This window comes from Oenanthe melanoleuca, chromosome 1 (assembly GCF_029582105.1).
Source record: "Oenanthe melanoleuca isolate GR-GAL-2019-014 chromosome 1, OMel1.0, whole genome shotgun sequence".
In the NCBI taxonomy this organism is placed as follows: domain Eukaryota; kingdom Metazoa; phylum Chordata; class Aves; order Passeriformes; family Muscicapidae; genus Oenanthe; species Oenanthe melanoleuca.
Genome location: NC_079333.1, coordinates 4926284 through 4990792, shown reverse-complemented (window position 1 = coordinate 4990792; position 64509 = coordinate 4926284). Strand labels below are relative to the sequence as shown.

Here is a 64509-nt window from a genome sequence, read left to right as displayed (position 1 = left end):
AATGTTTAGAATATTTAATGTTTAGAATATTCTCACTACAATGAACCTTCTGATCTGTAATATAAATTCAGCATTAGGAAGAACCCAAAGAAACAGCATCCTCCTATAGTATTTACTCCTCTGTATAAATTTCCAATGCTGCTCCTGGCTCCTTCTTAGACACCAAAAATCATAGTATGCCTTTGCTACACTCAGAGAATCAACCAGAATTTTTCATTTAAAACACTAATGGCATGTCAGCAATGATGTTTTGTGAAGTTATCATATAGGTAGAAGATCACGAGTGAATCATACCAGTTCACCATCTTCTGTGTGATAGGCAGAAGTACTATATAAAAGTACTATAGGTAAAAATACACAGTAAGACAAACTCTGCTTGCATACTTACACAAGCTGTTAAATCCTCGAAGGTTTTCGCTGAAGAGGAAACTGTGAGTATCACAGATACCTTCACAACCTGGACTTTAGTGACTGTCCAATCCAGCTTTCCCAATAAAACAGGCCACATCACTTTGCCACACTACATCGATTAGTTTGAACTACAGCCTGTGTGTTACAAAAATGAATCACAGATTACTGTGGGTGGGAAGGGACCTCACCCTGCCCCTAATTTAATCTAACTTCAGTTTCTAGTACTGCCAAGCCGAGGGCAAGGCAGGCTTAAGGCATTTCTGAAGAGGTAATGGCAGGCTGTGATCAAAGCACCCTTTAACATCCTCTCTGGAAGTTCAACAGACTGTTAGTTTGTTTTATTCTTGGGCTAACATCAGAACTGGAGAGAGCATCCCAGGCCCAGTTGCTAAAAGCATGAAAGCAGAATAATTACAGCATCATCATCCCTGCTTAATATTTGTTTATCCTTCCAGGGATAATGCTGTTAGTCCTCTTGACATAGCATCACATAGGGAGCTCCTCTTTGGTCAATATCCCACTCTGTCATCTACTTTATTAAGTATTTCTTCAACCTTTGTATTTTTTGCAAGCAACTGTGATGACTTCATGTTTTGTTGAAAGCTACACACAAATATTTAGTAGTATGCAGCGAAGAAACAACCTAAGAAAGATCTTAATAAAAAGTGTGACCACAATTCCTAATTTAAAATTACATTTTGAGACACCTTAAGCTAATGCTTTAACCAGGGACTGGATGGTCTTTGTATCATAAATCTGTATCCTTGATTCACTGTTGTGTGGTCGAGTCACATGCTTCATGTGTCTGAATGCATTACCTTTAGTAACCACACTTAATATCTTTTTGATGCAATTACAAACCAATGTGACAGAATGTATTTGCTGCAAACCCATGTTGATTGGCATTAATTACGTTACTTTTCTTTAATTCATTATTGAAACAAAACCTCTATCAGTGATTCTATTCTTTTGCCTGGGATCCCTGTCAGTCTAACAGGTCTGTAATTACTAAGGTCATCTTACTTAGGGCCAGATCTAAAACAAGAGTTTGGAAAATTTTTGGTACCTAACATTGAGAACTCAAATCTAAAAAAACCCTCATTCAGCAGCAGATTGAAAGCACACATGTACTGTCAAAGTTGCCTAAAGGCTTACAGTTTTCCTTCTCTGCATACCCAGCTAGTCCTGAGCACAGAGATGTAACAAACACCCAAAGCAAGGCTTTCATACATTTGGGGTGTCACAGCCAGGTCATTGTTTTCTACCTAAAAACCTGGTCTGATCTGATGTTAAGGAATTCCCAGACTTTGTCCAGGATGCTTGGAACAATGTGATGGTTTCACTGGAGCCATGGCATTAAAGATTTTTGAAACTGTTGGCACAGAGGGAATGGAGCTGTAGCACACCTGGGCAGCTGGTTGCCATGTACCAGGTTTAGTGGTTCTGGGATGTGCTGGGTCCTGTGACAGCAGGGTTACAGCACTTGCCCAGAAAGTCAACTTTCCCACAACTCCATGACCTGCTGCACTGCAACTCCCAACACAAATGCTACCATTTCTGGAGAGAAGACAGAAGCATTATCAGCTCTCATCTCAGTTCCCTGGGAAACCTGGAAGAAAGGTGCTGATACCACCCAAGAGGCAGGGTCCAGGACATTCACAATAGGTGCAACACTCAGCAAAACCCTGCAAAGACAGGCATGGGAACAACGCAGAGCCTTTATAAAAAGGCCTCCTGACTCCTACATGTTCAAAGTTGCATCCCTAATTACATAGGTGAGGTGTGCACTCCTCTTCCGGTCATGGCACTGTTCAAAAAAAAACCCAAGATTCACTAAATTAAAAGGTCAAAAGAGAAGCTCGGGGCTGTAGATGACTGGTTAAATCACTCACCTGGGGAAGGGAATCCTGCAGGCTCTCATCCCTGAGATATTTATGCATTACATGTGAAACAATAATAATTATTGGTCTATACTTTGTATCACTCTCCAGAGAACTGTAGGTTTTAAAATCTCCATAACCAGGCTGAGAAAGAAATGAAATCAGCCGTGAGATTATGTGACAAAAGCTCGTCTCCAAAGCACACAAAGGAGTGCAGACAATGGCATCTCAATGCTTGGCAGCCCAACTAACACCCTGCCCTGGCTCCTCCCATACCCATCACAAAAGCTCATCAGTGGCCCATTTTCACAAGTCCAAAGGAACACAGGGACACAATGGCAGATGAGAACTCTAAGATAGAAACTCAAAACAAAGGAAAACCATTCCAGGCTCTTCCCAGGGCCGTCCCAGGAAAGTCTCTGCCCCAGGGTGCAGGCTGGAGCCTATCAAGATGAGCCAGCACCACAGCAACTTTAGGACTGAGGGGGATCCCATCCTACAGATATAGGACTTATTAGAGGATACAAGGGAAGAGCATTTCATGATTACGTAGGACTCCTTGTGGGATGATTAGGGAAAGAATCTAAGGCAAAGAAGCGGAGTGATCTAGGTGATTTGGGAAGGAATAAGAGAAATGGATGGATAAGGGGATAGAAATAGCCAGTTGTGTGTGAAGGGTTTGCTGGGTGATGTGCTTATCCCTCAGGTACACTGCATTCCTTTCTTCTTACTAAATTCCTTTGTAACTGTTTTTCTTAGTGAACAACTCTCTTGAGTATGTGCATGTGTACGGGGGTCTGGTGCCAGCCTCTAGTCATGCCATGGGTGGGAGAGCCCATGTGCCTGGGTGACAGTGACAGGAGTAAGTCGACTTAAATGCCAGCACCTAGAGTGGGACTGCCAGTACCTAGGGCCCCTACATGTCCCCTGGGCCATTCCCAGGAACTGGAATGAGTGACAGCCTGGGTGCCACCAGCTGGGCCTGGACTGCAGCCCTGGTGGGGCTGAGAGCCCCAAGGGAGTGACCAGGATTACTGTCCCCTCGAGCAGCCAGAAGCTCTCATGTCAGCGGTGCCAGGAGGGTGACAGGGTTAGTTACAATCCAGCTGGACTTCCCTGTGGGAAGGTGGTTGTGCTCTGAGAGCCAGGGAGGAGAAGATGGCTCATCTCTAATGGGAAAACCAGAGGAGGAGCTGGGTTAGGCTGGGAATACATACTTGACCTCCGTTCACTTGGACCTGGGAGTGTGGAGTTACATCAGCCTCGCCTCTCCTGGGCTGATGGATCTGGCCTGATTCCTCCAATGTAAACACCAAATATTTCCCTTTGTGGGGGAGTGCTGTAGCCCCAGACCAGCAGGTAAGTGGGGAACAGCAAATGTAGTCACTGCCATGTTATTTAGAATAACTTTGCTCATTCTTTCTGAAAAAAAACTACAAGGAAAGATTATAGCCTTGAATCCTGAATGAAATAAAATACATTACTGGCAGCAAAGTTCCAAATAGTTTTTCTGTCCATATAGTACCAGGGTACACGGGCCCTATTTTGAGATACTGGCAAACTCCATGCATTGATGGAAAAGCACAGGCTGGCAGAGGAGTTCTCTGTACCATTTATACTGATTTTGTAAATTCTGGAGCTGTGTTTCCAAAGCCAGGTGCAGAGGACTCAAAGTGTTGGCATATCAATTAACTAAATTAAGTTCTTAAAAAAAACCCAAAAAAAAACAAAAAAAAAAACCCCAACAAGTAATATATAAATACTGGCACAACACTTGTTGCTATCTGCTGGAAGGGCTCCAGTGGTACAAATGTTATTTTCAAATCACTGTAAATGGTCCAGAAAAGTCCTTTGTCTGCTAAGTTAAACAGCAGACAAATGAAGATTTAAAACATGAGTTTCTTCAGAGGCACTGGGCTCTCCTCAGGGCCCTGGGGAAGAATACTGATGGTATGATGCTCTGAAGATGATCTGTTCCCTGTTTGTTTAATCTGACCCCCACCCCACACAGGAAAATCCTTTCTCTCTTCACTGCTTATGAATTTTATTTTCCAACCACACCTCTAGCCCTAGGAGAGCTATCACTGGAGCCTCGTGTTTTTCAAACAGTTGATGCACACATTATCTGAATTTCTTTGAAAGGAAGGGCTGCTGAAGGGTGGGTCCCAAAGCTGCACACGAGAGAAAAGAATATGATGTGAAGAAAAATAAAACACAAGTGCACAGATGCACTCCTAGCAACAGCTCTTACAGTAATATCACAGTAAACACTTGCCTTTCTGCTTGAAAGAACTAGGCTCTGTGCAGATGTTTATATTTACAAGATACAAGTCATTTCTTGCAGTCTTTCCTTAGAGACTTAAGCATTAATGTATCTGGAACTAGACTGGAATATAAATGATTTTCCACAGCAGTAAAAGTGACTTACCTGTTCTCACTGAGGCTACATCATGATTTTCTACATTTTTATCAATGTGATTGACTCCTCCTGTATGTTTAACAGCAAATTTCCTATCTGGAACACAAACCAAACTCTTTCACAAGATTTGAGCAAGACAGAACTGCCTCCAGAATGAGCCAGCACTTTTTAACCCTCAGAGAAACCAGCCACCAGGGAGATGCAAGAGCAATCTAGCCTGACCTTAACTGATAGCAGTTCCAGCACTGACAAACATAACCAGCTAAGTCAAAGATTTAAGCCTGAAAACCAGCTACCTCCTTTGGAGCTGAGCAGATTTACCCAAAGATGAAAAAAGCAGCTAGATTGAGGAAAAGAGGCAGATTTTTCCAGTGAATTGGAAATGCATGGACGTGTTTCATGGCTGTTTTTATCCTCATGTCTAAGCTTACAGTAAATTCAAGAGGATTCTGGGATGGAGAATTGCAAAGAATCTTCCATGTCAGTGCTGCATCATTTATTTTCATGGAAACTGTCTGGATAACTCCACTGGAGATGGCTGCATGAGAAGCAGAGGGATGCTGAGGGAGATTCCCCAAAAGACAGGGGAACAGGGAGGAATGTGGGAGACATCACATGCCCTGGCCAAAGTTAATCAAGGCCTATGCCATTACTGCCACTTCAGTAACCCTGTGTCATGTCAAATGTAGGGTCCTCTGTCCCAGGCAACCAGATTTCTGCAAACTGATTAAACTTTGTTTTAAAGCCAATTGTGATTATTGATGTGCTCTGATTATTGCCCTGCTTCTCTCTCTTTTTTTTTTTTTTTTTTTTTTTCCTATGGCCAGTGAAGATTTGATTTTTGAGAAAGATCAATAGAAAGCTTAAGGCAGGAAGCAACTCTGTGCCACTTACCAAGATGATGCAGGTCTGATTATTTCCATCTTTTATTTTCTCTGAACTGTGGATCCCTATGCACTTTCAGTGAAGTGTCAGTTATGTCATTGAGATAGATGAAAGGAAAACACCTCTACAACCACAAAAAACAACCCAAAACCACAAAAAGAGAGTCTGGACAGCAGCCTCAGTTTTGTGTAATATGAACTCCCAAATAATTTTTAATAAACAAGTTTGCCCTTCCAAGCACACACATGCTCACTCACCTCCTCCACTTTCCTGCCACATATCTCAAAACTAAACCCAGGGCTCTCCCCTGAAGTTGGTCTCCACTTTTTCCCCTTCTCTTTCCTGAAGCTGGTGCAAGCTCCTGCTCCCATAGGGTATTTCTTGTCCTTCAGCACCCAAAGAACACTAAAAAAATAATAATTTAAGAAAAGCAGCCATGCCACACTGTCATCAGAACCTGCTGTGGAGTTGTTGTCCACAAAATACAGGCTCACCTACGTGGTGTGCAACAAGCCAATAATTACACACTTGAGAAAGTAATTGATTATTTACTCATTTTTGGAGTTGCAGAAGCCTGGGTGCTTGGTGCTATTTCACAAATCAAGCACAGCCCACTGGGCTTTCCATGCCATTACTTACACACAAAAATGTGTCAATAACCTCACAAGTATGATTGGTAATAATTACCATAAGATTACATAAACCCATCAGTCTCCTTTGCATGCTTAGGGGAAGAATCTTCACCTAGACATGGATCTCTTTGACCTAGAGGCTTGATTTTTAATATTACAATGAAGGTAGTTCACCTATATCCAGATATGCGCAGGAGGCATCCGGATGTGACATTGGATAAAGTGGTTTAGGGGTTACAGCAATAGTGATGGTTAGACTGGATCATCTTAAAGGTCTCTTCCAACCCTGATGATTTTAGGATTCTACAGGATGCATGGACCTTAAGCCTTTTGCCAGGTTGGCAATATAAACCTATTATATATATACACATCAACACCTTGATTTACTTCACCCATAGAACTTGTTTGCCACAGGATGTCTGCGACTAAGGGGTGCTCATCTGGTTCTACTGACATACCATATAATATTTTATTTTATGGAAGACAGGAAACAGGTTGGATATTAGAAAGAAATTCCCTATTGTGAGGATGGTGAGGCACAGAAACAGCTTGCCCAGGGAAGCTGTCTGTCCCTGGAAAGCATTCGAGGCCAGGCTGCACGGAGCCCTGAGCAACCTGCTCTGGTGGAACTACATCACCCTCAAGGTCCATTCCAACCCCTGAACGGCCTATGGAGCTTGTTGGCCGCTATCTGTCCCTCTGATAAGTCTCCTTTACGGTTCATAAGGAGCACGCAGAGCTCACACACGGGCTCGCAGCCCGAGAGACGCGGCAGGGCGCCCTCACGGCGGCGCTGTCATGGCGCCCCGTCATGGCCGCCCCGCCCTCAGCGCCGGAAGGCGCGGGCGCCGCCCCGCCCGCCCCTCTTGAGGCGCCGCGCCGGTACCGCGTGTGAGCGGCGCCCTCGGCGAGGCCATGGCTGTGCGCGGCGGCTGCCGCAGCGCCTTTTCGTGCTTCGTGAGGGACCAGCTGCCCCAGCTGGAGCGGCGCGGGCTGCCCGTGGCCCGCATGGCGGACGCCGTCCCCTACTGCTCGCAGGCGTGGGAGGTGAGGGCGGGATGGCGGCGGGGCCTTTCCTGCAGGGAGGGCTGGCAGGCGGCTCGGCGCCATTTCACACGGCTGCCCTGTGCCTCAGGTGGCTGTGCCGTCCTCCCTTCAGCTGCGGTTCGTGTGCCGTGGGTGGGGTGGTGGCATCCCTCGATCGTAGGAGTAATTGCAGGAGATCTCTGGTTTGTGGCTTGCCCTCACTCGGAGGTACTTCACCTTCACATTGCTGTGTGATTCTATTCGAAGCTTACGTCTTTGTTACGAAAAAAGCGACTGCGAGTGCTTTAGTGAGGCCTGGCAGCCATCGATAATGTCCTTTGGGAAGTGCAGGGGTGATTCCTTACACATGGAGTTTGTTGGTTTGTGGGACCTCTAGAAGTAGGCGGTAGAAACCTTTTTGTAACAGCTGATTTTCCCTCAAGTCCCTGACAGAGGAAGAGAAGACAGTGTATGCAGAGAAGGCTCGCAAATGGAACAGCAAGAAGCGTTCTCAGAAGACAGTAAAGGAGGTAAATGCTGAGAATGGGATGCTCTCAGTAAGAGCAAGGAGGAAACGGTATTGGGCTCTGTGTGGGCAGTTCCATAGGGATGCCGTGGTCTCTTCCATAGGATGCTCTGGAAGTTCCACCTGCTCTCCACATTCTCCAGCTAACTCTGGAGGTTATGGCTGCGGTAGTGCTGCCATTATGTAGGTTATGCAGATAATTGTTCTGCTTTGAACTGAAGGTGAAAATACTTGATGCCTCTTTAAACCATCACAACTTGTTCCTTTGGGTTCTTTTGCTAAGTAAAATGTAGTTCTCTAATATCCTAGCTTTAACAGTATTTTGCAGTGCCTGACTTAATTTTTTCTTTTTAATTTATACTGTGAATTGGTATTACTTCTTGTCAAAGGTTTGTGTTGCTTTTCCTTTGTGGTTGTCACTGTTTTAGGCAGTTCTTGTTTGGTGGCCTGAAAGCACATCCTAGAAGTAGATGATTCGTTGTTCTGGAGCTGCGTGGTCAACCAGGTCAATAAAATGTTGTGGCCTATGCACAAAGAGAATAATTACACCCTGCCATTATTTTTAGGTTGGTTGGATATGGGATAGAGTAGTAACACTGTTGTGTAGAGAACAGTGTAGAAGTAGGCAGTTAAGTGTGCATAACTGTGGTTGGAAATGGTGCTAAACAGATAATTTCTGCTGTTTACTGCCTTGAAAAGGTGTTTGTCCTGTTTGTTTTTTTCTGTCTCTTTTACTCTCCCAGCATGTCACTGAAGCAGAGTTACTTAAGAGTTTGACTTATGTGAGGTGTTGGTTTATTTCATTTCAGAATTTGTTGGTAGTGTAAAAACTTGTGCGTTCAAGGAAAGAAAGTCACATTTACTGCCTGAGTAAATGGATAATACTGCATTTATTTCTTAATGCCTCTGTCACTAGATAATGACTGTGTGAGCTAGGGATTAGTGGTGAGGATAAATCCCAGGACTTCAAAACACTTATGTGGTGATAGAGGGAATGACAGGATGATCGTAGTCTGGAGTAACTAGTAAAAATGGATTAGTTAAATTAGTCAGTCTAGACTAGAAGGGAATTGTTAGGCAATGTTTTCTGGTTTTGGGGGCCTGCCTCTCTGGGAAAAAGCTGTTTAAAATTTAAATGTTGTGTCGTGTAGCAGGCTGAGCTTGTGTAATTAATGAAACTCCATTTTTATATGTCAAAGAGAACTAAATGAATTGGCAGGTAAGTCAAAGATGGAGGCTTCTGTGTTTCCTTCCACAAGTTGTAGTCTTTTAGAAGATTGTAATCAGAGAGAGGAATAATTGCTTTACCAGAATAAAGATCACCATCCTTACTGTGTCAGTGGAAATGGGCAAATATGGATATATGAGGTTATGTGCTCTCATTTTGTTAATCCTAGCCCTGTACACAGACAACCACAGTCACTTTGTGTAGTGAAAGCTCATGTTCCTCTTTTGGAGGTGGCCAGAGCTTACTTAGATGGGAATAATTCCTCATGTTGTTTTAAATAGTTCAAACTGATAACCAGTTAACTTTTGCTAAGATGGTTATCTGCAATCAGTATACCTGGGTGTGGATGTTATTCCCAATTTGGGTTTGAATGATCAGATTCTGTAAGGCTGCCAGGTTTCTTTTCCCATCCTATTAAAAGCTTATTGTTAATGAATGGATTTTCAGAGCAATGCAATGACTTCCTTAGGAAGTCAAAGACAGCTAATACATGTGTCAGGTGCTTTTTTCATAAAACTTGTGGAGAAAAGTTTTAAATTCCAGTTTTCCTTGCCTCTGACAAGTGGTTGAACCTAAGTGGTTGAACCTTCTTTTTTTTATTGCATTTTGTAAATTTAGCTGTAGTTCTTTAAAACTGTAATGGGTTGACAAAGGTACTGGAGAGAAATCTGGCCTTCCTGGCCTGCAGAAGTATGCAGGCACTTACATATAAACTTTTCCACCTAACCACAGCTCTTAGTGGATATTGTATTTTCCTCTGATATAAAGACCTGAATGACTTTATTTGGGGCAAAAAGACTTCTGTTGCTGTTTGTTGGGTTTTTTTTAAAACTTTCTCATCTTTTGCAGACTTGTAATGTGCATGATCCAGTTCCTGCTCCTCTGACCACAAAGATGCCCAGTATTGCTCCTTTGCCAGATGCCTCTGCTCTGTCTTGGAAGAATGATCAGGGTATGGTGATTTTAAAGCAGTTGATCCTGGTGGATGAGAGCTTGCCCTTTGAGGATATTCTTAGTGGTACAAAGACTGCTGACATTTTGCTAAACAGACTGTTTACATGTGTGCCAGATGTTTTACACTACTGGGCTACTGCTGTAGAAGGTAGAGGGACACCAGGGAAAATAGTGTTACACCCTCAACCTCCAAGAATTCAATGAGAGTATAGCCACTAACAGTTTCTTAATAGTTTTTTCAAGGAAAAGGTGCATTTATAAGTCCTGCATTTATAATTTGACAAGGCCTAATCCAAGTTCAGCATAAAAGAATTCTTGTACTGATTTCAAAGAGTTAAGAATATCAAATAGTTAGATATCAAAGTTCAAAATTTATATTATAGAGGTATTAAATAAAACAAGGGCCTGGCCTCATTGGGAGAATGAAAAAGGAAATATGCGCTCTGTCAGTATCCTTATAACATCCTGACTTGCTTCCTTATTGAAAGAACTCTTGAGAACTAAACCTTTCTAGCCTGTACCCTATCTTCAAATGGTTGTTCTGATTAGAGCTGGGTAGTGAACACATTTGTAGTCTTCTACCCAGTGACTATTATGCTATTCTGAAAAATTATGAAAGGTGATGCTTACAAGGTAAGTCAAAAAGCCAGTTCATATTAACAGTATCTGCTGTGTGGTTAAGTCTCAGCTCCAGCTTTTTACCTCAGTCTCTTGAACTGTTTTCATGTTGTCATGGTTATGGGGGAGCAAGAACAGTAGCTCCATAAAAAGTGAAATGCTTATTAGTGCCCTCTGTGCCAGGGGTCATGCTCCCCTGTCATTGTGATGCAGATTTGATTGGGCTGATCATGCTGGCTTGAGTTGACACAATTGATCTTTCAGCTGAATGAGAGGCATAATGATAAAGGATAATTGAGATACATTTCATGGTGCTGCTCTTAATATTTCTCAGTTAAAGTTCTGTATGGTTCCCTGGAGCTGTATCAATTTTTTCATAAAGTAAGAGAGCTGTCTTTCCTATGACCCCTCAGCTTGTACAGTTTAAGACCCACATAAGGGAGTATGACCTTTCAGGCTCAGGGCAACTGATGATAATGTCCTGAAGTCTGGCATTCAAAATTATTTATGTGTGAAGACAGTTGCACATCTCTAGTAGAGCAAGTAGGATTTTTTTTTATGAGTGGCAGAAGTTTAGATTAAGGATTAAATAGCTATGTTTAATTTCACTGAGGACATTGTGACAGTCATGAAGAGAAGTGTTAAGGTGTATTGTAAAATATTAGTCATAGCTGGATACTTTTTAATTAGTAAATGCTAAATCTATTTCTTATTGTGTTGGGTATTCTTGTTGCTTTCTTTGGGAGATCATTTGGTGGAGGAGAAGCAATCTTTTTAGTAGCAGACTTCTCATCTTCTTGCCCCACAGGATTACTGCCAATTCATTTAAGTGGTGCAAGCTGCCAAATTTAGCTTGTGAGGCTGTTTTGCAACTACTGATTTGGTTTTTCCCTAACCTTATTTTCTGAAAGGGTAAAGAGACCTATCCTTAAAAAGAAAAATAGCTCCTGTTGGATTGCAGGCCTCTTAACACCTTGTGGGTTTGGAGGTTGGCTTTTTTTTTTCTTTTGTTTCTTTTTTTTTTTTTTTTTTTTTTTTTTTTTTTTTTTTTTTTTCCAGTTTCTTGTATTTGTTGGGTTTTTTGCCCCATCTCTACACACAGTAGAATCTCTGGAAGATGTATCAGCACTACCAGTGTGCCTGAATTCTGCATAAGTGTTGTTAACTTCTCATCTTGGATACAGAGGAAGTGCTGTGTGTTTTGCTTGGTTGTTACCCTTCTCCACGCAGTCATAGGAGAAAGTTCACCAAAGCTTTCCCTGGATGAGGGGAGACCAGCATGGCTTCTGTAACCTCTGATGGCTTATGTGAAGATGGTTTTGTTCTTTTTCTTTCAGATATGGTTGCAGACATCTTCTACTTCCTGGACATTTACAGCTATGGGAAGCTGCCCCCCCACTGTGAGCAGCGCTTCCTTCCCTGTGAGATTGGGTGTGTCAGATACTCCCTGCAAGATGGCATCGTGGCTGATTTCCACCACTTCATAGATCCAGGTGAGTTCCAAGGAAGTCAGAGAGGTACTGGGGTGAGAGAGAAGCTTTCTGGAGTCACTGCTGCCCAAGTTTGACTACTGGTGTTAAGACAAGTTTATTTCTTTGATTGTAGATGGTCAGATTTCTTTAAATATCAGAGCAGTGCTGGGTTTGTTTCTGAAGAGAATTAGTGTTAGAACTTTGTTACTACAAAGAGTGTTGGCTAAATCCAGGAGGACCTGCACATGTTTGTGCTTTGTATTTCATGTCAATGAATGTTTCTCTCAATTGGACCTAAACACACTCTACAATGCACTCGTTTTAAAATGCACATAATTGAAAATAACTTTTCCAAAAGTAGTTGTGGCACTTTTACAAGGCCACAAGGGAAGATGAAGCTGTTCCTTTCTGTATGTGAATCTGTGGTGTGTAGTTGGGAGTTAAGGATCTCTCCTTGGTGGTGTTGGATGATGATTGTGTTTTCTCCTCTTTTTTGCAGAAGTTCCACCACGTGGTTTTCGGTACCACTGCCAGGCTGCTAGTGAGTATTAATGGAGAAAAAGAATGATGTGTGCAAGGGTGTGCAGTTTTAGACTCAGCTTATCTGACCTCTATCCAAATGTTTTCTAAGTCTTGATAGTCCTTATGTGTATGTTTTGCCTGAAGTGCTAATTAACAACAGAGTAACTCAAAGGTACTGCTTTATATTATATTAAGTTTAGCAGCTTGGCATATATTAACAAAATTAAAATATCTACACCATTGTTGTGTCTGGCTTGGCCTGCCTGTTTCCTTTGTGACTCTCAGTAATGTTTATAGTCTCCAGTTTGTTTCTATTAGGACATTTCCTCTCCTTGTGTACAGAGAGAGCAAACTTGGCCCCGTTTTCCTACATCTAATACTTGGATAATGGTCTTTTAAAAGGGACCAGGAGTGTGAGTGTTTGCTCACAGCCCAGACCTGCTGACAAAAGCAAGGTTTTGGTGGCTTAAACACAGACCCTGTCTGTGCAGAGGAGGAGTGTGTGTGTTTGTGGATCTCTTAAGGAAAATGGACTTCTCACAACTTTGTGTTTTTTTGGTTTTTTTTCCTGTCCCTTCCCCCCTCCATTAGGTGATGAAACCCATAAGATCCCTATATCTGGATTTCACCTTCCTCGTTCCTGTTACGCAGTTGTCCTACAGGAGCTCCTGGAGTTTGCCCAGCCAGCCAGAGGTGCTCAGCCTCGCTTCTTCTGCAGGGTATGGCCAAGGTCACAGCTCTAAATCTCAACTTCTTTCACTCCTGCTGGTGACTAAGGAGATGCTTCACTCTAAAACCTAATCAGTGTGCATATAAGTGGGGAGAGGCACTTTTTCCAAAGTGTCCCAGTTCCATGCAGGAAGAAATGGCCACTAGAAGCCAACCTTTTTATAAAGCAGAGACCTAATTTTCTGCCTTCTTATTTTCAGCCTGCACTTCTGGCTCTAATCTACTGATGAACAGGGTCTATTGTTCTCTGACATTGTTATGACTTTGGTTAAGGGCTCCTAAGATTTGACTTAAATTGGATGTGCTCAATAATAGTCATAAATCCTGCTTTTTTGAAAGGATATTTTTACGTTTTTGTGACTCTTTTCCCCATGAGAACAGCACGTGTCTTAAATTTTTGCTCAACTTTCATTTTCCAGGGAACAGAATAAAATGTTAGGATTCAGAGGTGTTTAAGTTTCATAACAGGTATATTATGTTTCAATTCAATTCAAACCTTACCTTAATCTTCAAAAGGTAGGGACAAGATCTTGGGCTCCATCCATAAATACAGGGCTCTAAAGAATTATGCATGAAATTTGGTTTCTCTTCAAGATAGTTGTCAGGGAGATTGCATTCAGTGCCACAACTTTGGTTTGGAGGTGACTTTTTTAGACCTAGTCAGAAGTCATGGAAGTGTCAGAATTATGTGCTGTACTCCTTTGAGATGACAGAAATCTGTTTTCCCTGCAGTCTAATGACAGATTCCGAATTAACTGGTGTCTTGGTCGAATGGCCAGCATAACAGGTAGGAAATGGGTCATTTTTGTCCATCCTTTTCTCCTCTTACCCCCAGAAATAAGGGCTGTGTAATAATGGACAGCTGTATTTGTCTGAAAAGCATGTCTCAAAGTTTTCATAAAAGCTGGTGCTGATAGCTAGAACTGCTTTGCATGTTCCTTCCTATCTTCCTCCACTTTCTAGGAAGACAGGTTTTATTAAAACCACTGGTGGAATATCTTTGAGCTTTGATGCTGTGATAAGAGGCTGGGCAGGGAACAGGGACTGACTGAGAAATGAGCTGAGCAGGATATTCAATCACTCCTGTTCTGGCCTGGATTTTCACTGAACTGTAGGCATTCAGAGTCACTGGGAGCTTTTTGCTGTAGAAGACCTGATGATGAAACTGTACCAGAAGAAATACCAAAAGGAGCCATCCAAGATCTGGGTGTATAGAAAACTGGATGTCTGCCTGTGGGATTTCTCCAGTAACACCAGGTGTGTTGGGTGGTTCTTTGTGTTAATGTGCCTGCTTTCAGATTCTTCTGTGTTGGTAAAAAGAGGATTATTTGTTTTCAGTGTTGCAGGAGCATATTGGGTGATTATGCAGTTAGTTTAGAAATAGACTCTAGTCCTTCTTCTGCTACTAATTTAAGAAAAGAACCAATAATTAGATCATAAATTTCAGTAGATTTTAAAAAACCATGTAAGTTATTCTTGGCAGTGTGCTTGGAATATGGATTTTAAGATCCACTGGGTTCATGGATCACTTTGTCTTTTTATAGTCATGCAGTTTTTTTGTTGCCATGAGTGTCTTCACCCTAGAGGGATACCTTAAGGAGAATGAAAGAATGTACTTTAAAAGGCACGTTTGGAGAGGAAAGTGAGGATGTTTATGCTGTGAGGAACTATTTCACATTAATGGGAAGCTTGAAATGGTTCAAATGGTTTAAATTCCATTTGTCTCTTAGGGTTCTCATTTTTCCTTGCTCCCCATCTCACCATGAAGCAGATTGCCTGATAAGCAGACCTTTAAACTCTGCATAAACTACTTAAGGCAAAGCTATTGAACTCTGTGGAATTTGAAAGGTACTGCATGGTCACTACAACAAAAATACACCATTTTTAATGTTTGTTCCTCTGGCCAGACCAACTGTTCTTGTTAATTAACAATGTTAGTGCTTCTGAAATAAGCCCAAACTTAATTTCATGTAGGTGCAAGTGGCATGAGGAGACTGATATCACCTGCTGTGCTCTGGCATCCTGTAAGAAAATGGGGTGAGTATTGCTGAGGAGTTGCCTCCACCATGATGGCTTTTATTTTGTCAGCATTGCAATGGTGAGAAAAGTGTTAATGACTTTAGAATTCACTGTTTGACTTCAGAGGCATTCTCAGTATGCTCTGGCATATCTCTACTTTGGAAACTTCTGACATATAATGTAGATACATAAGGTTCTGTAATCTTATTGGTGGGAAGAAAGGAAAAGTAAATAGTTGGGAAACAAGGAAATGCCGTTTATGATCTCTGTTGACAGCACTTAGAGAGACAATAGTAAGTAGTCTTTCATTCAGAAAACTCTTGGACTGCTATGCCCCAAAAAAAAAGTTGCTTTTCACACTTCTAAGTGTTGCATTTGATGATGTGGGGAAGCAGTTTGTTTTTATTTCATATGAAGTTGTACAACAGACTGGTGGTCTTGGAAAGATGCAGGGATGGTGCCATAAAGTCCTTCTGCCCTCTGGTATCTGTTCTGTGCATCTCAGGCTTTGGCTGCTTTTGTTTGCTAGTTGAAGCACATAAAATGATGTGCTTCAGCATTCCAGTCCTCTTAGCCAAACTTTTTTTTGTTTTTCTTTTTTTCTTGGTCAAGTTACTGCATCAGTAAATCCTTTGCTAGTGTGTATGGAGTTCCACTAACAGCAGCTCACCTCCCTCTGCAAGACTCTGATTGTGATCAAAGCACAAAAACCAGGATTGTGAAACTGGATGCTGGACATATCCAGGTCAGATTCTTTCAGTTGATATCCTGATTTATTTCCAGTTGCCAATTTCAGGTGAGCTGTTTTGTCTTTGGATGCTGTCCTTTGTGACATACGAACTTGCAGGGTTTTGACCATGATTCATAGGTTTGATGATTAGTGGTATATATTTCATGTTAGCAGATACATGTACCTTATTTTGAATGTCTATTTTTTCATACAGAAAATGAAAGCTGGGAGTTCTGGATGTGACAAACCTTTGAGTCCTCCAAGACAGGATCAAGAATTTGTCCTTTCTAATAGTGAGTTTGAAACTTCAATGTGTTAAGTGGAAAGATCTTTAAACTTAATCCAGTTGTTGTTTTGTCAAATTTCTGGGCTTAGATGTTGCCTGTAAGAGGTGCACAGCTCGGTGTGGGCTGTGCTTATTCTTGTATGTGGCTGTCCCTGAATTTCTGAAGACTCAAGCATAAGGAGCTTTCCTTTTCTTACTGGACAGAATCTTAAGGTCAAAAACATCTCTCAAAATTCAGTTTTTCTTAGAAATGCTGCTTTCCAATTTATGCTTTTCTGTTCCATGAAGCCATTCCCATGCCCAGGTGCTTTGAGGAAGGGCCATGTTTAAAATACTCTCCATTCTCTTAAATTATTGTATATATGGACTGAGCTGGTCCTTGTTGCAAATGTCCTGTCACAACTTATTTAAAAGACTTCTCTTTTAAAGTCTCTTCTTGCAGAAAGGATTTGTTTATTAGAAGGCCTCTGAGCTCAGTTCATCTGGGCATTTCATGGCTAACCTTCAGAGGAACAGAAACAGGTTTGCAGAATAAATAACTGTAGTAATTCAGATTTTGCAGCTTTAATTCTTGCATGTAAGATTCATGCTGAATTAAACTCTGTTCCACCTGGAAATTGTGATCTTAGGTTCTTGGTGTTTGTGGAGGACACCACCTGCCTGACTTTTTGTATCAGAGCTGTTGAATAGATTCAGCTCCACAGCATGTGAAGAACAATTCCATTAATTTATGCAAGCTTTAAAGGCTGATTTGATGTGCCAACTGTATTTAATTTAATAGGTGGTTCTCCATGTGGTGTGAAGACCTCCCCTTGTGGAGCAAGTGTTGTACAAGGAAGAGGAGTTATTCGATTGCTGAGAAGTGCAGCTGGTCTGTCCAAGTCTTTCAATAATTGAAAATCACTTTCACATCCAGGACAGCTGTAAATTCTAATTTTCTCTGTTTCCCTAAGATAACTAGTAGTTTCTCCAGACTGCAGTTTTTCATGTTCTGTGCAAACCTTGGCAGTTTGAGTTCTTGTCAAAATGATAAAACTATTGACTGGATTTAAAAAAGATAAAAAATTTTGTTCAGTATCTACAGGAAGACTGATTTTGAAGGGACCTGGCAGTCCCATCTTTAAAACTGCATGCTGCACTAGTTGTATTTCTTAATTAATGGAGTGCAAATTCAAGATTGATTACTCAATATAATTGAATTAGAAGAATTCTTTAATGACCAGTGTCACTAAGCAACTTAAACTTTTTGCTTTATTTCTTTTTTAATAACCTTCCCATCTCCTGCATGTGGAAGATGGAACTTTGGTGTCTAACAGTTTTGCTTCAAAAACTGATGCAGGGGGAAAAGCATTGAAGGTGTGAAGGGAATTCTTTAGGAGAATTAATTAAAAGTCAGTAGTCCCAAAAGTTTGCTGTAATATTTCAGTTCTAGCCATGAAAAAAATTTGAGTGGTCTTTCAAGCAACAAAACAGATTTTATATAAAATGTCTTGAAAGAAATACTGTGGCAGATTTATCTATCGGTTAATGTTCTTAGAGACACAGGCTGTATTATATAGATCAGGAGCAAGTACAACATAGATTTTTTTTTTGATCAGTTTTCTTTTTAAGAAATGCATGTCCTTCAAACTTAGAGACTGAAGAGAGGTGTAGTTGTTAAGAGGTTGGTTTGTTGAGTTTTTTTGGAAGGAGTATCAGATTCAAACTGAGATATTTCACAAGAGCTTAGTCAGGCTGGGCAGATACCAATCATAATTATTTGGGGGCACACAGAAAAGTGGGACACTGTATGACATTGTCTAGGAAAGTTAAGTGTTCCTTTTTATGAACGTAGTGCTTGGACTAACCCCCAAAAAGTTCTGTCTGAGCCTTGTGCTTAGTCCATGTGTCTCCTAAGCAAGTGATGCTGAGAAATAAGAGTTTATTTTTTTAAGTTGTTCCTAGATTTTGTACCAACAGATGTCCAGTTTTGAAATACTATTTCCATAGCAACTAACTGTGTGAAGATTTTGTTCCTTGTAGGTACTGGAACTCAAAATGAGGTGGTTCACTCCCCTGAATAAGGGAAAAAAAACAACAAAACAAATGCAAGTAAAACCCAAAATGCAGCCAAAATAAGAGGTTTTTTGAGCATGCTGGTCAGTGTCTCAGAAAGGGACAAGTGCTGGTTTAATTGGAAACCTGTTACAGTTGCTGTGAAGCCAGTTGAACCCTTTCTTCCAATATTTTAGGATCACTGAAGCATTTCTATTCTTGCCTAGCTGTTCACCTTTATCACTGAATTTCCTCAATTGATTCAGTATTTCCTTTCTTTGGAGACTACTATCCTGCCTGCTAATTTTCACCATATAAAGGACAAAGAAGCTCTAAGGCTGAAATTTACCAATGAAGCACCTGGGAATGTTTTGACAGACTGAGAGTGTCTATCTTGATAGTGCTGAAGGCTTTTCTGCATTTGTATAGAGTGGTCCAAGTTCCTTAACTGACAGCCATTGCTGCATTGATACTTCATAATATACAGAACCATTGTTTTTGAAGTATTTTCAGAGTTCACTGTTGCAATAAAAGTTTGTTTCAGTTCTTCTGTAGGAGAGAATTCATTAAAAATTATTGTTGAACTACTTATTCAGTGTTAAGTACACAAACCAAAGAACATTTTTTACTAAGTTTAATGTATTAAATGTCAAGACTGAGATAAAGAATGTGAACAGAAGTGGGGAAATGCCATTAGCATTCCATGGCATATCTGTACCTTACCACCTGTAAATTAAAATAGCACATAAGATGTAGGAGATCTAATTATATGCTGTAGGCAGTGGGCTGTAAACTGGGGCAGTAACTATCTTACTGTAATAACCAACAACTCTAGAGGGGGTTTTTCGTAGTGAAAATCGTAAGATCTGTGCCATTAGAATGAGTACACTAACTTAAAAGTAGCCCATTTCATACTGTTATTCTGCATTTATTGAGGGGGAACCTAACAGCTGTTGAAGGATGGTAGAAAATTCTTTCATTTTGGAGCTCTGCTTCCCTGGCTGTTCTGCAATTTGCAACTCTGGTTGATTCCTGGAAAAATAAATTCTGAAAAACAAGCACAGTAAAGTAATGCTTCTCTCCTTTAAGTAAAGATGAGGGATTGCACCCTTAGCCCACTGCCTAAGTGCAAGCTGTAGTAGACAAGTGGTTGAATTGTGCATTACTACTCTTAAGGTTTTGGCCAGTTTTTGAATGAGGGTCATGAAAACATTACCTGTAATGACAGCTTTGCTGATCTAGTCTACATCAGTACATATTCTTTTACATTCTGTTTAGAGTATATAACTGATACTGAAAAATAAAATAGGTTAACCTAGAGTAAGCAGCAGTTGCTGCTGCTTTTGACTGTTACTTATGCATTGCTGGCTTGTCCACCTTCTTCCAATAAACTGCAGGAGCCAGAGATGTGTCTTAAGGTAAGAGAAATCTTTATTGCATCCTTAGCAATGTGTCACTCATCCAAATCCTAAAATATAGAAACAAGGCAGTAATTTGGTGGGGATTGTGTGGAGGATCTGTCAGGTGTGAGGCTGGGAGAGACAGTGCTGTGATCCTGGATCAAACAGCAACAGCTGATACTCATTCCGTGGGGTGTGTCCTGTGCCTAGAGGGAGGTCTGTGCTGAGTCATTGCCCACTAGGAAATTGTTGCCATTTCAGGGATTCTGTGAGCTCTCACAGTCAAGTGCTGGTGTGCTGAAGGTCAGATATTTCTGAATAAGTACTTGTTCTGGGTGAATGAAAATCTCTGTTCTAGGAAGCCCTGTCACAATTTTCTTGTAAAATAGCTGTATTTTTCTTTTCCTGGTAGGTTTTTTAAAAACTTGCGTTATTATCATAGAGAGGTTGTGCTTTTGGAGTTGGTAGTTGAACTAAAAAGTGCTAACTCTTTGTGCTAGTAAGGATCTCAAGCTTTGTCCAAAAGTGAAGTGATTCAAGTATATGTGTGAAACTGGGTTTGTTTTCTGGTTGATAGATAGAAGTAGTTGCAGCTGACTGCAAAGGCTTTAACAACATCATTCCTTTTGGCAGTGTAAATGTACTCTGGTGGAGCCAGAGAAAAACAAGTTGGTTATCTAGTTTTTGCCCTCCTGATGACTTCTGCAGGAATATCATTCCTTACTGTCACCCTAGAGTGGCCAGCCAATAAATTCTATTGCAATGATTTAGTAAAATGAAGAAATCAGCAAACATTTCTATTAATCTAGCCCTGTATTACACTGTTCTCTCACTTTTCTGTGGTTATGTCTTAGAGGCTCCCATAAACTTTTCTAACTGCCATCTTCAAATAATTAAATAATTCTCTTCAATCCCTAGTGAACAGGTGAAGTGCAGCAGAAGTTACAAATTCGCTTATGTTGGGCTGTAATAAATTTAGTAGTAGCTCCAACACATCCAGAATTAATCTTGGAGATTTGATCATTGTGCTGTGAACTTCATCAGGAACACTGCCTCGGTGTCTTTCCTGGAACATTTGATACAAATAAACAGAAAAGGAGTGCAGTTGCTCTAGCAACTAGGATGGTGAGGTAATTAACTCTTGTCTTTCTGACAAGTTATGAATTGTGCACTGTACTGAATCTCAAAGAGGGCTGTGGCAGCACCAGCTTTTGTGTGTCTGTGATACTGGAAATACTTGCCAAGATTCTGAGAAGAGTGGGGAAGGTAGTGAGAGCAGACCTTGGTGGCTGTGTGGGGAATGAGGAGGGGTGGAATTTCTGGGGCCAGCTCTGTGGGGTAAAGAAACATCAGGGTTGGCAGTTTATTAAGGACACTGTCTCCTGAGCACAAGAGCAACCCAGGAGAGATTGATTGGGAAGACTCTCTTTTCATCACAGGGATCTTGTGGCTGCATCCTAGTCCTAGTGCAGTGTAAGGGAAGGAGGAGCAGGTGTGGGCTACAAAGGAAAAATCCATAAACACAGGCCAGGGCTGAGGGGATGTTGTTTGGAGAGCAGATCTGTACTGAGGAAGGGTTCAGGGAGGAGAGCAGCTGCAGTGGGAGTTCCAAACCCATGCAGTCCCTTGAACATGTGCTGCATCCCAGGATGCTGAGGAAGCTCAGTGACACATTTTGGAGGCTGTTCTCTCACATTTGGAAGGTCCCAGAGAGCACAGGAGGTCCACAGCAATGGGAGGCAAATACTGCAGCCATCTGTCAAAAGGGTGATCTAGGAAAACCTAGGCTGCTTAGTTCTGCTGCACTCCTTGGAAAAATGAGCAAGCCCTCTTGGAATGTGTTTTTGGGTATGTGAAGTGGGGGACTGGAAAGAGCATGGATTTGCCAATGCAAAATCCTGCCTGACCAGCCTGTTTGCTTTCTGTGCTAAGTTTGTGAATAAGGAAAGTTGAACATAACTAAACAGTAGTTTGCTGTTTACTATGGGAAGTATAAAGTAGGAATTTACTTTTATGCCTGGTCATACATTTTCTCCCTCCTTCCTGCCTTTTGAGGGAAGTGGTTATTGAAGTTCAGTATACATACATTGACTCTCTGGAATTAGTTAAGTATCACTAGTTTAATTTATCATTCATTGGTTTCATTTTGCATAAGGTTGTAGCTATACTACAGGTTACTCTTGGAGTTATTCCTGCTTCAAAAGACATACAAGACAGGCAGGAAATTAATTCAGTCACAGGAAAACACTTGAATAAGGCATGAGTTTGAATATGTGTATTTGTGCATTTCTGGCTGTAGAGCAGAACGAATTGGTTGAGGAAAAACACATAAAGCATTCTGATAAATGCACTGTTTCCAAGGTATTTTGAAAAAGGTAAAAAATGATAAGCAGCACTGAATTAATCTCAGCCATATCTCCATGTGCTGTCACTTAGTTTATTTCTCAGTGCAGAACTGGCCTTAGCATTGCAGAACTTGGAGTAGTTCTGTTCTAAATGTTGTCAAGTTGGACTCTCTTGCTTTTCTCTGCTAGTTCTTATGGAATCTGCTTGCAGAGAATTAAATTCATGGCTTTGGGAGTCATTTTGTAAACTCTGTGTTTTGTGGCTGATTTCTTTGGAGAACTTAGTGCAGTTGCTTACTGCTAATCTGTATTTTCCTTCATGCCTAAAATGACCACTGTGCAAGTGTTACTTGAAGACTTCATCTGACAAACAGCAATTTACCTTCACATATCCTAAAAATGAAGGGTGTGGGACAGGTAGCAGAGTGTCACAATGATTTAGTGGCCACAGCCAGTTTCTGGCTATATACTGGCATTATTCTGCTCATAATTTCAAGTCCTTTTGCTGGACTTTCCAGTTAAGATCTTTTAGAATCCACGCTGCTATCCCTCAGCAGAAACTCTACTCAGCCACAGGGTTTTGTTGGAAGAAACATGTTGTGCTAACTAATGTCTGTAACATTTATAAAAGAAATAGCTTTTGTTTCACAGTAGAAATGTGTTACAATGGTAATTAGATAATTCACACTATGCTTGCTTGATACAGCTCTGCTTCTGAGCTATGCACTTCATTTTTAACTGCCTTCAGCTTCTCTGTGCAATGTTCTTTTTTAGCCATCCATTCTTGCAATGTTTTGTCATGCATCATGAGAAAAGGTCCTCAGAATGTCTTGCATTTCAGGTTGTCCATTGCCAGAGAGATTCAGATTTGTGTGTTCTTAGTAAAGAACTCCTGTTGATGGTCTTTGCAGTTGTTATTACTACAAATGAGTAATTGTATTTTAAGTATTATGTAAAACAAAGGCAGCCAGAAAGCTGCCAGAATTACAGTTCTGGTAGGGTGGTTTTCATAGTTTGAAATCTAGAAAATGCTAGTCATGTGTAGGAGGATGGCTGGTTCTTCTCTGAAGTTAAATTTTAGATTTTTATTCCAGTAACTGTTAGGAGGTAAAGGGTATGTGAGAGGCATTGCTGCAAGTTTCTGAAACTCCCAAAGTTGAAGATGCAATAAGGAGCTTTGAAAGGATAAATATTTTACTGCAAACATATCTTAAAAAAATTTTAAAAAGCAACAACCAAGCGGTAAAAAACCAAAACCAACAAAAAAGGCAACCAACTCCAAAAAACTGTTAATCAGTTTTAATACCCATTGATAGTCCTTGGGTATGGACAGTCCATTCTCTTCCAAGGATACCAGTGGTGGGAGTTCCCTCCACATTTGCACACATCTTCACATAAAAATGTCGTGCTTCTGATTAAATTGTTACACTTTTGAATAAAAAGGTTTTTTCCTCCTCCTTCCCCCCTCCTTTTTTTTTTTTTTTTTTTTTTTTAATTAAGGATGTACTTGCCATGTACACGCTCTCACATTGTAGTTTTTTCAGAAGCAGCAGGAACAATGGACTATTTCTGACTTGCCCATGCAACAATCAGGAGGAAAGAGTAATGTAATGAAAATTAGGAACTCTGGGAGCTAGAACTCAGAAATTCAGGAGTCTGACAGAAAATAGGCTAGATTGTTTCTGGTTCTTATCAGTTGCCCATCTGAGTTGTTACCTTACCTGTGACATTATTATTCACTATTGTCCCAAGCGGGAGACTCATTGATCATAAATGATTTTTCTCCATATCTTTATTTATATGTGCATGTATAATATATACAAAAACACATTTTAAAAAATGTCTTTAAAAATCATCTTGCTTCAACCTTCATAAAAAAAGTTTGTGTTGGACAGTGGTGAAAGCTGTGACATTTGCATGACTCAATAAACAAAACCACCCTTCCTTGATGAAATGCTGTTGGTGACCTTGAAACCTTTTGTGGATCTGGGGATACATCAGCAGCTCTCTGTTCTCCAAATAAACCTGACTGGTTTCTTTTTTCAGAAAGTTGAAAGTCTGGAAGACTGGTTATTTTTGGATGACTCTGACTTGGGTGCAGCAGTGCTCCATATGCATTTTTCTGAGTATATCTTAATGCTCACTGTACATCAAGCACTTCTTTCCAGGGAAGCAAAAATGTTCTCTCCCAGAGCCTTTGGCTTTCATTTTATAATTCAGCTCCTTGTAGTAAGAAAGAGGGATTGGTTTCTTTGCTACAGTGATGTCTGTGCCTCAGCAGATTCTGGAGATGGCAGTGGCCTCTTCATTCATGCATTCTCCACATCCTCCCCTGTGCTCTCGTGCCTTGGTGGCATCCGCCTGACAGAGGGTTCATTTCTGTCTTCTTGCTCCCTAGAACATTGTTCAGGGGTAGAGATGTTACCAAAACCAGCCAGTAGCCTCTCTGAAGAGATTTTGTGTTAGGATACTTTTAAACAGCTCTAAGCTGATCTAGAACTGTACCTAGCTGAAGTCTAGAAATTCAGTCTTGCTGGTGATGCAAGAGTTGTGGGAACTACTTAGGGTTTTTTTTAAACCATGTAATTATAGCTAATTCACATCCAAGGTTTGAATAATTTGGTTCTACCCAGAGACACAAAGGTGTCTGAGACTTCTAGGCATGTCCCAGGAGGAGAGATGGGAGCCACTGGGGTGGACACTGAAAGGAGGAGCAGTGCATGTTTTCCCAGTTTTGTACTCCCCTCTGGTGATGCAGGAGGGAAAAGGAGAGCCCTTCCTGTGTTCCTGCTGTAGGGAGGGGTACTCACGTCATCTCATAGTCCTCCTCCTTGCTTTCCCGGCAGCAGCAGCAGTAGGCAATGATCCCAATCACCACAATGGCAGCAACGACTCCCCCAATGATGCCAGCATACAGAGCTATGTTCATGGATGCTGTGTGGGAAGGGAGGAGTTAGCAGGGGGAATGATGTTAATGGGGATCAGCGCTGCACTTCAAACCCTCCCACCAGCTCCAGACTGAATGGAAGCCACATTTGTTTGACTGCAGCAACTGGAAATAATTCTGTACTGGGTAGTGCAGGAGCAGTTAGCTACTGACAGGGAGGAACCTCTGGTTCTGAACAACTGCTATTTTGTCCATAAAGTTGAGTTTCAGACAACACAAATTCAGTGCTGTCTGACTCTATAGAGCTTTTTTGTCATTTCTGAGCTAACCCAATGAGCTGGTGAGTGTTCTACCAGCATGTAAACCAGGGGAGAGGGTGCAGAACCAGATAATAACATTCCCCTCTTTTAATGCTTTGACTCTGAGCTAAGATATTCTCTCTGGTACTCCTCTTTCCCAAGGCAGCCCCATCTCTTACGTGGCACAACGCTGACTGTCATGTTGCAAAATTCCGTTCCCACAACATTTGTTGAAGTGCAGATGTAAAAGCCAGAGGTGTCTGCTGAGATGTTCTTCAAAGTTATTTGTTGCCCTGTTGTGAAACACAAATCAGGCCAAAAAAGAGAAGAATTAAAGCAGGGAAGGAAGTGGCAACAGCAGCCCTCCAGTTCCAGCCCAGGGTGGCTGGAGTGATGAGAGGTTATTAAAGTTGATGGATTGCTCTGTCTTGCTCAGGAGCTGCTATGCTCATCCCTAGGTTTTAGAGTGATTTGTGGGAGGATAAACAGAAGTGTGCTGTTTTGATTACAGGGAACATGTGGTATTTGAACATTCCTTTTAGAAACAAAATTGTAGGTGGAGGGTAGAGAAGTGTCTGTGCTTAGAGAAAGCTTTATTTTTTTTTTTTTTTTTTTTTTTTTTTTTTTTTTTTTTTGCATTGGATTTTGAGAAATGACAGATGCCCAAATCAGGACCTGGCTCTAAGAACTGGCCATCTCAATGAATTAACTTGTTAACAAAAGAAAGCTCTTCAGTCCTTCTGCTCTTAGGATTTCAGATAGGAATTATTTAGTAGTGGGGGGAAAAGTTTTCTAGTCTGGGACACACAGGCTGTGTAAATAAATAAAGGAGAAGAACTGCAGCGGTGCTGATGCTTTCTGTCCAGCCTCACACAGCTCCGAACCACAGGCTGATGCTTAGCTCTGCTCAGGCAGTCTGTTTGTTACATCTCCAGCTGATATGGATATGTGTAGTCCATGCTTTTTGCTTGTGACAGAGGTCCAGGTCCCTACTCTGAAAGCAAAAGACTGAATACTTTTTAATGACTTTCCTGTTTTCCTGGGATCTCACTTTTTTACGTTTAGGATTTGCTGGCACCTAGTGCCATATAGTAGAAGAGCATGCAAACTGAGAAATGACAGACCATATACTTGCTTGATTTTTGTTTTTGTGTTTGTGTGTGTGTCTACATACTCCTTGTATTTACTTGTCTCCATCTTTTTTTTTTTTTTTTTTTTTTGGGGGGGGGGTGGGGTGGGTGTGATGTTTGTAGCTCTAAAAGTCTCAGTCTAGAAGTGGAATTTAAATTCTCTTAATAAATCAAAAGTAATTGAGTGAGTGAAATGGAGAAACATGTGGGTCAGGTACTGTCAGCTCTGGAGTGTCTCCTGAGGGGGTTTTGCAAACTTTGCAGCAGTGGGAACTTTGCTTAGCACAGAAGGAAAATGCCTGTAGTGACAGGAGGGCACGCAGCCAGCCTGGGGCACCAGGGGACCGTGGGCACCTTACTTGGCTGTGGGTGCTCAGATGAAAGCAGAAATGAGGTGGGAATGGGCCAGCAGGGACTCCTGTCCCGGGGAAGGGCAGGGTGACAGCAGAAGCTGCTGCTGTGACAAATCCCGCTGTGCTCAGGGCTGTGCGTGATGCGCTGGCACCACTTAGTGGCCAGTGAAATGAATATAAAGTTCCTGCTCCTGGTGGTACTTTGTGTATTTTAGTGAGTGTGGAATATCCTGTGGAGTCTCATCATCTTTAGGTTACTTCCCTTAAGCCAGGAAGGGTAGGTACAGACACTTAGTCTTCATGAAGCTGGACAGGCCAGGAAAAAACAAAGCTGTTCATGAAATAAATCTGAGTCCTCTGTCACTGGTACACTTAAGAGAGCATTAAACCCTAATTTCTGTATAAATAGTTCTGTCAAGGCCCTGTTGTGGAAATTCAGCTCCTTTTTCCTTCTAGATTCTGGCTTTAAATGAAATAAAATAAAATATTAGGGCCTGTGTGACTGTTCTAAACAACCAGAGGCCTTTTTCATGCTCAAAGCAGGAGTGGTGTAACTTTCTCATATCCCCTTCCTCTAGGTGAGGGGTCATCACTGGAAGAAAGCTTCCAGAGCCAGCTTTTGTTTCCTTCAGTTTAGAAAGAGATCTGTTCATTGTCAAACAAGCTGGGATGTAAAGACAGTTAGAAAACTCAGTGTTGTTCCTCATGCTATGCCTTACCCCCAGCAACTGAGAAATAATTATTTCTGGGTGTTTCCAGAGCCATCCAGCTTTCTCACCAGAGGAGAGCTGAAGTTAAAGTCTTTCTGACCATTCTTACTTCAGTTAAGAGTCCTTTTCCCCCTGCTGAGTTACTTATGAGCATGTCTTGTATCAAAAGGACAACTTTTCAAAATCCTGTTCAGACAACATCCTAGAATAAGCCTTAAGAGTATTTTTGTATTTGTATTTTTAAATCTTTCCAGCCCTCATCTGCAGAGACCTCAGCATCTTGATGTCTTTGGATTTGCCATACCTTGTGTGTGTGGTAGCACACGGGGCTCATTTTGCACATTGAAGCTTTTCCAGGTGTATGTGGGCGTTGGGGAGCCCTCGTGAGAAACACAGGTTAAGTTGATTGTCTGTCCATATTGTGCTGTCCCCAGAATTTTGCATTCGGGCTTGGATGGTGCAACTGAAGGAAGAAAAAAAGGAACTGTATTAATCAGAAGCAGTTTCTTGTTTCAGCCCATCTGCATCTGTGGTTTTTATTCTTGCAAGCAAAGACTGGTCTTGCACCTGCCACCTTCATCTTAAAGGAACTTGAAGTGAATTTGAATCGAATTTGTTTGTAATTTGTTTCTCCCTTTTTGGCACTGGAAAGCCAAGAAGGAATTGCAAGACGCTTTTTGGGTTTTGTCTAATAGTGTTAGGTAACCCAGAGTGTGACAGGCCACAGGGGGGATGAGGAAAGCCTTGCAGTGATGCCTGGATCATGATGATGATGATGATGATGAAAGGGAACTGTGCAACTCTGAATGTTTTCTACAGCCAGGTGTCTGAGGGAGTTGCATGCTCTGCGCATCCCAGCGTCCTTCCACAGGAGCAGGAAAATACCAGAGATGGAATTTAGGATGACAGCTTTCTGTTGCTGTTAGAAAATCTGTTGTTTAAAGCAGTGTGGACACTGGAGGAAGGGCAGGTGTGTGTGACAGGGTGTGGCAGTGCCCGTGTCACCTCACCCAGCACGAAGAGGTCCAGGAGCGTGGACTGGCGGGGCGGGTCCTCGCGCAGGCGGACGCTGCAGGCGTAGGTGCCGTTGTCCTCCATGGTGACAGCACTGATGGTGATGCTGATGTCCCCAGTGTCAACACTGTCACTGAAGTGGATGCGATGGTCGTAGCCCTTCCCGTACTGCACCAGCCCGTCGAAATACCGCGTCACAGCGTCCTCCTGGCACGGGGACGGAGGGGACAGCGTCAGTCTGGGCTTCTTCTGTGAGAGTCTGCCACCTAACTCCATGAGTCAGCCACTCTTAAAGAGCAACTTGGAAAAGAGCACCTTAAACTGCACCAGTTTGAGAAAAAGCCAAGCAAAACAGAAATTCAAAAGGATGTCTGTTTCCATCTGGAATCCCCTTCTCTGAAATCACAGACAACTGATTTCTTTTGCTGGGGCTTATTCATCTTTCCTCACCATGAGGAGAGGACAGCATGAGACTTGTCTGATTCCCATGTCAGTCAAATTGCTCTTTGGTTACACAAATACTCCCAGCAAGGATCTCCACAGAAGAAACCCTTGGCACACCTTGCAAGGACATCTCCAAAGGCTGCTTCCCCTCTCACTAATTCCCAAGAAGTCAAGGAGAACTTTAAAAGTTTCTTAACCTTCATATACTTCAAATGGATGTAGGAGACCTAAAGAATCTCTCCATGTACTGTTATCATCAACTTAAAACTTTTTATATAGTATCAAAGATATGTGTATTAGACATATACATTCATATATATGCATGTTTTTAGAAATTATCTGTGTTTCACATGTTTTAATAGATGTGATGCCCACAGTACATACAGTGATGTATCCTCAGTAAACAGCTGTAAGGCCAAGAGAAAGGAGGAATAGGGGTGGGGGCTTGCCTAGTGTTGTGCATAAATTGCATCTAGATTTAGCATTTCTATTTGCACAGTTCTGGGATTAAAAAATATCTGGAAGAAGTCTTTTTCTATCAACAACCATTCCCCCTCACAGCTTCCATCTCCTGCCCCTTCTTGGATGCCCACTCATCTGTTTCTTTATGCAGCTCAGTTTACCTTGCTATTGATTTTCTTCCAGACAACCAGGTCTGCTCCATCAGGAACTGAGTTTGATTTAAAATTACAGCGCAGGGTAGCATTTTTTCCTCTTGCCACTTTGATTTCCCTTGCAGGTGCTTCCACAGTGAGGGCATGAGCAGACACCAGAACTAGGAAGAGAATAAATGGTGCACTCAGCAAAAACAACATCTGGATTCCATGGTAGTCTCTTTGGCTTCCTTACGTGCCACAATAACCCCTCATTCCCTGTCATCCAGGCCATTCCCCACTGAGCAAGAGGTGATGTGTGCTGGGGCTGATTGGCTCTGGGAAGCTGCTGCACAGGAAGGCTTCTAGCTAAACTCTGTTCTCTGTTCCTTGCTTCCTTCTTCTTCACCTACTCATCTATCTCCATGGAGTTTAGAAACACACTTTATTTTTTTCCTTAGCCCTCCTTCAGCATGACTGACACCCTTTGACAGTTCAGAATGTGCAGAGGGAGACAGATAAACAGATACTACAAGTGCATCAGCAGACTTAAGGATTCAGGCTAAACTAACAAACTGATATTGTCAAATTTCAAGGATCAGAAAAACTGTCAAATAACTTGCCTCGATCCAAATCCATAGAAAAGTGACATTTTGTGTGAGGGAATCAAAACCTGTTCATGTTTTTCAACCCTGAAAACAGAAAAACCTAGAGAAGCAAAAAGTGATTGAAAGAAACAAGGGAAGAAAAGCTCTTAGGTTTGTTTTTTTTAAATGAGTAAGGTAGTAGTCACCTTTCTCCAAGAACTCCAGCTCCTGCCTCTGGAGCACAGGAGCAGCTGAGAGTTGAATAAAACAGAAATTCCTCTGTGTCCTGAGGAAGCATGTAGGGTGCAGGGCAGGTGTTTCTTTTACACTGAGTGCCCTCTGACTTGCTCTTAATTCATCATGTCTAAGCACTGCCTGGTGGGCAGGTCTTTGTTATTCTCAGAATTGAGCTGGACATTTATGTCTGCCCTGCCATAGGTGACCTTCATGCCTGTGAGAATCCATGGTTAAAAATACCTGTTTTCTCCTAACAGTTTGTGTGTTTACGTTTGTTGGTCTGAGGTTTTGGTGGTGTTTTTTTTTTTTTTTTTTGGGGAGGGTGGTTGGGGTTTTTTTTTTTTTTTAATAGCACCATCATTTGTGGAAATAATTTGGGAAAACTGTAAAGGACAAGGAAGGAAATGAAGTGCTGCTCAAATGAAGTTCTTGGCAAAGAGGAAGGTGGTGCAGTAAGGAGGAAAGAGGAGGAGAGCTTCCCCCATGGGGAGCATGCAGCATGTGATGGTGAAGGTTTGCTTCTGAAAGCTGAGTCACTGTTCCCTGGAGAGGATTCATCTGAAAAGTTGCCATCTAGCAAACTTTGGGTCCCCATTTTGCCATATCTTTGTCCAGGTTAGATCTATAAGGAAGTGTAATGTATAAAGAAGAGAGCAAAGGATTTCTAGATTCCACCCTGAGTTGCAGACTGGTTGTGGAGACCCATTTTTTTATACAGGAAGAGCGTGCAGTCCTGTGCACTAGGTGGGTGAGTGAGCACCATTGGCAATCTGAGCACTGCCAGAGCCTTGACTAGCAGTGAACAAACATTCTTTAGAAAATAGCAGCATAGGGTTAACACCAAAAGGTTGTTAGCAGTAGGCACTGCACTAAGAACCTGGGGTGACAATTCAGTAATTACACAGAGTGCCATGGGGCAGTTGGCACAGGGACCTGCTTTTAGCTTAAATTCCCCTTTGCATGCCCTGCCTCACAACGAGTGGTTCTGTGAGCTCCTAGAGTTCATTAGTGAGGTGTGTTTTCACCTCTTCCTCTGTGACATGGCAGGGGTGGCTTCTGTTCTCTTGGGGATTATTTCATTTACAACTGCTGACAGTTATAAGAGGAAACTAGGGCAAAGTATTTCTACCATGCTTTTATTGCAGCCACTCCCAGATCTTTCTCTGCTCTGGAGCACCCAGGGCAAGGGCCATGTTTGCATAGCCCCGGGGCTCTTTCTGACTGCTGTTTTCATATGCCCTCGGGATGAGACACACCTGGGAAAGCTTTCTCCTTGCTTGTTCTGACTGGATAGAGATGCTTTCCTGCATTCAGGTGAAAAGCACCACTGTCTGTGCAAGGAGATGGAGCAAAACCCATTTCCTGATCTTTTTGTCCCTCAGAAACTGGTTCCACTGGGCTGGGCTTCACTGACAGGTCATAAACACAGCCCTGAGACAGAAGAAACTGCCCAACCCTAAGATTTTTCCTTCTTCCAGTTGGATGAGTCAAATCCTACAATAAATGAGATCTTTCTTTTCTTCCAGACATGTTTGGGGCAGAATTGGGGAGCAGCTGAGCCCAAATGCATGTGAGGCACAGCCTGCAACACACTTAGTGATCTGTTGCTGTCACCCTCACATCCCACTGCTTCTGGTGCTCTTCATTTGTCACCCACATCTCTTTCTGCATCCCAGAAAGAGCTTCTCTCTCTCAGGGAAGCGACACAGTTTCATTCTGGGTGTCAGACTCAGGCTGATTTCCTCCTTCTCACCACATTTCACTTCATAGTCAGCATGTTGTGGTTTATTCTTCAGAGGTTGGGGTGTTTTTTTCTGAGGGAAAACAGAATCTGTTCAAGATATGGTGGAAGGGAGGGGAAGCAAATTGTGAAAAAACTCCAGAAAAGGAGAGAGGACAAATAGCTTACATACTACTAGAGAGACAAAGAGACAAGACCACCTAGATATAAGCCCTAGAATTACTTTTTTTGTGTGTTACCACTTTGTATATGTATAACATTTTAAGAAATTGAGGAAGGTTTTATCTCCCTCTGCTTAACTTAGAGATTTGTACTTGTACAAAGGAAGAAGAAAATCAAAGTGACCATGACTCAAGTCACATTTACTGCATATGGAGCCCATCCACTTTTTCTGATTACTTAAAACTTTGTGAATTTCCTTTTTGTGAGTCTTATTGTTGAAGTGAGGTTTTCAGGATTTTTAGTAAAAAACTCCAAGTAATTCCCATGTGTGTAGCTTAGTCTGAAGTCTGGAATAAGGTGTAGGAACATTGATATAAGAAGATGAGACAGGATAAAAAGCACGGAGACTTCCAGAAAAGGAAGTTCCTTCTTCAGAGGTAAATACTGTAGTAACAGAAACTGATAAAACAGTTTATGAAAAATACTTTCCAGCTGCATGAAAAGCAGCATTTTTTCCCTCTCCTAACAGTTTTGGGAGATGCCTGTGTGTCTGGACATTTAGCACAGAGATGGTACACATACTTGTCTGGCCATAAACACAAAGGAACCTTCACTAAACAAAAAAAGAGACATACAAAGTGCACTGGAGTCCTTATACATTGTAGTGCTATTTCTTCCCACCCAACCCTTGAGGACATAACCAAATTAGTACTCACTTGCACTGAAAATGAACAGCCCAAGTCCTTTCATTGCCATCCGCCTCATCTCTCCTTTCTTTCACCTCAAGGTGCTCTTCTTGTAATCTCCAGGAGGCTTGGGGAGGTAATTGGCTTTCCCTGAAGGGTTGCTTTGCAGTGGCATCTCAGGTTCACTTCCTCAGTCTCCTTAAAAGTGCTTCTGCCCCAGCCTGCCCCTCCCCTCCCAGCCAGAATGACAAGCCACATCACCAGTAGGCTTAGGCATCACTCGCTGCTCTGTGTGACTTGTGAACTCCTTCCACAGTTGTGAACTTTCTCCCACAATTAAACAGCCTTTCCCTGTTTCTCCCAACATGCAGGTGCACGAAGCAAGGGAAGGGTGCAGTGGGACTGTGCAGTGCAGCTGAAGTCATGCACGTGATGACAGACAACCTCATTTTTCTCAAATATCTAGTAAGGAACAGAGTTTAAAAGGTATTAAAGTGTTTTATCATGCAGGCAGCAGCCCACATCCAGGCTTTGAGGACCTGAGGGCCCTAACTCCATTTACTGTAAATACTCATACCAATACGTAGTTTATGGGAGTTGGATGACTAATGGGTTATCTAAATATAAGTGAGATGCATCTCAGCCAGTTCTAGCTCTCTTATGCCCACTGTGTGGTTTGCACCACAGCCACAGGCACCACAGGTATTTCTCCCAGCCCATGGCTTGCAGCACTCTGGTGATGGGTCTGTCAAGGCACAGGCACTGCTCAGCCAGCACTGCTCACATGCTCTGGATGGGCACTTGGAAGTCACAAATAACTGCTGCTATAATTGACTGAAGAGTAAACGAGGGACTGATGGCAGCTGAGGCAAACATCTGACATTATGTTTAACTGAGGGCAGTGTGTCTTCTGAACACTTCACTGCCACTAGGGAGCAATCCTTGTGGGATTGTCATTTATGATCTATTTCCAGCCATTTGAGTGACAAAGTCACTTTTAGGGTATGAGTGATCATTTTAGGCACCTTAGATGGGGACGTCATGTTCTCAGACATTCATGTTCATCATATAATGCAGTATATTGCTGATGAACTTTGTTGTGAATTTTGAAGGAGGCTTCCTCAAAAGTAGTTGTCTACATTGGATACCTGTGTTTAGTGCAGTAGAGCAGACTTGTATCTTGCTCTTGTGCTGACCTCAGGCTTGAGTGGTAAATCTGCCAAAAGCCACGTTGAAGATTTGCCTTTTGGTCTATATGGCAGTTGTTCAAGAGACCTCCAAGACAATGAAACTTAGGAGTGGCTGGAAATCCAGTCCCTCTGATAGAAAGGACCATCTGTCTATACTTCTTCTTGATGCATAACCTCAGTTCTCTTCAGACTGTTAGCATAAAGCAAAATAAAGCACATAAAACTACAGAAACTTTGTTCTTCAGGAATCTTCCAAATGGGGACAGCCAGTAGAAAAATTCATCCTGTTGTGTCTCTGACAAGCTGTAGGAAATGACAAGGACCCTGCAAAGAGAAGCAGAGACATTTTCCAAAAACAGCTTGTTAACTAACCTCAAAATGTTAACTGTAAATTACTTAGGATGTAAACAAAGCTGGAGCAAGGTCAGTAGTCTCGTTTCTTATCTTTGGAGCCCACAAGGATGAGGTTTATCACAAGGATGAGTTTCTTAAATGTTTATTTACCTCCCTTAAAGGCTTAAAGATCTTTGTGGTTTGATCCCACATCCTCCAGAAGGAGACATGCAGGATCTTTACTCCAGCTTCCACTTTCAATTTTGCTCTCATTTAATATTTTGAGTGTGATGAACAGAGGTAGTGACAGAAATGCTATCACTGTACACCATCTGCCCACCCTTCCAGTGTTAATTCTCAGTTCTTCACATAACAGCTTCACATAACCAAAGGAAGTTAGTAAAGTGCACAGACTATAACCAGCTTGGTCAGTTTGCTGTTATCCTCTTCACAGGATCAACAACCTGTGATTATACAACCTTTATACAACCTCTCTTTCTTCTACCAGTAACTCCAAAACCCACTTGACTGATTTCAGTTGAATTTGATGGACAGACAGCAGTCTTAAAGATGGGAAGTTCTTTCAGTCTCATAAAAATCAGTAATCCAAATCAGTTGGGATAACAGAAATCAGAATGGTCCCTCTTAGGCATTAATACTTGTCTTTCATTCCAAGAATTTGTGGTTTCTCAACATGATGGGTCTCACCTTTTGTGCAGCCAGGCAGACAGAGAAATATGGTAGAGTGAGTAGTCACAGAGACTCTTCTCATGTTGGTGTGGAAATGATTGATTGGTGGGGAGATTTTTACCCTGCCTCTATCAGCCACTCTGGTGGAGCATCAGAAATAAATAAGTTGGCACTAAGTTGGGTTATATTTTCCTGTTTTGGAGACTTGTCTAAGACTGGTTTCCTAGGTATCGTGGGCAGCATATGCTTCAGCACCTGAAACTTACATAAATCTGATATTAAGATGCTTGTTTTAGATGCTCTGTGTTTATAGCTTTTGTTAGTATTTAAAGCCTAGATAGGAAAAGATATTTAGGCACTTTTATCCTGTCACTTTTCCCTAACAGCTCTCATTTGGGATCCCAGGAGCAGACTGCTTTAATGTGGGCAATTTTAAGAGATTTTATATTTGTTTCTGGGTTGATTTTCTTTCCCTGTCTAGCATGAGCTGGCAAAGCTCACAGGCATTGGCACCACAGCTAAAAGAGCTGCCATAGGTACCAGCAACACTGCCAAAGCTTTGCATATCAGCTTTGTCCCTCACCTGTGGGGAATGCAAACCCTTGAAGTGTTATTTTTGCTGATGGCTGCAGCTTTGGGGAATCTTTTTGCTGAGATATAGGATTTTTAGGGTATATTATTATGTTATTTAAATAAAACTGCCATTGAATGAAAAGCTTTAGTACAAAACCAGGGTGACTTCAGTGTGTTGTCAAAAATACAGCCTCTGATAAGGCCTGCCTGTGAAAGCCAATGAGGAATATGCACAGGTAGAAGTATGCTAACACTATAAATCTTTGTAACTCCTGCCAGTAAAGAGAAGGAATAACATCAAGATCCCATCTTTCCCTCCTAAGAGGACAGCACCTGTTCCTGTTCAGTTCAGGTTCATCTATGAATGAATACATTAATCACCAATGACAGATGCCCAACCACTTACAGATGTTTTTGCTATGTTTGCACATGCAGTCATTAGCAAAGATTTCTGCCATCCTTGTCTCTGCTCTGTATGATCACCTTGATCCCAAAGCCCAGGAACCTGTGGCCAGCAGTGTGGAGGAGCTGCCAGGCTGCCTGCTCTGAGTGTTCTGCACAAGTCTGTAACCTACATCTCCCCATCTCTGCATCTGAAGGGGAGCAGTGGGCATGGCAGGGCCTTCACCATCCTTGGCTGCACTTATATCCTAACACAAACAGGATTTTCAGAAGCAGCACAGCAACTAAAAGCATGTTTTTATTGGATGCCAGTGGTTTATGTGCTCCCACAACATTTAAATCCTTTGAAAGCTCTGTTCTGCAATATAAGGCTGTCTATAAGCAGACGTCTTTAGATCACTTCTTGCCACAATTAGCAGTAATTAACAAGAACACATGGTCACTGTATTATGAAGCAGCTAAAATTGCATTGCCCAGAGAAGGCATCTGCAGGATCAACACAATTCATTCTCTTTTTGTGCATGAAACTGTTAGGATCTTTTCAAGCCCATAACTGGCCATCCCTTCCTCCCCGTGCTGTGACACCCAAAATTCAACATTCCACCTTCTCTTTTCCCTACTGGCTCAGCCCTGTACCTGCATTAACACAAGTCTGGGCTGTGAGCACACCAAGGCTTGAGTGGCTGTGTCACAGCTCTTCCTTGCCATGGTGTGGCATCCCTGCAGCACTCAAGCAAGAAGGAAAGGGGTGCAGGATGCAGCAAAGAATCTGTGGTATGAGGTAGGTGAGTTTCCTTTTCCACTTCCTTTCTAGTTTGCTTGTTTGTTTGCAAAGGGAATCAACAGGGATGTTTTTGCATGACTCACAACTGAAGCCCCCAGTACAAATAAACATTATTCAGAGTTTCATCTGGTTCTGTCGTGGGCCAGCCTGCCCATGAGGCTTCCTTTTGAAATGACATTGGAGAAGACACAGTGTCACTCAGTCCTAGCTCTTCCAAGGACAAAAATCAGCTGATCTTGCAACCACAGAATCATTTGGGTCTGAAGGGACCCTTAAAGATCATCCAGTTGAACCTCCCTGCCACAAGCAGGAACATTTTTCACCAGACCAGGTTTCTCAAAACCCCACCAACCTGGTCTTGGACACTTGAGTGATGGAACATCCACAGCTTCTCTGGGTAATCTGTTCCAGTGCCTCACCATCCTCATAAAGAATTCCTTCCTTTTATTTAATCTAAATCTACCTTCTTAGTTTCAATTCATTGCCTTTGTTCCATCACTACAGGCCCTGGTAAAATGTCTCTGTCCTTCTTTCTTATAAAATCCCCTTTAAGTACAGAAGGACTGCAATAAGGCCTCCCTAGAACCTTCTCCTGGATGAACAGAACTGACTCTCTCAGGCTTTCTCCATAGAAGTGTTCCAGCCTTATGATCAACTTTTGACCCTCCTGTGGACCCTCTCCAAGAGGTCTGTGTTTTATGCTAGGGGCTCCAGGACTGAATGTTTTTCTCCAGGTGGGGTTTCTGGGAGCAGAGTAGAGTAGGACAATCCCCTCCCCTGACCTGCTGGTGACACTTCCATGCAGCCCAGAATATGGTTGGCTTTATGGGCTGCAGGTGCAGCTGGGTCACATGCACTTGTTCATCCACCAGTATTCCCAAGTCCCTCACCTCCAGGCTGCTCTGCATCCGTTCATCCCCAGCCTGTACTGATATTCAGGACTGCCCCAACCTAGATGTAGGATCTTGCACTTGGCCCTGTTGAATTTCATGAGGTTCACATGGGCCCACTCCTCCTCTGTATGGCATCCTTGCCCCTACTGAGTCCAGGGCACCACTCAGCCTGGTGTCCTCTGCAGAATTCCTAATGTCTGTGTCATTATTAAAGATACTGAGTACTGCTGGATCCTGAGGGGCACCACTTGCTGGTGATCCCTATTTGGATGCTGAGCCATTGACTGTAATTGGATCCCATCCAGCCACTTCTTTATCCATCAAATAGTCCCATCAATCAAATCCACCTCTCTCCAAATTAGAGGTAAGAATGTTGTGTAGCACCATGCCAAAGTCAATACAGAAGTCCAGGTAGTTGACAGGTAGCTTACTTTCCATTAGGTTGGAGTGGTTCATCCTGCACTGCATTTCCCAAGGATATCAGAGGTCATACCTGCATTTCACTTTGTGCTGGTGGGATCTCCCTTGCCCAGGGGCTCTCTGCAGGCAGAGGCCCAGCCTCACTGGCTCTGGACTCTTTCTGCAGCTGAGAAATGAGGATCCAGCCCACAGCAGGGAAGGAGTTAAGTGCTTGACCAGCTGCTGTCTGTGAGGCACTGAATTCCTTTCCTGTGCAATCCAGCAGCCGGTGTCAGGACAGTTATATTTAGAAAGCTGATAAAGGTTTGGTGCCAACAGTTGTCCTGCCCCTCCATGAAGAAGCTGGAGAGAGAGTGAGAGGGAGGCAGCTGATTGCTTTCCCCCCCTTTTACCACTCCTTGCTGCCTTCAGTGGGCTCTTAGCCGTGCCTCCAGCAGGGACCCCCGTGGAGCCATCGGGCACAGGGTGAGTTCAGTTCCCTTTCCTTGTCACCCCTCTCCCTGAGCGACCGCGCGGCCGCCACGCTCCGGGCCCTGGGGAGCTGCCATGGCTGCTGTGGCACTGAGGGAAGGGTCCCTCTGCCTGGGCCAGGGCCAGAGTGGGCTGCTGTGTTCCCATGTTCCTACCTGAGCTGTGGTGCCCTGGCTCTCCCCACCCAGCATGAGAGCAGCAGCCTTCGCACAAAGGGTTACAAGGACGAAGTCTCAAGCCTTCAAGCTCCTTTGGCCTTAAGCTTTAGGAGGGTTTCATTTTGGGGACACGAGGTCTCATGTTTCTTCCCCTGACCCTCCTTCCAGCCCAGCTCTGGCAGTGTACAGCTCCTTCCAGCCACCACGTGCAGTCAGGGGAGTATAGAGTTTCTGCCTGCCACCCCTTCCTCTCTGGCCTTCCAGCACCCCTGCTCACGGGCACAGGAGCCGGGAGCTGCATGAGGCTCCTGCTGGAGGAGCCAGTGCAGCCCTTGGAAAGGGCTCCTCTCAGGAGCGAGGTGTGGGAGTGGAGGGATGGCCTCCTGTGCAGCCCTGGTTGATGGCTCTCCCTCCCTGCCCCTCGTAGGGATCCCCACAGCTGCCATGGCCAGCGGCAGAGATCCCGGCAGCGAGCCGGCGGTGCCTGAGGAGGAGGAGGAGGAGGAGGAGGAGGAGAGCCCCGACGTGAAGGCCGTGCAGGCCCATTACCTGCGCAGCCCCTCGCCCAGCCGGTGAGTCCGAGGCACCCACAGCTCCTGGCAGCACTGGGAGGTGCTGCCCTTCCTGCTTTCCCTTCCTCTGCTCCACACTGGCACAGCTGAGCCCGGGGATTCCCTGGCCTCCCTGAGCTGGGGTCAGTGTGCCAGCTCAGACAGGACTCCTGCACTAATTAATCCGTCCCACTGAGAGAATGCACAGCAGGAAGGATTGCTATGGGCTGGTGGTGTCCCTCTTCCCCATCTCATCCTCTCATATCCCTATGCTGAAATTCTGATCCAATTTCAGCTTCACAAATTCACCTTCATCTTTATGTCCGTTGGAAGGACTTGTAGATTTATTGAATGTTGATATTTTAGGCTTTGCCAGCCCCATAAAGACCCAAGAGTCTTGGGATTTGGGCTTGATTCAGAACCAACTTTAGCTACAGGCTTCAGGCACTGAACAGGAGGCTGTCACAGCACAAGCAGAAATTGAGTTACCTCAAGCAAAACAAGCATGATTAGATGTGTTTTCTCCTAATATGAGGAAAAATACACCCCTTTGTTCTCTTTTCTTAAAGCAGAATGCTCTTTGGGGTTTTCTGTACCCTTTGAGATGCTTTAGCTGAAAGCAAGGAGTAAGGATAGAGTTTGAAAAGAACCTTCCCCAATGTCCCTCAACAAGTAGAAGGTTATGAAATGTTTCCTGATACTGTGGGACACTGCAGAAAAGTTGAGTACTTATTTCATTTAACCACATGTATCTCAAAATGATTTAGGAAGATCACTGAGATCACATAAAGTAAAATTATATATTGTAAAATTATGTATTGAGCTCTCTCCTACTGCTTATCAGGCAAACAAAATGAACAGAAAACATCTCCCTTCCCCTTTTTTCTCCCTTTTTTCCTCCCTTTCCCTTTTTTCTCCCTTTTTTCCTCCCTTTTTTCTTGCTGTCAATGGCAAAACATAGTGATGAAAATGGCAAGGTCCTTCCCAGCCAGAAGGGGGTCCTTGAAAGACCCAGGCTTGGCAGTTCTGCATTTCACAGATGTTCAGGGCAGCTACAGGTAAAATGTGTTGAGGCTGTGGTGGCAGATTATTACCAACTGTTACCTTTTTATTGAGCTTGGAGGCAACCTTTACAGCAAAAGGAGTCGAAGGCAGGGCACAGCTGCAAATTTGTGTCAGCTCCTGTAAATGAGACTGAGACTCCCCTTGCTGATCTCGTAAACTCCTTTGAAGAACTAGAAAAGGATTACTTTCAGTCACGGTTGACAACTGCTGGAACTCAACTGAATGACCTGGATGAGCCTGTTAAGTGGTTTCCAATGGCTGTGCCTCTGTTTTGGTTCTGGAGCCTGAAAGCAGCTCAGCTCTCCAGACACTGCTGCACCCTGACTGCATATTAATCACCCTCCCTCTCCTGCTTTAATTAAACAAAAACAAACTGTTGTGAGTCTGCAAGCCTTGCATTGCCAGAGAGCTTCTGTGATGGCAGCAAACTTGTCCTAGTGATTTGTGCCATCTATTTGGAAGGAAGTGTAGAAGGTGTAGATCAGGGAAAAAGCTCTGTAAAATATTTTGTTAAGATGGTCTAACTGAGAGACTGAATTTTCTTGGACTGTATAGGCTGTGGCCTTTTTAGCTTAACAAAAACTTATTGCACTATGTCAAATAACTTACTTCAAAGGTGTTTGTGGGTGTCATAGTGGTTTCTGACTTGCAGTTACACAACACTGAGTGGAGAAACTGACCACAGGTTTGTGCTCTGTAGTGCCCAAGGTACAAAGTGCTGAAGGAGAGATTCATGGGCTTCAATCTCAATGCTTGCACTTCAGCCTGTGGTAACTCAAATGATGCTTAAAGGCAATTAAGTGGCAGAAAGAAAACCCAACAGTTTTCTAAGGCAATCTATTTTGAATTAATAAATTAATAAATTCTAGTTAGGACCATGTTTATGTCTGTCTGTCTAAGTGAAAGTTACTTATGAGACTGTTTCTTGTGATCTGTCCCCCTTCCAGTCTCAAACTAGACACTTATTTTCTCTTCCAATAAACTCCTCCATGAGGCAATTTGATTGCACTCCCAGTTCAGTGCATCTTCTCCTCATGGGATCTGCCTACACCCTGCAAACACTGGATTCCAAGGCATCTTTGAAGCCTGTAATGCCATTCAGGGTGGGAATGAGATGTGGGAGAAGAGCTGTGACTTCCCTTCTACAATCAAAGAATCCCCCCTGCTCCAGTTCCCTGCTGTTCCCCTCTGGAATGGGTGAAGAGGGCGAAAATCCTGGGGATGGGATCCCAGTGGAGGGCATTTGCTGACAGGCAGTGTGGTTGTTTGGCAGGTATTCAGTGATATCAGACACTGATACAGAGAGCATCTTCATGGAGCCAATCCATCTGTCATCTGCTGTGGCTGCCAAACGAATCATCAGTGAAGGTAAGAGAGCTATGGAAGCTACAAAGACCTGAAGTTGCACTTGTTTTGCCTTTCTCATCTGCAGATCCTAAATGATAAAAAAGCCCTTATGAGAAAACTCCATCTGAAGTAGAGAAAGAAATAACAACCTACAGAAAGGTTTGGTGACTTCCTTTGAAGCTGTGCAATGAATCTGTGGCAGAATTGTGTACTGCAGGGGTAAAAGTTTGAGTGCTGGTTGCTTGCTGCAATGAACTAAATTAGAATAGAATGGAATAGAACAGAACAAAATGGACTATTTCGCTTTAAGGGACCTATGTGATCATCTAAGTCTAAGTATCAGGGCTGACCAAAAGTTAAATCATATTATTAAGGCACTATCCAACACTTCTTAAACATTGTCAGGGAAGGGGCATTAACCTCCTCCCTAGGAAGCCTGTTCCAGTGTTTGACCATCCTCTCACAGAAAAAGTGCTTTTCAATGTCCAGTCTGAATCTCCCCAGCTCAGCTTTGAACCATTCTCATGTCTGATCACTGGATACCAGGGAGGAGAGTTCAGCAGCTCCCTCTGCATTTCCCCTCTTCAGGAAGGCATAGGCAGCAGCTGCATTCTTCTGGGTCTGGAATAAGGATGCCTTTAACTCCCAGGCCTTGTCTGGGACTGAGAGGACAGTGCAATGTGCCCTTCTTATTGCTAATTCCCTGAGGCAGTTCCTAGGTGAGCTGTACCTGCCCACATTGCAGACAGAACAGGATGATGGGGAAAAAAAGCCACAAGGTTTGTCCCAGCACAAGTAATGATAGCTCCTACATTTGCATTGTTTTTATGTGCTTTTAGTTACAATGTCAGTTTATTGCAGAGCTGAAGACAAAGGATGTCAGGGTAGACTCGGTGTGTCCCAGGATGTTGGAGTCTGCGCAGCAGCTGATGGTGGAAGACCTGTACAACCGAGTTAAGGAAAAGATTGATGACACCAGCTTGTTTAACACGCCCTGTGTGATGGACTTGCAGAGGGCACTTGTGAAGGACAGGCTGGAGACCCCCAGGGACGCTGTGGATGAAGTCTGGCCTAATGTCTTCATAGCAGAAAAGTGAGTGTCAGCTTCTGTCATCAAGTTGCATGAGATTCCCAGTATAGGGTCAAATGGAACCATTGAAGGCATAACATGTATTACATGCATCTAATACCTTTCTTCCCTGGAGAGCCCTAAAGTGTTTTTCAGACTGTGCTCACAGAAATCTCTATGCACTGGAAAGTAAATACTTCTGGAATAGAATCAGCAGCTTTCCTATGCTGTTTAGATGCTTCAACAGTTTAAGAGAGGAAAAGATAAATAAGCCCAAATTCCACTGTTCTGATTGGAATTTGACCCTAAAATTGGAACTAAAGTCTTTGTTATGTAAAAGGGAATTTAAAAGGTAATGCCAAAGCAAATGTCGAGTAAACATGATTAGGTGTCCTGTACCATGGTTCAGCTGTCTGAGATACCTGTGTGAGTGACCAGACGGAATTAAAAGGGGATATAGAGTAAAGCATCAATTATGGAGTGATAAAAATTGATAAATAAGTACATGGCCTGAACCTAGGATGGCAGTATGAGTTTCAAATCAGGCTGGAGTGGAAACAGAGCATATGGCTCTGCAGGTGAATGAAGGCTTCTTGTTTTCTTTTCCCAGTGAGTATTGGAAAGAAATACCTGTAGAACTCTCAAAGGACATTAAGGTCTGAGTGTTCCTCATGCTAAATAAGTAACATGGACTGGGAGTTATGTAAACCTTGTAGCATGCAGCTTTTTTCCCAGCTAAAATAGGAGCACTGATCTCTATCATGTTTTTTCCTTTTCTGCAGAAGCATTGCAGTGAACAAAAGCCGTTTGAAGAGACTGGGGATCACCCATGTCCTGAATGCAGCTCATGGCACAGGTGTCTACACAGGACCAAGTTTCTACAATGGTCTGAATATCCAGTACCTGGGCATTGAAGTGGATGATTTTCCAGATGTGGATATATCCAAACACTTCCGCCCAGCTGCAGAGTTCCTTGACGAAGCCCTGCTGACTTACAGAGGTAAGAGGAGAAGACTGAAGTGGTTCCAGGCTGCCTGGGAATTAACAGGGAGAAACCTTACTCTGATATGCCACATTTGTAATGGGTAGAAGGCAGAACCTTTGCCCTCTGCATGCAGCTACAGTGAACTGCCCATTTCTGCCCAGTCTTGTTCAAAAAAAGAGGGAGCAAACTGGTGAGGGGAGGCAGCCCAGCAGACCCATGGCTTCAGGTTCAAAGTGGCTGCAAGTCAGCTCCTGAAAGCTCCTGACTATAGCAAAGAGTAGAATCCCTGCTCTAATACATTTTTTAAAAATATTGATACTCTATAACACTATATATATATATGTATAGAGGTAGATAAATTCCTGTACCCTGCACATTTCAGTTTCACCATGATGCAAAAACCAGGCTGATTTACTAGAACAATCCATGTGGCTGAGTTGAACCTCAGCTGGTGTCTACACCCAGGCTGCTGTCAGATTTGCTGGGCTTCAATTCCATGGCAGCTGTTATTCTGTGGACCTCCAGTGCACATTGGTCATTTTGTTGCAAATTCAGTGGACAGGTAGAAATACCTTTTTGCAGTTCAGTATACAAAGAATACCGGGATCTGTGATATCACTGATATTCTTCATATAAACTGTCAATTAATCTCATTTCTGTAGAGAGGTAACAGATTACCTCCTAGAAAATTGTAAGGTTTTGTTTGTATACAAGGAATGTTGAGCCAGTTTTAATAGCACAGCAACACAAGGAAGATGCACCAAGGCAGAGGAGCCTTGGAAAAAATGAAAGGAAGGAGATCTCCCCTTCTTGATGAGCTGTTAGATTGGCTTTGCTGGCTGGTAAAACACTTGAAAGACAACCAAGACTTTTGATGCTAAGAAAGGTATAAAAGATTTCAGGATTGTAGGAGGAGGTTCATTAAGTAAACCTCTTGTGGTAACTTATCAGCAGTCAGAAAGGTGGTGCTTAAATTGGCTTCATTAAGTTTCAGTGCAAACAGATTGATTAAACTGGAGTTTAACACACATTTAGAAACAGTAATTTCAGTTGTTTGCAAGCTAGCAAAGCTTCATTTACACTCTCTTCGTATTTACGAGCTTTTCTTGAGCTGCAATTTGCCATACAAGTAACTTCAACCCCAAACAATTTGTCTGTGCCAAAGCTTGGTTTTCTGCAAGAGGTAGTAAATGCTATAAAATAAAGCAGATCCTCAATTTTGATTCTTGCTCATGTAGTTTCTGGTGCAGGACAGTGGGTCCCAGTAGTTTGAAGCAGCTGGATCAGTTTGTCAGTCAAGATCAGCTCTTTTCTGGTAGTTGCTTGGTTCTGCTCTTGTAAAATATAATAGGACTTTGGCCTTCAGCCCATCTCCAATGTAATGGATTGAGGGTGCCTTGCAAACTGTCCTATATTTTGTCAAAAATACAATTAAATTAATATAAAATTGTTGTTTAAGTCCTATAATGTCCCTGACAGAAAAAATAAGATACTTGCTTATCCTCCCAATACATTCCTGGAGGCTAATGCTACTATATTGAGAAAAAAGCATGGAAAGCTTGAATGTCTGACCCTATGTCAGCCAGCAAGTCAAGAATGTCTCACTTACCTTTCTAATACCTATTATAAGCTTTTTGACTAATTGAGTAAGTGAAGCATGTAGGCAAAAATACAAATACTATTTAAATTGTTTGGAAATGTGCCTGCCCACAGTTTTTGAAGCTAATGTGCTTTTTATTCCTATGTATCCAGATTTTTATTAAGGTAAAGCTAGCAAATATTTAGTATTGGTTTCTGTCACTGAAACATATAATCTGTGTAGGTTTTAACAGTATTCAGAGAATGCTTTTGTGCTGCATAGCAGAACATCCTGCCTGTTACTGGAAGTGGCTGATTCTTGTGGTATTCCCTGTGTGTAGGCAGAATCCTTGTGAGCAGCGAGATGGGGATCAGCCGCTCGGCCGTGCTGGTGGCTGCCTACCTGATGATCTACCACCACATGACTGTTCTGGAGGCTCTGATGACCCTGAGGAAGAAACGTGCCATCTACCCCAACGACGGCTTCCTGAAGCAGCTGCGGGAGCTCAACGAGCAGCTGCTGGAGGAGCGGGAGCTGGAGCCTTCTGGAGATGAGGACGTGACTCCCAGCCAAAGTCCTCTCGCCCATGCAGGGACTTCTTCACGGCTGTCTGGAGCTGAGGACTCAGGGAGTGTCAAGGGAGCCAAAGCCCACTCCATCACAGTAGAAGAAGAGGACACCAGCAGCCTTCTGGGTAGTTTTATGAGCTCTTCATCAGTGGAAAAAACTAGCTGGGTTTCCAAACACTCCACCCTGATCACTGAGGAGGAAGAGGAACAATTGTATGAGGAATGGAGGAGGAAACAAGGCCTATCTGCAAAGGAAGCAGGAGTTCGCCATGAAAGAAGAACATCTCCAAAGCATCTGGATCAGGAAGAGGAACAATCTGATGAGGATGTGGAACAGAGGATCCATGACTGGCAGCGCAGAAATGAGAAGTACCAGATGGCAGGTACAGCCAGGGAGGAGGATGGTGAATGCAGCATGGGAGGAGGACCTTACCCATCAGGTGAATTCAGTGATGTTGAGAGTGTGAGCAGTTTTGAGATCCGAACCCTAAAGAAACAGCTGGAAGCCAGCTTTAGCAGGACAAGGAGGAGCCGCACAGGCTCTGTGTCTTCTGAGAGCACTTGGGACATGTGGAATCAGAGGCTTCTGGAGATAGAGAAAGAAGCTGCTCAGAGGTATCATTCTAGGAATAAAACTTGTGGGGAGAGACAATCCCCAGAAACAGGAAGAAAGGAGAGGGATGTGGATGAGGAGAGTGTGTTTTCAGACTCCTCCTGTAGCTCCTTCTACAATTTCTGCCAAAAGAACAAGGACAAGTTGACTCCTCTAGAAAGGTGGAAGGTCAAGAGGATCCAGTTTGGCTTTCACAAGAAGGATTTAGAACCATCATCTGCACCATCTCCAGCAGAAGATGGCAACCAGGCACGTCAGGAGGAAACAGAAGGGAAGAGTTTGTCAGATATTGATCTGACTGCTTACCAGGCTTGGAAAATGAAGCGGCAGAAGAAGGTGGGCAGTGAAAGCAGCAAGGAGGAATTTGTGGAATTTGCCAAAACTGAGGATTCTGCTTCAGCTAAAAAGAAGCAGAGGCGTGTAGAGCTCCTTGAACGTTCAAAGAAAATTTTAGAAGAAAGTCAGTCCATGTGCAGCTGGGAGACAGAGAGTACAATGAGTGGGAGTATTCCCCTGTCAGCTTTCTGGCCTTCAGCATCTTCTGCAAGCGGTGCTGACGATGCAGCTTCTGCCCTGAGCATGCAGACAAATCATTCATCTCTGTCACAGTCCAGGAGTTGTACAGGAGCGATGCAGATGCCAAATATACCCCTTCCCAATCTCCCAGTTGGCCCAGGTGACACAATATCCATGGCAAGCATTCAGAACTGGATTGCCAATGTGGTCAGTGAGACCATTGCTCAAAAGCAGAATGAAATCCTGATGCTGTCCCGTCCCTCATCCGCCATGGCCTGCCTGTCAGGAGACACTGGCAGGCGTGCAGATGATGACAAGGTTTCTCTTCTCAGTGCTCAGAGTGGCTCGTCCCTCGCTGCTTCTCAGCTCCACCAGCAGGAGCTGCGCAGGGCTGAGTCTCAGTCCGTGCTGTCCTGCAACACCTCTGCGAGCACCAGGACAGAAGGGACTAGTTCAAACATGAAGACAACCCAGACAAGCAAACCACTGTACAGCCTCTTTGCTGATGATGTTGACCTAAAGAAACTCAGGAGGAAGGAGAAGGAGATGCAAATGGAAATGAGAGAAAAAATGTCTGACTATCAAGTTGAAAAGGTGATCAGGGACAATAAACGTAGCACTTTGTTTAAGAAAAAGGTGACGAAAGCAGAGGAAAATGAAACAGAAGATGACAGAGAGAGTACAACAAAGAGCCACAGGCGTCCCTTGCAAGCAGATTTTGACAGAACTGATGCAGTCTTCGATCTGCCCAGTCAACCTGCAACCTCAGGTGCACCAAAGTCAGAGATAGATACTGATATTACCAAGTGGCTCAATGGCCTGAAAACAGAAAGAGAGCCACTGTCATATTATGATCAGACTGAGAAAGCTAGAGAGAAATACAGCAGATCATCCAGAGTTACACAGATGGATTCTGAGACATCCAGTTACAGATTCTGCAGATCTCAAAGAAAAGAGCTAGATAGCTGTTCTTCCTACGAGTCAACAGGAGATTCATTGAGAACCATGTCAAGATTTTCCTCTGCTTCTGCAAAAGAGGACAAAAAGATGTACAAGTTCACAAGGTCCAGGGTCAGTGAGACAAGTTCCAGAGGAAACAGCCCAGAGCATCTTTTCAGCCGGTCACCTGAAGCACCCTTTGACTCTGAATCCCCTGAACCATCAACACAGAGCAGAGTTAGAGCTCATCACGTGGAGGCATGTGAAGAGGAGGCCAGGTCAGATGTGTCAGAATGTGGAGCAAAGAGGAAGTTCACCCAGAGCTTTTCAAAGTCTGAAGAGGATGGAAAGAAGGAGGCCAAAGTGGAGCAAAGTGAAGAAAGGTTTGCATCTAGGCAGATCTCTCAGTACAGGCGAAGCACACGAAAAGAAGAGGAAGAAGAGATGGATGATGATGCCATTATTGCTGCTTGGAGAAGCCGACTAGAAGAAACTACAGCAAAGCTCCAGCGGAGAAGGGAAGAGTGACCAAGATCAGACTCCAGGAATACAAGCAGAGCCACAGAGTACCTGAATCACTCACTCATCGTTATATTTTTGATAATCCTTTGTGGTTTGTAGGGCATTTCCTGCAGATAGTTCTCTTCTTAATCAAAAGCAATGAAGGGAAGAGGTCAAGTTCTGCGTTTGTGGTTTGTCAGAAAGAAGATGCTGGTGTTAAATGATCAATGTAGGTAGGAACACAATGTTAGAAGCCATTAGGAGCCAGACGATGTTTCAGCAGCCAAAGCAGGTAACGGTGACACCTCAAGTCAAAAGACCAATCACATCCCATTTTGGTTATTTCAATTTCCTAGTGTCACTAAAAACTGGACATGTTTTTCCTAGGATCTTTTTGATCATAAATTGAAGAAGCCAACAACGTTTTCTAGGAACTTAAAGAATGTTTTCCTCTTAATCAGTTTTACTTTATATGACTAAGAAGATATTACCAGGTAGGCTCCATTTTCTGCACCAGCCTTACAAATGTCTAGAGAAATAAGTTCAGGGGGAATACATGTTCTGTTTTACTTTATTAAGTAGCAGAAGCAAAATGGAATACTGGAAAAAAGAAGGTGCCTCCTGTTCAGAAGTTCAGTGCGGTAATGAATGTATTCATTGTTTGTATTAGATGGAGTCATCTCTGCTCCAGTATGGTTGGTTCCTGCTAATAACTGCAGGTCAACAGAGGAAAAATATAGTAATATTAATAGCCATCAAAAAGTCATTTTTTGATGTAGTTAAAGAGATAGAGTTAGGATTAGTGTTAGTGTAGGCTGGATTTCTGAGTATTGACTTCACTTTGGTTTATATATGCAGCTCAGCTAAGTCGGTGCTTTTGTGTTTATAGTCAGATTAATTTTCAACATGATTGCCTTGAAAGAAAAGAACAGTACACAAACTGACCTCATAATAAAAATGTTTATTAGACCATGGGTGTAAGGCATCATGCACCAAAGGAGAAATTTTGTGTCTATGAAGATGGCACCTGGAAGCTTGTTTTTAGGAGGCGGTGATGGGTTCAATCAGCATCTTAAGGTGTTCTTTGCATCCTGAAGTACAGAGGAAGAAGCCCAGCCTCCATGGTAACTCTGAGTACTCCAGGTTAAGAGCCTTGGGTCTTGCCATGCCCTGCAGAGCCTTGTGAGATTGTGTGACACAACCACCAGCTTGGCACAGCATCACTTATGTATCTTTCCACACCACAGCACCCAACCCTCACCAGTCAACATCCTCCACCTCTCTCTTATAAGCACATAGGCTGGTTTCTACTGACTTTGACTCTGGAATTATTAGTTCCCTTTTCTGTACAGACTCTATTTTGAACCAACAAAGCCCTCTGGCAGAGCTGAGTCTAAAAGGACAATAGAGGGATGATGCAGTAGCGCTCTCTCACAGGAAGTTTGTCTTTTTCTTGTAATCTCTTCTCCCTCCCACTGTGATGCTTAGAGCTCACCATTACCATTATGCTAGTACCTCTCCCTATTTTAATTGTGTAATACAGACAGCAAGCTCCACAGGGCAAGGGCCTGCTCTTTGTCCCTGTCTGTATGGCGCTACACACATCAGCAATGCTATCTAAATAATGGTTACTGATAACAAAATGCAGCTGGCAATTTTCCTAAACTTAGAATCATTTCTCTCAACTATAACTCACTGATCAGACATTATCCCTGCTTCTCTGAAGATAAAGATAATTCTTTCTGACAGCCAGGACTGGGGTAAATGATAGCTACTTATTGTCAGGTGAATGGAGTCTCACAATCAGGTGATTAACCAGTAACAAAGGTAGGAAAAATAAGAGAAATCACTTACTCGTGTGGGTTGTTTAAGGGTTTTGTTTTTTTTTTTTTACTAAACTCAGATTACATTTCTGAAATACATAACGAACATGATCATGTTCCAGGCATCCAGAGATGCTCTGAGGTTTATAATGCTCTTCTACTATAAAATTATATATAATACAATGCATCCCTTGTTTCTGCATATTTCTGTGAGTTGTTATTTTTAAAGTAGTGAAATTCCAGGCCTTGAGCCACAATCTGAGAATTTATCTTGAATTTCTGCAGTGTGTGTTAGGATAGGCATTTTCCTCTTTCCTTCATCCCTGGTAAAGTCGCTCCACAGAAAACAGCACTGCATAGACATATTTGGAGCTTGCTTTAATTTCATCCTAGAAAAGGTCTTAAGTTTTGTTGGATCAAAGTTGAAGTGTGCAATACCTTCTGGCACTGAATTTACTTTTTTATCAAAGGCTGGTTCCCTCTGAAAAATCTCTCTCCTGCATCCTGTGCCTGGATGTTCCCAGCATACAAGCCTGTCCTCTGCAGTACTGTAGGGGGCATCTCGCGCTGTAAAAGACGAGCAGTAGATGATGTAGTAATTGGTTTCATTTTGCACTGTACAGCACAGCCTTTGTTTGGGCAGCATTTTGATTTAAACACTAATCTAGGTCTGCTGCACAAATAAATTATTCAAGACCAAGGGGCAGAATATGGTTCTGTAACAAGTCTGAGCCAGACCGTCCTGATAGCGAGTTTTGACCCTTGTGAGAAAGGGTTAAGTGGGTTCTGCTGACTCATTGAGGTAGGTGGCTTATTAGTTCACTTGTGTAAAAGGGAGATAAAAATGGTTTGCTGGGGAGAGGCCATCTAAGATGCTGGCTGAGCAGCCATGAGGGAGAAGCCTTAGAAACAGCTGAACTTTATTTTCTTATTGCTTATATCCTTGTTAATAAAGCCAAACCCCCAAAGCAATAAGGGGGTGGGGATCATTTTGGACTCCATGCAGTATATGGCCAGTGCTTGAAAGCAAGATGGGAAAGGCTCCAGCTCACAGGTATAAATTACATGAAACAGTGACATAAAGACCTTGCATGGTGAAAATATTAAAGCATTCAGTCATAAGACCAATAACCAGGAGAGACAGAAATGGAGGGGTTGAAGGCAGGCTAGAAAGTCAGGTTTTAAGATGAGAATTTAGAAAGGAGATAAGGAATTGCTGAAAGGGGAGAGGTCTGCACAGATTGTTTCAGGTGACCAGAGCTGCAGAGTGAATGGTTTTTCAGCAATGACACCAGTCTGACAGTAGATTAAAAGAGTAAATAAGTACCCAAATTTATCTAGGAAGAATTTTTCAGCAAAAATGCACTGGGACTGATATTTTTTCTCCCTCTCAGTTTGCTGCTGTAAGCAGGAGGGGTTTTTTGGCATTGTACAGTGGAAGGTGAAAGTGCAAGGAGCATCCATACGGTCAGTTAAGAATATAAACACAAGAACATAAGAAAGGCTGTATGGGGTCAGACCAAAGGTCCATCTGGCTCAATATCCTGTCTCTGATAGAGAACAGCAGCGAATACCTAGGGAAGAATATATACAGTGATAAAAGTGTTATTTCCCCAGCATGATCTTCCAGCTTCTAATCATTTGCAACTCAAGGACTTTCTAAGCCAGGTGTGATATTTTTGTATTTAATAGTTCTTAATAGATTTTCCTTCTATGGAAGTGCCTAGTAATTTTTGAGTTATAACCACTATAGCCTTGTACCCGCTATCCTCTGTGACCTCTTGTAGCAAGAAATTCCACTAGTTACTGTACACAAAATACTAAGCCATCTTCTTTCTGCCTGTTCTGAACTCTGCCCACTCCCCTTCAATGCCAATGTAGTATCTGTTTAGTATCTACATGAGATTTTACCCCACTTCTGTCCTTCTGTCCCATCCTTAGCTCTCTGCTTTTCCACCTGAATTACTTATTCCTCATTTAGGGGCTGCCCCATGTCTCTTCATTATCCTGGCCATTCTTCCCTGAACCCTTTCTAGTTCTGCTTTGTCATGTTTGAGATAAGGGACCAAGTCCTCACGCAGTATCCGGGGTGCAGGTGTGGCAGGGATTTATCCTTTGGCATTGACCTTTTTTTTCTCTTTTTTGTTCCTTCCCTAATGACTACTAATAGTCTGCATGTTTCTTTGGCTGTTGCTGAGCACCAGAGTGGTGTTTTCATAGAACTATTTATTATATACACCAAATCTTGTTGGATGGCAATGGTCAACTCTGAGATCATAAATTTATATGTTAAGTTTTCTTATTTGTAATGTTTTACATTTATTAGCCTTGAATTTCATCTGCCATCTTAGTTCTCAGCCTCTCTGTCAAATTAAGTCCTTCTGCATTTTTCCACAGCCATCCTCCCATTTCTACTACTGTTTCCTTAAGGTCCTTTGAACAAGGTAGAGACAAAAACCCATTTGATGTTTGTCTGCTTGAAGTAAAAAATAAGAAAGTGATGGAAGTCAGAAAGCCAGGTGATAAATGTTCAAAAAGAGATCTGAAGACAATAGGCAAATTAAGAAGGGGACCTACAGTGGTCAGAGACAGGAAGACACAAATGTAAGCCAAAGAGACCAGTGCAAAATATTAATTTGTTTAGATGTACCAAAGTCTGGGTAAAGGTTAGGAGGCAATCTATGGGAAGAAAGGAGATTTAAAGAAATTAAAGGTCTGTGAGAAATGTGAAGGGGACTGGGAGAAATGGAAAGAGTGAGAGACATTAGTGGGACACCGATGATAAAATGACATCAGTGCTGGATTGGGAATTCAATGTGGCACAAGCAAGTTTGAAGGAAGTGGAAATGTGCCTTCTGTGAGAGCTGATTTTGCATCGTAATACTGATAGCTGTGGGGCCATGGCCCATTTCCCCCATCGAGGAATTTCAGGACAGTGTGATTTATTGCACACAGCACTAGCTTAGACTGGATAATTTTAAAAGGAGTTTAGCACCATTTCCTTCCTTTACAGCTCCTTGAGAAATGCTTACACATTAGCTGTGGTGGAGAGCTAGGTGAATTATGAGACAAAAAGTTTTATTTGAAGAGGTTATGTTGCATTGCCTGCCTTTCTTTAAGGGGTGTAGCTGGAATACATTCAATATAGACATTATAATGTGAAAACACAATATCCATGACCTTCCTAAATTTATAGACAATCCAACAAAGGTACTGAAAGCATGTGATTAATATAGTCTAGAGCTTGGAAACAGACACTGCATACTCATGTAATCCAGCAAAATCTCTTTGAGAGCTACCTACCTATATGGAATTTCACTTGTCATGTAGAAAAATGAAAGTGGGTCAAATCTCTGGCTGTTCTAATTGTGAAGAAAATTTCCAGAATTGGAAGTATGTGTAACAAATAAACTGTTCTCTAGAGAGGTAAGAGCATAGCTTTAAATGGTGTGTGAATTGCCTCAGTCATTTCAGCAAGGTTCTAACATATTTGCCCAGAAGTAATAATTTAAATGCCAATAGTATTTATCATCCTGCACTTCATGTAATAAATTGAGAGAGGTTCAAAGTGCATGTATTTAGGTTGTGTATTGCCAATACCAGCATAATCTGCTTGAATGAACACCCTGTCATTGTGGTTGGTTTTGTTGTTTTCAGGAATTTGGGGGGTTTTTTGCTTAGGCTGCCTTTTGTTCTTTGGTACATTTCAACATATTCAGGAGCTGATTTCATGTTGTTTCTCTCTATCCTCCTGTAACTACCACTCAGTAGCTTCTAAGCTTGGTGTTTTCCTGTGGCTGCTGTTCCTCTGCCACAGGGTGCACACACACAAAAAAACACACAGAGATATAAAGAGAAAACATCATTTGTGACTTATAAAAACAGTCAACAATATGAATTCAGTTCTTCCTAGGACTATCCAAGTGTGGTGATGTGAAAACTGTCTTAGAGAGCAGGAGAAGGGACATCCTGTTTGTGCTTTGAACCTTCCCCTCTGGATTGCATTTCATTTTTATTTGCATGTATCTTTAAAACAGACAATTTTAATCCTTTCACAAGAGCATAACTGCTTTCACATCTGATTCATATCTGCAGATAGACTGGTTTACTTTTAGTTGTGTGTCCAGGAAGACACAAATGTGTATAATAGAAAACTAGCTTTATTGTTAACTATGAAGGGAACAATGTCTACATAATCAATCAGTCAATCAATCAGTCAATCAATCAATCACTTATTTTTTCTCCAGTGCACCCTTCATGCCAACATGCCTGAATGCTTTATGGTCATTAAATTAAATCAAAGAACACACCACAGAATGGACAAGGCCAGATCAATAAATCTTAAAACCTGATTCAAAGTTACCAAGGACTCTGCACAAGTAACCATGACAGGAAGGATGACTCTAGTCAGGAGGGCATGTGTGTGGACATAAAACTGAAACAAGACTTAGGTGATACTAATTAGAAGACAGAAACATTTAAAGGAACTGTAATTTTTATAGCATCACCCAACTGCCAACAGCATCAACGTACAGCTTAATGTCTTAAGGGTGTTTTTGGATTTATGAGTAATAAAAGAAAATAACAACGGTGGCAAGAACTTTTTACAACTTTTTACAGCTATGTTCTTCAGGGCACCTCTTGCCTAATTTTAATGATTTGCCTATTTGTGATGTCTCCATTTAATTATTTCAGGGCACCATATTGGAGAAAGATACAGTGAACACGAGCTGGCAATAACCACAGTATGACTACTCTGTCTTCATGGATGTTTCCAGCAATTTGATCTTTGGAACTCAGATCCAGTCAGAAGTCATCCATTAGTTGGGCAGAACATTGCACCCTTCTTGCTTGAGAAACTGCAATACTTTTGATGAAGCTGCCAATTAATGGGGAGCTTTGTACATTTTGCTCATAGAAATATCCCAGTAGCTGTCACAACCTATGGAGGTTCATTCCCAAAGCGCATAAAATGACCACAGGCCTGACTACATTCAAAACTAAAAGCAAACCCCAGTTCTTCAGCTTAAACTTCCCTCCCTCAATAATTTCAAGGCATATGCTTCTCAGTCTGTGAATTGGATCAAAAGTACTGCCTAGAGGCAAAGGGTCAGAGGAGATTCCACTTATGAAAAACAGGAGGCCCTCAAAAGGGTGCAACCTCAGTTGCTGAACAGACACCACAAATAGGATGGATAAAAGCCCACATGAGACTGGTATGTGAGCAAGCAGAAGCTGACAGTTTCCCCTCAGGAATACAGTATAAAGCTTTCAGTTCTGCAGGAGATGTGATCTGAAAGTCTGCTTCCTGGAAGCAATCGCACCTGAACTGTTGCATGGTGCTGCAGTTGCATAATTTAATAGTTGTCATGTTTCATCCCAAGGTGAGTGTTCTTGGTGGTAGTGTACATAAAAAATTTGTATGTCATTAGGGATAAAAGGGTCTATGCCTGACAAGGTCAGATATTATCTTCATGACTGGCAGAAGAGGTCCATATTAAAACAAAGAAGATGTTTGATTTCCTTTTGAATGTGGGCAGATGATTCAGACCCACGTGCCCTTCATATGCTCTGCCTCTCCCCTTCCTATCTCCTTTTTTTTGAAACAGATTTAAGTCCATCTACTTTTATATTTTCAAACAAAACCCATAAAAGGGCCATAAATATCATGACTCGCTAAAATGAAAGCTGTTTTCTTCTTCTCCCAGGAGACTCCTGCCTGAGAGAGAGACAGAAAGAGTTCACCTCTTTGAAAATTTCCTCCTCTGTCAAAGTAAAGCTGGTATCTAAAAGCAGCCTTCAAGGCTTTGTTCTTATCATCTTGACCTGGCTTTGTACTGGCTTCTCTCTGTATTGCTTGTGGAAGTGTGAAGGACGGGGCTAGGGGAAGGAGTTTTGGCTATCACTGGCAGAGCAAGGGTCATGCTTGGAAAGGGATTTCATTGTGGTTTCAGAAAACATTATAAACTCAGCAGACTGGCAGAAAGAATGAAGAAACTCATTCCCCTCCTGGATCAGACCAGTGATCCACCCCGTGTGTCTCTGATGTTGGCCAGAACCAGATTCACCTCAGAAGGTATAAAGAAAGTTTAAGTGGGTAATTATGGAATAACCTGCCCTGAGTAAAATTTTCTCCCCTCCTGGCCCAAAGCCCTCCTTCATCTCTCCTCCTTGGTTAGAGTTCAACTCTATGCCCTGAAGCATGACGGCTTCTCTCCCTCCCAAACCGCTTTTCATCCTGGCCTGTCTCATGTAACTGCCTGTGACAGTGATGGGATGTATAGGTCTTGTCCATTGAGAGTCTGTGACAGATCATAGCCTTATTGGAAAGAGAGGCAGAGAGGCTGAAGAGAGGGCGAGGGAGGAGAGCATAAACTCAGATGAAATATCCATCAGGAAGATAGAAAGAAGAGTGAGTGCCTGGGAAACTAATTGCTGCCTGCTGATCTGGGCTGTGGAGATAGCTTGCAAGTGAGCATTCTTGCTTTTCAGAGATTTCAGCTGGACCACACTAGGAAAGTCAAATATTGGTTGAAACTACTCTTCATCAATATTTCCCCATAAAGATATATATATATATATATATAATTTCTTTAAGCTGTAGAAGTACGGCAGGAGTCCTGAGAAAATGATTCCATTATAATCTAAGGGAGCTTTTTCTTCCACTGAAGTTCACTACTCATTTCTGAAAATGTATTGGTGTAATTTGGGGCTCTTAGACACTGAAAATGGATGAAAATCAGGCTATTTTTCTACTGCCCAAAAACGATTTAGGAATCCAAAGTCAGATATTCCTGCCTAGGTCCTTATCCCTATTGTACGGAGATGGCTGCTCATAATCCCGAGTCAAGCAAAGCCCAGCTTCTGTGGATTTGTTTGGCTGTTTCATAGGGCATGCAAACATTCATGTGACACAATGTCAGATGCCCCAAGGTGAGCATTAGCATTGTCCAGCACATGAAGGCTCTTGACTTTTTAGACATTGTCAACATTATTGCAGGTGATAGCACTACACCACAAAAAACATTAAGTTCCAGGGAATGCTTAAATGTACTTTCTAGATGGACACTTTCCAGGTGTATGCAGGTTGAATCACAGCTTTCATTTATTTCTCCAGGAGTTCAACAATTCCTAGGGAGAGGGAAAGAAGAGCTAGGTTTTGGATCATATCCAAGTCTCAGTAATGATTAATTTCACTCCCACAGTATCCACTGTTTCCCATATTCTTTTCCCTCAAAAGTGTGGCAGAGGGATCTGGAGTTTTCCAAGTGATGGGTGTTGAAATCACACCCGATCTCCTGGATACAACGCTGAGAGGTGTTCAAAGCATCCTGCTGGTGTTGGCTGAGTATAGGAGATTGTTCATTAAGAAAAATGACTGCATCATTCATACTGGGAACAGCTGCAGTGAGCAGCTCAGTGGCAGTGTTCAAGGCTCTGTAATCTCCTGTTAGTTGCCACTTGCCATTAGATTTTTTTTACTGGCCATAAAGGAGAATTGTAGGGGAAATGAGACGTGACAATAATTCCCTGTTCTTCCAGCTCCTTTATCAATTCAGTAACAGGACAAATAGCACCAGAAGGTAATGTGTATTGTGGAATATTAATTGCTTTACTATGGAGTAAAGGAGCAGCTGTTTGCAACAGATTAGCGGTCAAAGATGCATCTGTAAGAGATAAACTCAGGGGCAGAAAGGGTGAGGTCCCTATTTCCCATTTTCTCCACAACTGACTCTTCAATACATCCATGCCCAATATATTAAGGGCTCCCAAAAGTAAGGTCAGGTGGATTGTCTGTCCCTTAGACAGAATCAGCTTAGCCCTGACCATACTGGGGTTGGTGGGTTTCCCATTATGGCCTGCAATAAAAATTTGACTGCTTGCAAAGCAGAGGCTGCCCTTTTTAAGTGTCCTTACCCACCATGGATATCTGGATTCCTGTATCACTGAGGAATGTTGTAAGGTAGGGATGCATCATTAACGTGGGACCATCATCTTGGGACTGGGATGCTCAGCAGTGGGAGTAGGGCCCACCTTAGTTTCCTAAATATCCAGTCTAGGTTTAGTGCTGGTACCTTTGGATATATCCCTGAGCTCACAGCACTTGCATGCTCTGTCCCTTTGAACCATATGGTGTCACCCCGTCTCCAAACACAAATCCCAGAGGGTTATGAGAAGTAAATGAGGAAAACTTGTCCATTGCCACAATAGGAAAGTTGCCATCTCAGAGACAGCTCCTTCTCTAAACACATTTTCCATCATCTTTTACACTCAGTAGTAACTGACTGTGTTTCTCAATTTCCCCTTTTGTCTTTCACATGGAGACAGGCTGGCTTTTTTATATTTTCTCTAGCTGAGGATCTCCCTTGGTTTTTACCATCTGAGATAGATAGTGGTAAATCTGCCAGCCTACACTGAAGGACCTCTTGGGGAGTAATGGCATTTAAGGTTGTCTCAACGGCTAAATGCTGAAGATTCCCCTCAGCTTCCATTAGACACACATCAGAAGTGTGCAGGCTCCCAAATCACCTCTCAAGGATGCAGTTCTGCTGGGAGGGGTTGTCAAGCTCCTGGGGCAAGGGGTGCTGGTCCTTCTAATTCAGCTAAAAACCACTGTTTTCATCATGGCTGCATAAAGACCCTTTAGTTCTTCCTGGCCACCTCTCCTGCCTCCCTGGCTCTGCTTCAATCCAATGCTGCTGCTTCCAGCACACATCAGGCCAGGACAATGATGAGCTGGGTTGGCCAAACCAGGAGCCTGAGTCACAGAAAGGACAGGGTCTTAAGCAGACTAACAAAAACAAACAAAAGGGGTTATTATTATTTATCAGGAAATGTAGTGATAGGAAGCAGGGTAACAATTTTAAACTGGAAAAGCATAGATTTATATTAAATAGTGGGGTAGATTTATATTAAATACTGGGAAGAAATTCCTTACTGTGAGGGTGGCGAGGCCCTGGCACAGGTTGCCCAGGGAAACTGGATGCTCCATCTCTGGAAGTGTTCAAAGCCAGGCTGGATGGGGCTCTGAACAACCTGGTCTAGTGGAAGGTGTCCCTGCCCATGGCAGGGGGCTTGGAACTGGAAAAAAAATTTATGATTCTATGACTATTTTCTTCTAATCCACTTACACGGTGCCACTGCCTGGTATGTATAGGGTGATAAGAATATTATTTCCCTGAAATGACCCTGTACATGTGTCCACAGCTTGGTTTGATGATGCTTACACACTGTAAAATAATTCCTTATTTCTGTGGCAAATCTTTCCTCTGTCAACAATTAAGTACCCTTAATAATTCAATTTTTTGGCTATGTTTACAACTACATAGCTATTACACGTGTATAGAAAATGTAAATAATGTAAATAACATACCTAATATTTTTCTTAGCCACCTTTCTCCTTGTCTCTCCTTCAGTTATGAATGCCTTGGAGAAGAGATCATTCTTGCTTAGTGCCTGAAAATGCCTTAGCTTCTAGGGGGAGCTACAGTAAATAAAAAAATTATGCTGGATTCTATTTTCACTAAAAGAAAAAAAGAAAGGCATGTTATAACCCTGATTTGGTGTGATTATACTGTAAATAGGCCATAAACAGTCAAAGGGAAAATAACCCACAATATTCACACCTTTGAGAGACTGTGAGGTGGTAATCACTATTCTTCCCTGCTGTTCAAAATATTTTCCAAGTGTCCTCGAAACTGCATTGGCAGCAGAATGTGGCCCAATTCAAGGGCTTTAATGCTACTGCTAAGTAGAAATGATTTTTGTCCTCGAAATTTTCAGTGAAATAGTCTGTATTTTGCAAAAAAAAGCATAGCTATTCATTTCAAAAGCACTAAGAAAAAAGGCAGAGACCATCAAAAATCTTTCTGACAATTCCACGTTTAAAAAAAAAAAATTGTTCAATTAAGGAAAAAGTACAAATGTTGAATTTCAAAAATAGGTATGTTCCATCTGAAGATGCCAGAGAATTTCAGTGTTGCATGCTGAAGTTAATAGGGAGCGTAACATGGTGCATATCCACTTTATACATGGGGAAACAGAAACAGAGATTTGTCTTCAGCTCATTTTTTCACTTTTCCCCAAGAATTACTGCACTTTCCATGCCCCACACAGGACTGGCGTTTTAAGCTGGTGGTATAGTTTACCTTTAAGATCACAACCTTTCTTTACAAGCAGCATGGCTACCTCTGCCTGTCACAATGCTACAGAAGAGCTCTGCCAGAGAATCGTTCCAAAACCATGCAGGGAGATGCTGTGCTTTTTCTGCCCTTTGTGGTGAGAATCTTTTTCATCTTACATCCATGCCCATACTCAACACATTAAAATATTTTGCCTTTATGACCTATTGTTTCTCAGCATCCTTTTGGGCTGACAGATATCTAAGAATGTAGATATTTACTGTACTACATTAATATCCAGTGGTCTTAACTAGCACCCGGACTCCACTGCAGCATGTACAGCATGCAGCACAATTCTAGATGTTCTCGCCCTAAAAGACTTGCAGGTTAAATGAATGAAACAGACACAGGCTGGGAGAAAGAGATTGCATCTGTCAGTGTGCTTGCGACCCAGAAACTGAGCCCAGTGTTGTACATGGATACTGCAGCAGCAGAAGCCCACAGGAAATTTCAAAAGATAGGGCTAAATTCATCTTGCTAACAAACATTCTCCATGAGCAATCACTCACCTCTCTGTGGCACAATTAAACACTCCCTGGCCTCCAGAGAGCACAAGCACAACTTTCTTAACTGGTGATTAAGGCCTTTGCCTGTGAGGGGCAGACATATGTTTCAGGCCTTTTTCCAGGCAGTGTGTGATGTGATGTGAAAGAGTGTAGCATTCATCAGTGCAGGCTTTTCCCCTCCCAAGTCATGGCTCCTGGCTGCTACCTTGCAAAGCAGCAGTGCTGTGCCTTTTTGGCCCGAAGAATACTCAAATAACCATTTCAAAAGGAAATAGTTGATTTAGGACTCTTTAACAGAATAATCAACAGCACAGGGAAAGAGCCTGACACTTTCTTGGACCCAGATTCAGGTTCTCTAGCAAGTTAAAATCTCTCTTCTGAGATGGCATTAACACTGAGCTGCTGTGTTGAAAAAGACCCCTCTCTGCCTTTTGTCACCTGCTGCTTTTGGGCTGTCTTGTCTGTGCATAAGGTTGGCGTTAGAACCAAAGGTAACTTCAGGTCTGTGAGCAGAGACTGGGGAGAAATTCCTCATTGCAGTTTCATGTTTATCCATCATAACCCAGTGTAATTGCAGACTGTCCCTAAAATATGCTGCATTGAATTTTACAGTGCTTCAATCATCTTTTGGATCTGGGTCACGCTGATGGGACAGGCAGTTTCAAATATAAATACAGGCCATCACATGGATGGGACATACATTCCCAGCAAAACCAGCAGCTCTACCTGTGTTTTTCTGTTTGAGAAGTGATTCAGAAACAATCAGATTGGTTCTGGCTCTATGTGGCAGATTGCACTTGAGCATGCAGCAGCCTCCTAGCCAGCAGAAAGCTGGGCTAAATCACCCACTGGAAGTACAAGCCTGCTTTAGCATTTAACATTTCCTTAGCATTTAACAGTGAAACTCAGCAAAACGACAGCTTTTATTTTTGCTTTGTCCTAGGCTCAAAGGCTTCCAAGGCTCAAAAGATTGCAAATGCCTCTGGAGTATCAAAGCTTCAAATCCAATGTAGCCTGGCTATTATTCCCTTCAGCCGTGAGCGTGGGCAGTTCCAGAGATGGGATGAATGCTCCCCATCTAGATAATTTAAAACCTGTGTTTAGCATTAATTCTGTCAGTTTGGAAAGCAGGCAGCTGACAACACAGGGCAATGCAATACTGTGCTTCTGCTGGATTTGCACATGGTTAGAGACCATCCTGTGTGCTAGCTGGAATGGGGGGGGTCTAAGTGAGATTAGCAAATGGGCAGAAGAACCTGCTCTGAAGGAAAGATCTTGCCAAATTTATGCATGCAGTGACATGATCAGAAAGATACTGCATATAGCACATTACAGTGGACACACTAAAAGTCTTCCTATTCCCTTATTCTACCATATGGACTGAGTTACATACTGTGAAAATCATGTTCCTTGCATGAAGGAGCAGAATAAAATACTGTTTGGCTTAAACCTATTCCCCCTTGTAAATGTAAATTAAATCTGTTCTCCTTCAAATTTCTTTTGTTCTGCTGTTTTTATCTTTGTGGAAATTTTCTTTGGTGACTCCTCTGTTGTTCTCAGGTGAAAATCATGAACCCTTCTGAAGTTACAAGCTCTAGGAACATGTCCTTGGCTGGAGGCAACATGGACTTACAGAACCCCAACCAGAGTGCACTGGTACATCAGCTTTTCTTGCCCTCCTCCCTGCAGTTATCTGGGGGAAAGTTCTCTAGGCCAGCAAAACTATAGTCATAATATCCACTATTTAAACCTCTCACTTGGATTCCTTCCTTGCAGTGAGAACTGACATACTGTCTAAGTCGACAGCACTATGCCAGTTTATTGCACCAGAAGACCTGCCTTTTCCTTTCCTCCCATCTGCAGAGCTTGGCTGCTCCCATTATATGAACCCTTCCTCCCTCCTTCCCCCAATAAAATCTCCATGCTCCACATGCTCCCTCAGCCTCCCTTTGATTCGTGCTCCCAGAGTCTTCCTCGCTGCTGACGTCGGGAGCGTGCACAGCTCTGTAATTTCCCGACAGCCCTTTTCAAACACTGCCTTTTAATCAGGTGCTGTGTTTTACCAGCACTTCCTTCTCTCACTGAACGCCTTTGAAGCGAGGCTGCCAACACTGGTGGGGTTCCTTCTCCACTGCCCTTTTTTGTTGTTTCCATGCAGAATTCTAGGATGAAATTTTGTAGCTCTTTTTAGATGCTCTGATTTTTTTTTTAATTTTTTTTTTCTGTGTTGTGATCCTAATTTCCTTCAGGATTTCTTCTTCCTCTCCTGGGAAATTTGTCTCTATTTCTGGCATCTGTCCTTCCTAACCCTTCCCACGTTTCTTCCCTTCTAAAGACAGGGGAAAAGAATCCATTTAATATTTTTCTGTAGTAACGTCTATCTCATCTGTCAATAAATTACCCTTTGCCATCTCTGGGAGACCCCTTTGTCTCCCTTCACTGACCTTATTCTGTACCTTGCCTGGTTTTTTTTAAGGGAGGATGCAATATCCCTGGGCTGTCATTCCATGAAGAACAGCTGTCATTCCTCCCATAGTGTATGCGTATGTGTTTGAGGAGGGAGGGGAAAGAGAGGGGGGAATTAGGGGAGGATGGGGTTCTGCTGTTGGGAAATATGATGATCCTATTCAGAGTGGTAAATGTTTTTTCATTCATGATATTCCGTTGCAATTCTGTCTTTTTCTTCAGTGGTTTTAGACATTCATTTTCTTATTACTAACACTCATCTATCTGACATACAACTACTAGAATATTTATTAAAGATATTTTTTTAACTCATCATGTATGAATTTTATAAATGTCTAATTTCTGCACAGCCTCTGCAACTGTGAATGCTATCTCACCGTCAGAGCTGCAGTCCAGTACTACAGAGGTGGATTCAGAAAGCATTATCTGTTGCTAAAAAACATGCCTTTTCCATATATTTTCAGTGTTACAAACTGAAATGCTCGCTGAGAGGGTTAAAGAGCATGATGTAGTCCTGCATGTAACTAGCTAGCTGTGCAGACCTGCAGAAGGAAGAGACACATCCATGAATCCAGCAATTCTGCTCTGTCCTTACTCCTCGTGTTTTTTGAAGCACTGCAGACTCACAGATAACTCATCACAGAGCTTTCCCTGCATTTCTCATGGTCCAAGGGCTTCGTGCATAGACAGGTACAAGTTCCTTTCTTCCTGTTCCTGTTCCCACACACAGTTGAACCATAAATTAGAACAGTTTGAAAAAGCAAATATTAGTTTTGATCAAATTCTATCAATGTATTTTAAGGAACAAAGGAAGTAAGTCCACCAAAGATGCTCTCACCTCTGTACCTTCTGGCAATTACACTTCTTAATGCATTTATTTTCACAATATGGGCATGAAATAAGGAAATGCAGTTATTATCTATGGT

General features: G+C 42.5%; 3 protein-coding genes across 5 annotated transcripts; 2 read left to right on the top strand and 1 right to left on the bottom strand.

The window, feature by feature from the left end:
• The first annotated feature begins 7086 nt into the window (after positions 1-7086).
• On the top strand, positions 7087-19435 carry MAEL (maelstrom spermatogenic transposon silencer). 2 transcript variants are annotated; one of them, XM_056493298.1, is made up of 12 exons: positions 7087-7274; positions 7697-7783; positions 9857-9959; positions 11917-12072; positions 12551-12592; positions 13165-13292; positions 14035-14089; positions 14418-14559; positions 15277-15339; positions 15934-16066; positions 16266-16344; positions 17119-19435. In XM_056493298.1, the coding sequence occupies exons 1-12, from the start codon at positions 7143-7145 to the stop codon at positions 17232-17234; spliced, it is 1236 nt and encodes a 411-aa protein (XP_056349273.1). In that variant the 5' UTR covers positions 7087-7142; the 3' UTR covers positions 17235-19435. The 2 variants fall into 2 exon arrangements, with proteins under 2 accessions (XP_056349273.1, XP_056349279.1); XM_056493304.1 differs by lacking the exon at positions 7697-7783 and having other exon boundaries at positions 7102-7274.
• Positions 19436-23889: 4454 nt separating this feature from the next.
• Positions 23890-33287, bottom strand: GPA33 (glycoprotein A33). Its single transcript, XM_056497129.1, has 7 exons — positions 32990-33287; positions 29577-29728; positions 28506-28716; positions 27800-27958; positions 25482-25595; positions 24927-25050; positions 23890-24510 (listed from the first exon to the last, which is right to left on the bottom strand). Exons 1-7 carry the CDS (start codon positions 33036-33038, stop codon positions 24426-24428), a joined length of 894 nt encoding a protein of 297 aa, XP_056353104.1. The 5' UTR covers positions 33039-33287; the 3' UTR covers positions 23890-24425.
• A 5267-nt stretch (positions 33288-38554) lies between these two features.
• On the top strand, positions 38555-53942 carry STYXL2 (serine/threonine/tyrosine interacting like 2). 2 transcript variants are annotated; one of them, XM_056497116.1, is made up of 6 exons: positions 38555-38709; positions 39301-39445; positions 41763-41857; positions 42698-42929; positions 43688-43905; positions 45810-53942. In XM_056497116.1, exons 2-6 carry the CDS (start codon positions 39318-39320, stop codon positions 48632-48634), a joined length of 3498 nt encoding a protein of 1165 aa, XP_056353091.1. In that variant the 5' UTR covers positions 38555-38709; positions 39301-39317; the 3' UTR covers positions 48635-53942. The 2 variants fall into 2 exon arrangements, with proteins under 2 accessions (XP_056353091.1, XP_056353080.1); XM_056497105.1 differs by lacking the exon at positions 38555-38709 and having other exon boundaries at positions 39211-39445.
• Positions 53943-64509: the final 10567 nt, after the last annotated feature.

Excerpts from the sequence above, each read along its gene's own strand:
- MAEL (XM_056493298.1), top strand. The coding sequence starts at position 7,143 with ATGGCTGTGCGCGGCGGCTGCCGCAGCGCCTTTTCGTGCTTCGTGAGG. Across the intron at positions 9,960-11,916 it reads GTCTTGGAAGAATGATCAGG|ATATGGTTGCAGACATCTTC; the intron begins GTATGGTGATTT and ends TTTTTCTTTCAG. Across the intron at positions 13,293-14,034 it reads AGCCTCGCTTCTTCTGCAGG|TCTAATGACAGATTCCGAAT; the intron begins GTATGGCCAAGG and ends TTTTCCCTGCAG.
- GPA33 (XM_056497129.1), bottom strand. The coding sequence starts at position 33,038 with ATGAGGCGGATGGCAATGAAAGGACTTGGGCTGTTCATTTTCAGTGCA. Across the intron at positions 29,729-32,989 it reads GCTGTTCATTTTCAGTGCAA|TTCTGGTGTCTGCTCATGCC; the intron begins GTGAGTACTAAT and ends TTCTCTTCCTAG. Across the intron at positions 25,596-27,799 it reads TGTGCTACCACACACACAAG|GGCAACAAATAACTTTGAAG; the intron begins GTATGGCAAATC and ends GTTTCACAACAG.
- STYXL2 (XM_056497105.1), top strand. The coding sequence starts at position 39,249 with ATGGCCTCCTGTGCAGCCCTGGTTGATGGCTCTCCCTCCCTGCCCCTC. Across the intron at positions 39,446-41,762 it reads CGCAGCCCCTCGCCCAGCCG|GTATTCAGTGATATCAGACA; the intron begins GTGAGTCCGAGG and ends GTTGTTTGGCAG. Across the intron at positions 41,858-42,697 it reads CAAACGAATCATCAGTGAAG|AGCTGAAGACAAAGGATGTC; the intron begins GTAAGAGAGCTA and ends AGTTTATTGCAG.